We start from the raw sequence: 72089 nt of genomic DNA, 5'->3' as shown, positions 1-72089 counted from the left end.
GCAAGTCACTTAACTTCTTTGTGCCTCAGTTACCTCATCTGTAAAATGGGGATCAAGACTGTGAGCTTTTTGTAGGACAGGGACTTTCTTAACCTGATTATCTTGCATCTACTCCAGAGCTTCGTGGCTCAGTGCAAAGAGCACGGGCTTTGGAGTCAGGGCTCATGTGTTCGAATCCCAGCTCTGCCACTTGTCGGCTGTGTGACTGTGGGCAAGTCACTTAACTTCTCTGTGCCTCAGTTCCCTCATCTGTAAAATGGGGATGAAAACTGTGAGCCCCACGTGGGACAACCTGATTCCCCTATGTCTACCCCAGCGCTTAGAACAGTGCTCGGCACATAGTAAGCGCTTAACAAATACCAACATTATTATTATTAGCTTAATACAGTGTCTGGCACATCTCCAGCCCTGATCCTTCTCTTTCTCTCTCTCTCTCTCTCTCTCTCATCTCACATTTCCTCCTGCCTTCAAGACATCTCTACTTGGAAGCCCTCCCATCACCTCAAATTTAACACATCCAAAACAGAACTCTTTATCTTCCCACCCAAACCCTGTCTTTCCCCTGACTTTCCCATCACTGTAGTCAGCATCACCTTCTTTCTTGTTTCACAGTCCTGTAACCTTGGCGTTATCCTTGTCTCCGCTCTCTCATTCAACCCACATATTCAACCCATCACTAAGTCCTGTTGGTCTCACCTTCTCCACATAACTACGATCTGTCCTTTCCTCTCCACCCAAACTGCTACCATGTTAATACTATCACTTAACCTCTCCCTCCTTCAATTACTCTCCCCTTATTTAAAGCCTTATTGAAAACACATCTCTTTCAAGAGATCTTCCCAGATTAAGCACCTCCCCCCACTTCTCCACTCTCTTCTGTCTCACCCTGTTTTGCTTCCTTTGTTCTTCCCCTCTTCCAGCCCCACAGCACTTGTGTACCTATCTGTAATTTATTTATTTGTATTGATGTCTGTTTTTCCTCCTCTAGACTGTAATCTCGTTGTGGGCAGGGAATGTCACTGTTCCCAAGTGCTTAGTATAGTGCGCTGCACACATAAGTGCTCAATAAATACTACTGAATGAATGAAACACATCACAAAAGCCATCGGCATCCCCATGTCACTTCACTTCTCTGTACCTCAGTTACCTCATCTGTAAAATGGAGATAAAGACTGTGAGCCCTGTGTGGGACAGGGACTGTGTCCAATCTGAGTATCTTGTATCTGTCCCAGCACTTAGTACAGTGCCTGGCACATAGTAAGTGCTTAAGAAATACCATAATTATTATTATTATTGTTATGATGATGTTCCAGGACATCTGCAGCTCCAGGTGACTCCAGCCAGCTGGAGGCAAAGCTTTCCTGAAGCTCTCCTCCCCAGTCCATATCCAGCGGAAAAGCTGAATTAATCAGCTTAATTAATTCATTCATTAATTAAACTTCCAGACTGTAAGCTCACTGTGGCCAGAGAACATTTCTACCAACTCTCCTAAGTGCTTACTCCAGTGGTCTGCACACAGTAAGCTCTTAAATACCTTTGATTGATTGATTGCTTAATCAATGAAGGGTATTTCCTGAGTGCTAACTTGGTGCCGAACACTGTACCAAGTGCTGGGGGAGTACGGTAGAGTGAATGGAGGCAATCTCTGCCTTCAACTGTTTGGAGAAAGTGGATCATATGCTAGGGGTGATGAGAAGGGCGAAGGGAGCCTGTTCCAGAAGCTTAAGGGATAAAGAAAAAATGTACTGGGGATTTTGAAAGCATGTCCATGTCATTCTGGCTTTAAGATCTCATCTCGTCATGCTGTTTCAGTTCTAGCCAAATAAAGAAACCTATCCCCTCTCTGTGGAATTCCCTTAGGAATTCCAACACAGGCAGTGAGAAGACCGTGTGGGCATTTAGCTTTACTCAGGCCAAACCTGACTTGGGTCAGAACTGACTAGCACATTGAGTCTCATGTCATGAAAGAAAGAAAATAATTCAAAAATGACAGTTACTTCAGAAATATTGAAGCACTTAGTGGCGCCTGTCTGCCCTCTGTTAGGTGGCATGGGGTTTCTCTTCCCAAGCAGTCAGTCGATCAGTGGCATTTACTGAGCACTTGCTTTGGGCACAGCCCTGTGTTGAGCACTTGTGGGAATATGATAGAGTTAGGAGACAGGATCCCTTCCAGAGAGCCTCCCATCCATTCATTCATTTAATTGTATTTATTGAGCACTTAATATGTGCAGAGCACTGTACTAAGCGCTTAGGAGAGTACAGTACAACAATAAACAGACACATTATCTGCCCACAACAAGCTGATGGGAAAGACGGTCCCATAAGAAGCAACAAGTTCTTCAGGTCCTGGTGGTTCCTATTCTTCCCAATTTCCCTCCTACTTAATTACAGGTATATTACTAAGAGCTTTCTATGTGCCAGGCTCTGTACTAAGTGCTGGGGTGGATATAAGCAAATTGGGTTGGACACAGTGCCTGTCCCACATGGGGCTCACAGACTCGATCCCCATTTTACAGATGAGGTAACTGAGACGCAGAGAAGTTGAAGTGACTTCCCCAAGGTCACACAGCTGACAAGTGGCAGAGGCGGAATTAGAACCCACAACCTTCTGACTCCCAGGCCCATGGTCTGTCCATTACGCTATGATGTTTCTCCTGCTTCTACTTCTCATGCTGCTTCTACTTAGAATTTGAGTCTCATGTGGGACAGGGACTGAGCACAACCTGATTATCTTGTATCTACCCCAGTGCTTAGAACAGTGCTCGGTACATAATAAGTGAGAAGCAGCATGGCTTAGTGGAAAGAGCACAGGCCTAGAAGTCAGAGGACCTGGATTCTAATCCAGACTGCCGAATGTTTGACCTTGGGCAAATCCCTCAATTTCTCTGTGCCTCAGTTTCCTGAACTGTAAAATGGGGATTAAATATCTGTTCTCCCTCCTATTTAGGGTGTGAGCCCCATGTAGGATAGGGACTGTCTCTGATCTAATTAACTTGTACCTAGTCCAGCATTTAGAACAGAAGCAGCATGACCTAGTGAGAAGCAGAGTGGCCTAGTGGAGAGAACATGGGCCTGGGAGTCAGAAGGACCTGGGTTCTAATCTCAGTTTTGCCACTTGTCTGCTGTGTGACCTTGGACAACTCACCTAACTTCTCAGTGCCTCAGTTACCTCATCTGTAAATGGGGACTAAGACTGTGAGCCCCATGTGGGACATGGACTGTGTCCAACCTGATTAGCTTGAATCTACTCCAGCACTTAGTACAGTGTATAGTACTCAGTAAATGCTTAACAAATAAACTAAAAAAGTGCTTAAAAAGTATCATCATTATTATAACTAGTATTAATTTATGATACCCCGAGATGGTCCAAGCCAGGCCAACCGTACACACACTTAGAGAAGTGGGGGAAAGCCCAGAGGTTCTAGAGCAGAGAGAGGGTCCGCACCTCCGTCTCCCTCCCAGAGGGGAAGCTATTTGCGTGGGATAGCAGTCATTTTATTTTTAATGGTATCTGTTACATACTTATTATGTAACAAGTACTCAAGTACTGTTCTAAACCCTGGGGTAGATACAAGTTAATTAGGCCAGCTACAGTCCCTGTTCCACATGGGGCTCACAGATATAGGAGGGAGAACAGGTATTGAATCCTTATTTTGCTGTTGAGGTAACTGAAGTCCAGGGAAGTTAAGTAACTTGCCCAAGGTCACACAGCAGGCAGGGGGCAGAGGCAGGATTAGGACCCAGGTGCTGTGGCTCATAGGTTTGTGCTTTATCCACTTTACCACGCTTATTGGTAGGATCAGCCGGAGCATGGAAAATTACAGGGGAGGGTTTGGGCAAGGAGGAGCAGGAGGGCAAGGTGGATTAGATGCCCCCAGAGTAATTTTAGAGTCACTCTTCAGTAGGTGATAGCGGGGAATGGAGGCAGGAAGAAGTCCAGGCCGGCTTCTTCTGAGAGAGCAGGAAGCATGAAGCTGGTTCGTAGGAGAAGGTTGTGTGTTCTGCTGGGGCTTCTAAAGAAGGACTCAAGTGGGAGTGTGGCCACAGGAGAGCAGCTCAGAACCAAGTAGAATCGGGGGTTTTTAGGGGTGCCCTCTAGACTGTGAGCTCATTGTGGGCAGGGAATGTCACTGTTGATTGTTGTCCTGCACTTTCCCAAGCTCTTGTACGCTGCTCCGCACACAGTAAGCACTTAATAAATATGATTGAATGAATGGACCTGGGCGCAAGTTCTAGATTAGTGGGAAGTGATTATCTTTGCATTGTTTCTAGTTCTGATGTATCCAATTGTTACCTTTAAAATTAACTAAGTAAATTCCAGTGTTACACTCTCTGTAAGAGTACAAAATAGCAGAGGACTTTTGGATCAATCAATCAATCCATTTATTTACTGAGCACTTAACTATTGAGTAAGATAGGGTAAGTGCGAATGTGTACTATGTGAGTGTGTGGAGGCCATGAATTTGGAGATCTGAACTTGAAGAAGTCACAGATTGTAGCAGAAATGAGTAATGAAAAGCAGTAATAACTGTAGCATTTTTAAGCACTTTCTATGAGCCCAGAACTGCATTAAATGCTGTGGTAGGTTAGAAGAGAGTTAGTTCAGACAGAATCTGTGTCCTCTAGAATAAGGGGGAGGGAGAACAGGTATTTAATCTCCATTTTTCAGATGAGGAAACTGAGGCGCAGCAAAGTTAACCAGACTTTATCTTAGATCACACAGCAGGCAAGCGACAGAACGGGGATTAGAACCCAGGCCTCCTGACTCCCAGGTTTGAGCTCCTTTCATTCAGTCACTTTGTTTCTTGGAACCCATCATAATGTATATCAACTGATTGTCCTGGTTTTAGTAGAGGCCCTTAGATATAACAGTGACAACAATAATATAATCGTGATATGTGTTAAGCACTTACTATATGCCAAGCACTCTACTAAGCTCTGGGCTATAAACAAGATAATCAAGTCGTTCACAGGCCCTGTCCCACACAGGACTCCAGGGCTAAATACTCTGTTGTATTTTACTCTCCCAAGCACTTAGTACAGTGCTCTGCATATAGAAAGTGCTCAATAAATACGACCAATTGATTCCTTCCTGAATCCTCTCCCCAACTGACTTTCCCATCACAGTTGGGGTAACCATCCTCTCCAGCCTTGAAGCTACCTTTTTGCATTATCCTAGACTACGTCCCCTCTTTCAACTGCCAAATTTGGTCAATCCTTGTATATTGTCATTTTTTCCTCCATATTTCCCAGATCTGCCCCCCTTCCTTTTCATCCAAATTGCCACCACCTACTCCAGATGCTCATCACATCCTGATTAGACTATTGCCTTAGCCTTCTCACTGCCTCTCTGCCTCCAGCCTCTCCCCTCTTCAATCCAATTTTGTTGTCTGGATCATTTTTCTAAAATGTCATTCTTCACGTCTCCTCATTCTTCAAAAACCTTCAGTGGTTGTCCATTTCACAAAGCATTCATTCAATAGTATTTATTGAGCGCTTACTATGTGCAGAGCACTGTACTAAGCGCTTGGGATGAACAAGTCGGCAACAGATAGAGACAGTCCCTGCCATTTGACGGGCTTACAGTCTAATCGGGGGAGACGGACAGACAAGAACAATGGCACTAAACAGCGTCAAGGGGAAGAACATCTCGTAAAAGCATCAAGCAGACACTCCTCGCCATCAGTCAATGGTATTTATAGAGCTCTTAGAATGTGCAGAGCACTGTACTAAGTGCTTGGGAGTTGACAGACACGTTCCCTGCTGACATCGAGCTTACAGTCCTGATCTGTTTGAGACCTGGGTGAGTCAGAACCAAGGACACCTGGAGAGCTGGGGAAGAAATGGATCAGATGGGAGAGGGATGGAAAGAAGAGCAGCTACACTAGCCCTGGCTTCAATTCTGGTCAGGAAGACCCCTGACCCCCACTCACCCCATATTTCCCTTCCCCCAGAAGGATGAAGTGGGTCCAACTCCTGGAGTTCAGGTTCATCCTAGAGAAATCAAAATGTTCTAACCAGAATCTGACCTTCATCTCCATAGTAGGGCAGTGTACCTAGTGGAAAGAGCACAGGCCTCGGAGTCAGAAGGACCTGGGATCCTGTCTGTGCCACTTGTCAGCTGTGCAACCCTGGGGAAGTCACTTAACCTCTCTGTGCCTCAGTTTTCTCATCAGTAAGACTATAAGTCTATGTGGAATATGGGATGTGTCGATTATTAGCTTGTACCTACCCCAGTGCCATCAGCTTTAAGGTCCTTCATCAGCTCTCTCTGACTCACCTATCCACTGTTTTGTCCTACTGAAGCACAGCTAATGCTCATCTTTCCTTCTAGGCTCCCCGTGTCACCAGGTCCTGTTCTTAAGTCTCCCACCTCTAACTCCTTGCTCACATCCTTCCCCACTCCTGGAACTCTCTCCATCTTCAAATCTTCCAGATACAGCTCTCTTCATCTTCAATGCCCTTCTCAAATCCTTCCTTGTCCAGCAGACTTTCCTCAGTTCATTTTTCTTCCTTTCAGGTCAGCTCCTCTTAATTCCCCCCTCAGTACAAATGCAGTGCCAAACACCAGTAACTCCTTTGAACCGCATTCATTCATTCATTCATTCATTCATTCAATTGTATCTATTAAGCACTTACTGTGTGCAGAGCACTGTACTAAGTGCTTGGGAAAGGGCAATACAACAATAAACAGTGACATTCCCTGCCCACAATGAGCTCACAGTCTAGAGACGGGGAGACAGACATCAATACAAATAAAAGCATTTCCTTAAACCATTTATGCATCTTTCCATTCTCTTTTTCCTCCTTTTGGTAAATTATTTTGTGTCCGTCCCTCCATCACACTGTAATTTCTCTGTGGGCAAGGATATGTGGGGCGGCAAAATGGCCCAGTGGAAAGAGCCTGCACTTGAGAGAAACAATCTCTACCCTCACCAGCTCTGAAATCCCTCTCTGACCACAACCTCCTCACCGACCTTCTCTCCCATACACATCCCCGCCACAAATTTGTCCTGTTACCCCACAGAGTCCTCCAGTCTTTTGACCCCATCCAATTTCCTCAAGTCATTATGCCCATTTAGATTTCCCTCGGTGACCAAACTGACGGCTTCAACACCACCCTCTCTACTGAACTCAACTCGCTCTCTCACCATCTCTTCACGGCTCCCATATCACTAATCCACAGTGCTGGATCATTTCCACAGTCTGCTTTCTTTGCTCTTGTGCACAAGCTTCAGAGTGCTGCTGGCAGAAATCCAGATATCAGGTCTATCTCATCCATCTGAAGGTCATCATTGCCTGCTTTAACTCTGTCCTCTCCTCCCCCAGCAACACTGGTTCTCCATCCTTATTGACTCCCATTCTCATGGCCCTAGCCAGTTGTTTCAGGTATTTAACTTCCTCCACAAAAAACCTTGCCTACCCTGCCTGCCCTCAGGTCCTAACATTATCACAAGAGATCTCCTGCAACCTCTCAAAATCCTTCCCCTCCACCTGTGCCCCTGACTCCACCCCTTCGCACCTTATCAAAACCCTTGCCCGTTCCCTCCTTTCCTCCCTGATCATCGTTGTCAACTGTTGACTCTCTTACATCTTCTTCCCACAGCTTTCAAACATGCTCTTGAATCCCCTATTCTAAAAAACCCTCAACTCCTTTGCCCCATCTTCCCCCATCATTCCTCTCCAAATACCGGCTGCTTCCACTTCCTCTCCTCCAATTCTCTCCTTGATCCCCTCCAATCTGGCTTCTGACCCATTCACTCCACTGAAACTACCCTCATAGGTCACCAGTGATCTCCTTCTTGCCAAATGCAAAGGACTCTTCAAACCCAAACAAACATAACCCTACTTGACATCTTAGCTGCCTGTGACACTGTGGATCATCCCCATCACCTGGAAACATTATCCAATTTTGGCTTCACTGACACTGTCCTCTTCTATTTCTCCTCCTAGCTCTCTGGCTGCTCATTCTCAGTCTCTTTCGTGGGCTCCTCCGCTGCTTCCCACCCACTAACTATGGGAGTTCCTCAAGGCTCAGTTCTGGATCCCCTTTTATTCTCTCTATACACCCATTCCCCTGGAAAGCTCATTTGCTCCCATTACATCAACTACCATATCTATGCAAATGATTCCCAAACCTACCTTTTGAGCCCTGATCTTTCTCCTCTGCAGTCTTGAATTTCTTCCTGCCTTCAGGATATCTCTACTTGGATGTCCCAGCGACACCTTAAATTTAGCATGTCTAAAATAGAACTCCTATCTTCCCATCCAAACCCCATCCTCCTCATGACTTTCCCATCACTGTAGACATTACCACCATTCTCCCTGACTCACAGGCCTGTAACCTTGGGAATATCCTCAATTCATCTCTCTCATTCAACCCACATATTCATTCTCTCATCAAATCCTGTTCATTCACCCTTCACAACCTTGCTAAAATCTGCCCTTTCCTTTCCATCCCAAGTGCTACTGTGTTAATCCAAACACTTATCCTATCCTGCCTCGATTACTGCATTGGTCTCCTTGCTGACCTCTCTGCCTCCTATCTCTTCCCACTTCAGTTCATACTTCATTCCGCTGCTCGGGTCATTTTTCTACAAAAATGTTCAGTCCATGTTACCCATTCCTCAAGAACTTCCGGTGATTGCCCATCCACCTACGCATCAAACAGAAACTCCTTACCATTGGCTTTAAAGCACTCAGTCACCTTGCCCTCTCCTACCTTAAATCCCTGATTTCCTACTACAATCTAGCCCACACACTTCACTCCTCTAATGCCAACTCACTGTACCTCACTCTTGTCCATCTCATCACCAACTCCTCACCCACATTCTATTTCTGGCCTGGAACTCCCTACCACTTCATATTCGATGAACACTCTCTCTGCTCATCTTCAAAGTCTTATTAAAAACACATCGCCTCCAAGAGACCTTCCCTGACTAAGCTGGATTAATTCCATCTTTTTTTAATAGTATTTGTTAAGCACTTACAATGTGCCAGGCACTGAACTAAATGCTGGGGTACTTACAAGCTGATCAGATTGGATACAATCTGTGTTCCACAAGGGGCTCAAAGTTTTAATCTCTATTTTACAGATGAGGCAAGTGAGGCACAGAGAAGTTACATGACTTGCCCAAGGCCACACAGCAGGCAAGTGGAAGAGCCGAGATTAGAACCCAAGTCCTTTGACTCCTAAGGCCACGCTCTTTCCACTAGGCCATGCTATATCTTTCACTCTCTTCTCCCACTTTTTTCTGAATTTGAATTCACATTCTTTATTCATCCCACCCTTGGCCCCATAGCATTTATGCACATATCCATAATTTAGAAGCAGTGTGGCCTGGAGGATGGAGCATGGGCCTAGGAGTTAGAAGGACTTGCATTAATAACAATAATAATCATGAAATTTGTTAAATACTGACTCTGTGCCAGGCACTGGGGTGGGTACAAGCAAATTGGCTTGGATATAGTCCCTGTTCTAAGTGGGGCTCACAGTGTTAACCCCCATTTTATAAATGAGGGAACTGAGGTGCAGAGAAGTGAAGTAACTTGCCCAAGACCACACAGCAGACAAGTGGCGGAGCTGGGATTAGAACCCAGGACCGTTTGACTCCCAGGCCTGTGCTCTATCCATTACACTGTACTGCTTCCAGGTTTTGCCACTTACCTGCTGTGTGGGCAAGTCACTTAACTTTTCTATGCCTTGTTACCTCATCTGTAAAATGGGGATTAAAACTGTGAGCCCTATGTGAGATAGAGACTGTGTCCAACCTGATTATCTTGTATCTACCTCAGTGCTTAGTACAGTTCCTGGCACGTAGTAAGCATTTATCAAATAGCATTAAAAAAAAGTTTTTCTAGTCTTCTTACCCTTCTGGACTGTGAGCTCCCTGTAGGCAGGGAACATGCCTACCAACTCTTTTAATGTACTCTCCCAAGCACTTAGTTCAGCACTCTGCAGACTGTAAGCACTCAGTAAATATAATTGGTTGACTGATTGAGTAGACAAGGATTAATAATAATTGTGGTATTTGTTAAGCACTTACTATGTGCCAAGCACTGTATTAAGCACTTGAGTTGATACAAGGAAATCGGGTTGGACACAGTCTCTGATCCTATGAGGGGCTCACAATCGTAATCCCCATTTTCCAGATGAGGTAACTAAGGCCCAGAGAAGTGAAGTGACTTGCCTAAGGTCACCCAGCAAACAAGTGGTGGAGCCAGGATCTAATCAAAGTCTTGTCAATGGCTATTGTGTAACCTTTGGCAAGTCACAAACTCTCTGAGCCTCCCTATCCTAATCTTAAAATGGGGTTTAAATAGACCTGTGAGTCTCATATGGGTCAGGGACTCGGTTCCATCTGACAACCTTGTATCTGCCCCAGCTCTTAGCACACAACAAACAATGAAAGCCATAATTATCCTATCTATTGTACTCTCCTAATAATAATAATGATGATGATACTTGTTAAACGCTTACTAAATGCCAGGCACTGTTCTAAGATGCAAGGTAATCAGGTTGTCCCATGTAGGGCTCACAGTTTTAATCCCCATTTTACCCAGGAGGGAACCGAGGCACAGAGAGGTTAAGTGACTTGCCTAAAGTCACACAGCTGACAAGTGGCAGAGCAGGAATTAGAACCCGTGACTTCTGATTCTCAAGCCCGGGCTCTTTCCACTAAGCCACGCTGTTGCTTGGCATATAATAGGAGGTAATCAGTGCTATTGTTGGATTGACCGGGTTCGGCCAATTCTATCTTTTAGAAATTCCCTAGGTTCATTTGAAGTTGCGACAGAGGATTCCTGAGGATCTAGAGAAGCAGCGTGGCTCAGTGGAAAGAGCACGGGCTTGGTAGTCAGAGATCACGGGTTCGAATCCCGGCTCTGTCACTTGTCAGCTGTGTGACTGTGGGCAAGTCACTTAACTTCTCGGTGCCTCAGTTGCCTCATCTGCAAAATGGGGATTCAGACTGCGACCCCCACGTGGGACAACCTGATTCCCCTGTGTCTACCCCAGCGCTTAGAACAGTCGTCTGCACATAGTAAGCGCTTAAAAAATACCAACATTATTATTCTTGTTGACGACAGAGGAATCAGACTCCGGGGAACATCGGTATCAGGCGACGTCGAAGCCACCACCTCCTCATGGTCACTAGGTGGCGCCAGCTCCCTATCTCACAGCCCTATCTCTTCCTCACCTAATAATAATAATAATAACAACAATAATAATAAAAATGGCATTGTTAAGCACTTACTATGTGCCAAGCACTGTTCAAAGCGCTGGGATAGACACAAGGTTATCAGGTTGTCCCTCTTGGGGCTCACAGCCTTGATCCCCACTTTACAGATGAGACTGTAAGCCCGTCACACGGCAGGGACGGTCTCTATCTGTTGCCGACTTGTTCATTCCAATCGCTTAGTACAGTGGTCTGCACATAGTAAGCGCTCAATAAATACTATTGAATGAAGGTAAATGAGGCACAGAGAAGTTTCCTTCAAGTCCATCAGTTTTATTTATTCAATGGCTACTGAGCTCCAAGTACTGTATTAAGTGCTTGGGAGAGCGCACCAGGAACAAAACACATTCCCTGTCCTCAAGGAGCTTACGTTTCAGTGGATGAGTCAGATTGACCTAACATACAAACGGTGAGAATAGGAAGCAGAAGAAGGATCTAACAGGAAGTAATGGGAATATATTAGCATGAAAAGGCAACTTCTAGGCAGAACCAATCAATCAGTGGTATTTATCGAGCAATATAGTGCAGATCACTATACTGTGCACTGGGGAGAGTACATTGTAACAAGCCACACTGGGCTTACAGTCTAGAAGTAAACAAAGCATTAAGGCTATTCGGTCTTTGTCCTCATATGGGGAAATCAAGACTGTTGATAAATAGAATTCATAACCCCAGCCCTCTCATCCACTCTCCAGAGACCCCTCCACCTTTCTTCTTTAACATTCATGGTACTACCCAATACATAATACATTAACCCACTCAGAACCGGTCTGGGGGATGGCATCATCAAAACAAATTCTCATTGATTCATCTGCCCCAGGGCAGCTCTCGGCCAGAGTCACATGGTGAATATTTACCACTGGGCAATGGAGACAGGGGGCTTTAGCAGAGGGGCGGGGAAATGGAACCATTTTATTTGCTTTCCTTCCAGTCGAGGCTGAAGCTCTCAGCTAATTTGAGATTTTGGGGGTTTTCTTTGGGATAGCCGATCGTTCATTCATTCAATCATATTTATTGAGCACTTACTATGTGCAGAACGCTACACTAAATGCTTGGGAGAGTACAATAAAACAAAAAACAGGCACATTCTCTGCCAGACATCAATACAAATAAATTAATTACAGATATATACATAAGTGCTGTGGGGCTGGGAGTGGGAAGAGCAAAGGGAGCTGGTCAGGGAGTGGGAGATGAGGAAAGGTGGAGCTTAGTGTGGGAAGGCATCTTGGAGGAGATGTGCCTTCAGTAAGGCTTGGAAGTCAGGGGAGAGTAACTGTCTGTCAGATTTGAGGAGGGAGGGCATTCCAGTCCAGAGGCAGGACCTGGGCTTGGAGTAGGTGGCGAGATAGGTGAGAATAAGGCATCCTGAGAAGGTGGGGAAAACTGGCTACAGATACCCAAGAATTAACAAGCAAAACAATCACAGAAGCAGCATAGCCTAGTAAGCTCACTGTGGACAGGGAATGTGTTTACTTATTGTTATATTCCACTCTCCCAACTAAGTACAGTGCTCTGCACACACAATAAGCATGAAAAAAATACCACTGATTGATTAACCTTATCATCTACAAAAATTGAAAGGAAGCAGTTTGGCTTAGCAGAAAGAGTACGGGATTGGGGGCGGTTCGAGAATCCTGGGTTCTAATTTCAGTTTGCCACATGCCTAGTTTTTGACCTTGAGCAGGATCACTGAACTTTTTTGGCTTTAGTTTCCCTCTTTGGTAAAATAAGATTAAATCCTACTCCTTTCTACTAAATTGTGACCCTCATGTGGGAGAGGGACTGTGTCCAACCTGATTATCTTATATCCACCCCAGAGTTTACAGCTGTGTTTGATGCATGGTAAGCCCTTAACAGGTGTCACAGTAATAATAATAATAATAATAATAAAACAATAAAATAAAAATGAAAAGAGAGGATTTAAGGCTATGTAATTGTCATTATTACATATCCTTATATTCTCATTATTAGTATAATTATCAAGTTGGTACACATAATCACTGTCAACAAGGGGGAGACAGACTTTAAAATACATTACTGATAAGGAGAAAGGGAGAGTATAAGGATAGGAAATAACAACAGTCATAATAATAATCATTTCATATCCTTCTATTCTCCCTTTTCCCCTCTCAGTAATGTATTTTGATGTCTGTCTCCTCTCTAGACTGTAAACTCGTTGTGGGCAGGGATTATGTCTACCAACTCTGTTGTATTGTACTCTCCCAAACAGTTAGTAAACTGCTCTGCCCATAATGCACTGTGGCTCAGTGGAAAGAGCCTGGGCTTGGGAGTCAGAGGTCATGGGTTCGAATCCTGCCTCTGCCACTTGTCAGCTGTGTGACTGTGGGCAAGTCACTTAACTTCTCTGTGCCTCAGTTACCTCATCTGTAAAATGGGGATTAAGACTGTGAGCCTCACATGGGACAACCCGATTACCCTGTATCTACCCCAGCACTTAGAACTGTGCTCTGCACATAGTAAATGCTTAACAAATACCAACATTATTATAATAAACTCTCAACAAATACCACTGATTGATTGTTTGGAGGAAGCGGGGCCCTCTCACGGGTCAGGAGGATTCTGAGGGGCAGATTGTCTTTTCTCACCAAGGTTGACCCAGGAGATGCCTTGCCTCTCCTCCCTCTGCAGTGCGTCCACTGTCCTCAGTGGAGCTTGCTGCACAAGCAGGCTCTGGTGATTACTCCAATTTTCTGTTGGATCGTTGTGGGGAACTAATTTGCCATCCAGGTTTGCGGGATGAGGTGGCCACTGGCACTAAGGATCCACAGGGCACCCTGACCTCAGACCAGACCTAGGCCCTTTAGCACCTGCCTGGTGGTGTGACCCCTCATGTTTTGCACACACATCTCCTCCAAGAAGCCTTCCCTAACTAATCCCTCCTTTCCTCTTTTCCCGTTCTCTTCTGTCACCCTGATGTGCCTCCCCTTTTTATCCCCCCTTTCGCAGCCCCACAACGCTTATGAACATATCTGTCATTTATTTATTTATATTAATGTCCATCTCCCCCTCTAGGCTGTAAGCTTGGTGTGGTCGTTCATTCATTCATTCAATCGTATTTATTGAGAGCTTACTATGTGCAGAGCACTATACTAAGCACTTGGAATCTACAATTCGGCAACAGATAGAGACAATCCTTGCTCAACATTGAGCTCACAGTTTTAAGTTCACAGAGTTCACAGAGAAGCAGCGTGGCTCAGTGGAAAGAGCAAAGGCTTGGGAGTCAGAGATCATGGGTTCGAATCCCAGCTCCGCCACTTGTCAGTTGTGTGACTGTGGGCAAGTCACTTCACTTCTCTGTGCCTCAGTTACCTCATCTGTAAAATGGGGATTAAGACTGTGAGCCCCACGTGGGACAACCTGATTACCCTGTATCTACCCCAGCGCTTAGAACAGTGCTCTGCATATAGTAAGTGCTTAACAAATACCAACATTATTATTATTATTAAACGGGGGAGACAGACAACAAAACAAAACAAGTAGTCAGGCATCAGTACCAATGGTCAGGGAATTTGTCTGTTTATTGTTGTATTGCACTTTCCCAAGTGCTTAGTACAGTGCTCTGCACACAGTAAGCGCTCAATAAATAAGATTCAATGGATGAATGAATGAATGGACCTACACTTGCATGTACAAACTCAAACATGCCCAAACCCCATATCCTCCTTCCCATAGGCACAAGAATGCCTGCCAGCAATTAAAGATACAGCTAGGCCTGGGGGAAAAAGAGAAAATGAAAAAAGCAGAGACTTTGGAGATCTGCAGTGAGACCGGACTTGTCCGGCAATAAATAATTATTGATGACATCAGTGGGTCAGTCAGGGAATGTGGGGAGTCGGTGGAAGACTGTAAAGGTGACTGGAGGGCCAATGAGGTGATAGAGATGGGTACAAAGCCAACATATCAAAGAGAGGGTTGCAGTCCTCATCTGGATTACTCTCCAACCTGTACACATTTACATGTGGGAATAAAATTTATCTTAGAGTTAGTGCTTATTTATTGAGTGACTCTTCCATGCAGAGCAATGGGCACCCTTGGGAGAATAAAATAGTGACGAAAGGCATCCCTGCCTTCACAGAGTTTGTGATCTGCTGAGTGAAACAGGCAGACACAAATTACTTTTAGTTAGGAAGAGCAGGGGGAACTAATTTATTCATTCAATAGTATTTATTGAGCGCTTACTATGTGCAGAGCACTGTACTAAGTACTTGGAATGTACAATTCGGCAACAGACAGAGACAATCCCTGCCCACTGATGGGCTTACAGTCTAATCGGGGGAGAGAGACAAAAACACTAGCAATAAATAGACTCAAGGTATGTACATCTTGAAGAAGCAGTGTGGCTCAGTGGAAAGAGCACAGGCTTTGGAGTCAGAGGTCATGAGTTCAAATCCCGGCTCTGCCACTTGTCAGCTGTGTGACTGTGGGCAAGTCACTTAACTTCTCGGTGCCTCAGTTACCTCATCTGTAAAATGGGGATGAAGACTGTGAGCCCCACGTGGGACATCCTGATTCCCCTGTGTCTACCCCAGCGCTTAGAACAGTGCTCGGCACATAGTAAGCGCTTAACAAATACCAACATTATTTACATCTCATTAACAAAATAAATAGGGTAATAAAATATATACAAATGAGCAGACAAGCACAGTGCTGAGGGGAGGAGAAGGGAGATGGGGAGGAGCAGAGGGACAGGCGGGGAAAGGGGACTTAGCTGAGAGGTGCGGGGGGCAGAGAGGCAGCAGAGGGAGCAGAGGGAAAAGGGGAAGCTCAGTTTGGGAAGGCCTCTTGGAGGAGGTGAGCTTCCAGTAGGACCCTGAAGAGGGGAAGAGAGTTAGTTTGGTGGAGGTGAGGAGGGAGGGCATTCCAGGACAGTGGGAGGATGTGGGTCAGGGGTTGATGAAGGGATAGACGAGAACGGGGGACGGTGAGGAGGTGGGCGGCAGAGGAGCGGAGCCTACAGGGTGGGCAGTAGAAAGAGAGAAGGGAGGAGAGGTAGGAGGGGGCAAAGTGATGGAGAGCCTTGAAGCCTAGAATGAGAAGGAGGTCATGGGTGACCTTTGAGACAACGTTCTCGGTAGAGTGGAGTGGATGGAAGGCAGATTGGAGGGGGTCCAGGAGAGAATGGGAGTTAAGGAATTCTAGGCAGCGAGTGTAGAAGACTCGTTCTAGGAGCTTGAAAAGGAAGGGTAGTAGGGAGACAGGGCGATAACTGGAAGGGGAAGTGGGTGGAGGGAGGGTTTTTTTAGGATGGGGGAGACATGGGCATGTTTGAAGGTAGAGGGAAAGAAGCCTTTGGAGCTAATGCATTCACTTATCAGTAGATTTACAGTGAGAGCCTACATAGAGACATCTGGTAATGGCCAGAATATAGAAATATAATCAGAAGAATAAATAAGGAGAGTTCATGAATTGCTATTTGCATGAATGCTAAGGTGGCTTAGTATTCACAAGCATTAAATCGTTGAGATGGCACTTTTTAATCATGGTGATTGTACTGGCTAAGCACTCACTATGTGCCAAGCATTGTATTACGCTGGGGAAGATAAGAATAAGCTGGTAGGGCAAGATCTGAGGAGATAGGGATTAATCTGGGAAGGCTTCCTGGTGGGATTTCAGGAGGCTGTTGAGGATGGGGAGAGCAGTGGTCCAGTGGATTTGAAGGGGAAGGCAGGCAATTCCAGGCACAGGGTCTGAGGGAAGAGTCGAGAGCAAGGCAAAGTTAGGAGGTGAGCCTGGAAGAAATGGCAGATTCTTGGGGGGAACTAAGTGGGTGAAGAGAACATCTGAAAGAAAGAGAGAGCTTGAGGAGAACTCTGAAGCTACTGATAAGGAGTTTCTGCTTGAGGCAAAAGGAAATGAGTAACATAAGAAATTTTTGAGGACGATTTAGACAATGCCTTCCTCAGGATGACCCCTGGAGGCCCCTTCTAGCTCCAATCAATGACATTTATCGACACTTACTGTGTGTAGAACACTGGACTAAGGTCTTGGGAAAGTACATTACAATAGAGTTGGTAGACACGAACTCTGTCCAAAAAAGCTTATGGTCTACAGGAGATAGACATTGAAATAAATTACAGATAGAGGAAATGGCAGAGTCAAAGAATATGTTCGTAAGTGCTGTGGGGCTAAGGGAAGGGTAAATATTAAGTGCTCAAGAGATATAGATCCTATTACACAGAGCAGGCAGATGGGAGGGTGGTTAGAGGAAATGAGGATTTAGGGAAGTTCTCTTGGAGGAGATCACAATTTAAGGAGGGCTTTGAAGGTGGGGAGAGTGGTGTTCTGTCAGATATGAAGAAGAAGGGAGTTCTGGGCCAGAGGAAGGATATGGGCAAGGGATTGGCAGTAGGAAAGATGAGTTTGAGGTACAGTGAATAGTTGATATTAGAGAACTGGAGTATGGAGGTTAGTGTTATAGTGGGAGAGACCTGAATAAGTTCCTTAAATCTGATGTTGGGGCGTTTCTGTTTGATCCTGCCTTGGATGGGCAATGACTGGAGGTTTTTAAGGAGTGGGGAGATGTGGACTGAGTTTTTTTTAGAAAAATGATCCAGGCAGCAAAACTTAAGTATGGACTGGAGCGGGGGTAGACAGGGTTCAGGGAGGTCAGCCAGGAGGCTGATGCAGTAGTCAAGGTGGGATAAATAAGGGCTTGGATTGGTGTGGTAGCCGTTTGTGTGGAGAAGAAGGGATGGTTCTAGAGATGTTGTAAAGGCAGAAATGACAAGATGTTGTGACAGACAATGTGTAGGTTGAATGAGAGAAATGAGTGGCGAATATTGCCAAAGCTATTGGCTTTTGAGACCGGTGATGTTGATCTATGGTGATAGGAAAATCAGGGATTTGAGGGACAGGATTTGGGTGAGAAGATGTGGAGTTCTGAGTCAATCAATAAGTGATGACTGCTCCCTTTATCCCCAGCTACTAGGGCAGGGGCTGGGCAGAGCAGGGTGGCACGGAGACAGGGTGGTGGGAGAGATATGGTGGAATATGGGAGAGGGGCAGCCATTCCCCCAGGGGATCTTAGGGGATGTCCTGGGCTGCAAGCGGTGAGAACACATGTCCTCTCCACTGGGGCAACAGGGCCAGGGATCCCACAGTTTCAGAGTTGTGCTCTCTGCCAGCCTCATCCCAGGTCTTGGACCAACATGACAATTCTAGTCAGGATCAGAGTCGCCCTCCCAGCACACACCTTAAAATCTCCCCCCCGGTGGTGCCTCCACTCTCAAAATGAAACGTCAGCACCTCTGTTCCCAAGCAGACACACCTTTTATGGGTGGAAGCTGCTTGGAAGTCCGGTTGTCCAGACGCCTCCCTCCTCCCAGGCTTGGCCTTGGAAAATCTGCCTTGTCAGCCCCCGACCCCAGGTGCTCCAACCCGGGCTATGGGTCAAGACCACTCAGTACAGTGCTCTGCACATAGTTAAGTGCTCAGTAAATGCCAGTGAGTGATTGATTGAGTGAGGCCTTACCTCTGCCCCTGCCTTCCAGACCTTAACTTACCTATCTCTTCCTATAGCCAGCCCAATTCCTTCCTTCCCTGAAGCAAATGTGCTCACAGCTCCCTTTATGCTGCCATGCCCCTGAAAAAGGCCACATTCCTGCCATGCTGGAATGTTCTTAACCCTTGCCTCCCTTCTCTCTCCAGCGGTGTGGCTTAGTGGAAAGAGCAAGGGCTTGAGAGTCAGAGGATGTGGATTCTAATCCCGACTCTGCCACTTGTCTGCTGTGTGACCTTGGGCAAGCAACTTCACTTCTCTGTGCCTCAGTTACCTCATCTGTAAAATGGGGATTAAGACTGTGAGCCTTGCGTGGCTTGATTACCTTGTATTTATCCCAGTGCTTAGAAAAGTGCTTGGCACATAGTAAGCCAAAATTATTATTATTATTACCTGTCCTCTACCATCCCTCCTCCTGACTCACCATCATCACTAACTGCTCCCCTCTGCCCTTGATGGCTCTGACTCCTTGCTGACTCATTCTGTAAATGCTGGGCAGAGCTGGACCTTTTTACAGTCAGGGGTCTGTACAGTTTCCTCTAAAAGGTCATTCATTCATTCATTCAATAGTATTTATTGAGCGCTTACTATGTGCAGAGCACTGTACTAAGCGCTTGGGATGAACAAGTCGGCAACAGATAGAGACAGTCCCTGCCGTTTGACGGGCTTACAGTCTAATCGGGGGAGACGGACAGACAAGAACAATGGCACTAAACAGCGTCAAGGGGAAGAACATCTCGTAAAAACAATGGCAACTAAATAGAATCAAGGCGATGTACAATTCATTAACAAAATAAATAGGGTAACGAAAATATATACAGTTGAGCGGACGGGTACAGTGCTGTGGGGATGGGAAGGGAGAGGTGGAGGAGCAGAGGGAAAAGGGGAAAATGAGGCTTTAGCTGCGGAGAGGTAAAGGGGGGATGGCAGAGGGAGTAGAGGGGGAAGAGGAGCTCAGTCTGGGAAGGCCTCTTGGAGGAGGTGATTTTTAAGTAAGGTTTTGAAGAGGGAAAGAGAATCAGTTTGGCGGAGGTGAGGAGGGAGGGCGTTCCAGGACCGCGGGAGGACGTGACCCAGGGGTCGACGGCGGGATAGGCGAGACCGAGGGACGGCGAGGAGGTGGGCGGCAGAGGAGCGGAGCGTGCGGGGTGGGCGGTAGAAAGAGAGAAGGGAGGAGAGGTAGGAAGGGGCAAGGTGATGGAGAGCCTTGAAGCCTAGAGTGAGGAGTTTTTGTTTGGAGCGGAGGTCGATAGGCAACCACTGGAGTTGTTTAAGAAGGGGAGTGACATGCCCAGATCGTTTCTGCAGGAAGATGAGCCGGGCAGCGGAGTGAAGAATAGACCGGAGCGGGGCGAGAGAGGAGGAAGGGAGGTCAGAGAGAAGGCTGACACAGTAGTCTAGCCGGGATATAACGAGAGCCCGTAATAGTAAGGTAGCCGTTTGGGTGGAGAGGAAAGGGCGGATCTTGGCGATATTGTAGAGGTGAAACCGGCAGGTCTTGGTAACGGATAGGATGTGTGGGGTGAACGAGAGGGACGAGTCAAGGATGACACCGAGATTGCGGGCCTGCGGGACGGGAAGGATGGTCGTGCCATCCACGGTGATGGAGAAGTCTGGGAGCGGACCGGGCTTGGGAGGGAAGATGAGGAGCTCAGTCTTGCTCATGTTGAGTTTTAGGTGGCGGGCCGACATCCAGGTGGAGACGTCCCGGAGGCAGGAGGAGATGCGAGCCTGAAGGGAGGGGGAGAGGACAGGGGCGGAGATGTAGATCTGCGTGTCATCTGCGTAGAGATGGTAGTCAAAGCCGTGAGAGCGGATGAGTTCACCGAGGGAGTGAGTGTAAATGGAGAACAGAAGAGGGCCAAGAACTGACCCTTGAGGAACTCCAACAGTTAAAGGATGGGAGGGGGAGGAGGCTCCAGCGTAGGAGACCGAGAATGATCGGCCAGAGAGGTAAGAGGAGAACCAGGAGAGGACAGAGTCCGTGAAGCCAAGGTGAGATAAGGTATGGAGGAGGAGGGGATGGTCGACAGTGTCAAAGGCAGCAGAGAGGTCAAGGAGGATCAGAATGGAGTAGGAGCCATTGGATTTGGCAAGAAGGAGGTCATGGGTGACCTTAGAGAGAGCAGTCTCGGTAGAGTGGAGGGGACGGAAGCCAGATTGGAGGGGGTCTAGGAGAGAATGGGAGTTAAGGAATTCTAGGCATCGATTGTAGACGACTCGTTCTAAGATTTTGGAAAGGAAGGGTAGTAGGGAGATAGGACGATAACTGGAGGGGGAAGTGGGGTCAAGAGCAGGTTTTTTTAGGATGGGGGAGACGTGGGCGTGTTTGAAGGCAGAGGGGAAGGAGCCCTTGGAGATTGAGTGGTTAAAAATAGAAGTTAAGGAAGGGAGGAGGGCAGGGGCGATGGTTTTAAGAAGGTGAGAGGGAATGGGGTCCGAGGCGCAGGTGGAGGGGGTGGCACTTGCGAGGAGGGAGGAGATCTCCTCTGAGGATACTGCAGGGAAGGATGGGAAAGTAGGGGAGGGGGTTGTTGGGGGGGAGGGGAGAGGCGGAGGGGTGACTTTGGGGAGCTCAGACCTGATCGTGTTGATTTTCGTGAGGAAATAGGTGGCCAGATCATTAGGGGTGAGAGATGGGGGAGGGGGAGGAACAGGGGGCCTAAGGAGAGAGTTAAAGGTCCGGAACAATCGGCGGGGGTGACGGGCATGGGTGTCGATGAGGGAGGAGAAGAAGCTTTGCCTGGCGGAGGAGAGGGCAGAGTTAAGGCAGGAAAGGATAAATTTGAAGTGTGTGAGGTCGGCTTGGTGCTTGGACTTTCGCCAGCAGCGCTCAGCAGCTCGAGCATAGGAGCGTAGGAGGCGGATGGAGGAGGTGATCCAGGGCTGTGGGTTAGTGGCGCGAGAGCGGCGGAGGGAAAGGGGGGCGAGAGAGGTCCCTGACCCAACGCTTATGTCCATATCCGCGTTCCTTCCAGAGCCATGGTAGCAGCTCAGTGAGGTTGGGATTATGTTACTTTAGCTTGCTTTGAGCAGCGCCCAAGGTGCTGGGCAGCCCATGCTAAGTAGAGGCCTTTGAGAATGGGGAGGAGGAAAACCAGGAGGGGTAGGAGAAGGAGGTGGATGGTGAGGTGTGGGGAGGGGGGAATGGGAAAAAGGGCAGGGCAGAGATGAGCAGCAGCATGGAAAGACCATGGGCCTGGGAGTCAGAGAACCTGTATTCTAATTCCTGCTCTGCAATTGCTTGCTGTGTGACCTTGGGCAAGTCACTTAACTTCCCTGTATCCCAGTTCCCTCAACTGCAAAATGGGGATAAATACCTGTTCTCCCTCCTATTTAGACTGTGAGCCCCATGAAGGACAGGGACTGCATTTGACCTAATTAACTTATATCTACCCCAGAATTTAGAACAGTCTTTTATGAATAGTAAGTGCATTACAAATACCATTAAAAAAAGAAGAAAGTGGTAACAGATCAGAAGTGTTGAGGGCATGGAGTGGAAAGAGGAGCCACTGAGAGATTGCGGGTCCAGGCTGAACACCTAGTCTCCCTGGACTGAACGGCCTCTGTGCTGACTCATTCAACTGTTCACTGTGTGCAAAGCACTGTACTAAGTGCTTGTGTTGAGACCCAGCAAACCCAGGCCCGGCTTATGGCTCCGAACCAACAGACCCAGTTACATCACTGAGGATGATCTCGGGTGTCCTTGGCACGAAGGTCACAGGGTCAGCTCTGATTTATCATTCACCGCCACCTGTGTCCACCTGTGCCTGCTCTCAGATCTCACGCAGGGGCTTGGGGGAGCTCTGTTGCTCGCCCCAGAGCCTCGGCATTTACCTTTAAACTCTACCATGAGAAATAGCATGGCATAGTGGATAGAGCACGGGCCTTGGAGGACCTAGGTTCTAATGCCGACTCTTTCACATATCTGCTGTGTGACCTTGGGCAAGTCCCTTCACTTCTCTGTGCCTCAGTTACCTCATCTGAAAAATGGGTATAAGAGTGTGAGCCCCAAATGGGTTGGGAATGTGTCCGACCTGCTTAATTTGTACCTACCCCACCTTTTAGAACAGTGCTTGGCACAGAGCAAACGCTCAACCACTACCGTAGTAATAACAGTTAGTATTACTACTCCCATTCCCTTTTTAGTAATTTATTTAAAAATCTGTCTCGCTCCATAAACTGGAAGCTCCTTGTGACCAAGGACTGTGAGCTGTTTTTAATTGTACTTTACCAAGTACTTAATACAGTGCTCTGCACAGAGTAAGCTTCATTTCAGAGACACCCTAAGGGAGGATGCAAGAGAGGGCTGATGAGGGAACAGAAGGGCTGGGAAAGAAAAGAAAGGTAGAGAAAATCTTAACAACCCTCTTCAAGCATTTGAAGGCATCTGTTTGTGTTTTCCCTGTTTTCTCTGCCTTCTGAGGATAAGATGGAAAATGTAAGTTCGTTATAGGTAAGGTAGGTGTCTGCTAATTCTGTTGTATTGTACTCTCCCAAGTGCTTAGTATAGTTTTCTGCACATAGTAACTGTTCAATAAATACCACTGATTGATTGATGGAATGGCTGAAACTGCAGCAGTAGAGGCTTAGGTTAAGCATTAGGATGCCTTCCCAAACAGGAAGGAATGTAATAAATGTGGGAAGCAGCATGGCCTAGTGGAAGGAGCATTGGTCCGGGAATCAGAGGACCTGGGTCCTAATCCCGGCTCTGCCACTTGACACTGGCCAAGTCACGGTGCCTCACTTTCTCCAACTGTATAATGGGGATTCAGTGTCTGTTCTTCCTCCTATTTGGAGTGTGAGCCCCATGTGGGATAGGGGCTGTATCTGACCTGATTGATTTGTATCAATCCCAGCACTTAGTATAGTGCTTGGCACATAGTAAGCGCTTAACAATATCATAAAAATATCCTAAAAATAAAAAAAGAAAGCATAAAAATGATTAAACTGGACCCCATTTCTGAGAGTTGTTTGGGCCATCCCCTTCTCTGGAGGATTTTCTGGCTTTATAGAAAGCTATGAGTGTGGCACTGTCGTATGGCCCTGTCCAGAGGGGCAGGGGGATGGACTAAATGACCTCTTCAATTCCCGCCCAACCTATGGGGTCTACGGTTCAGTGACACGCCCCTCCCTCTCGATCTTGGGGTAATGTGAACAGTTTACCGTCAGCAGTAAGCCCATTTCTGGTCTGTGTTGTAGTCGGTGGTAGTGGAGCACCACGGCTTGTTCCGGTGGAGGGTGATGCAGTTGTAGTGAATCGTGTGGTTGTAGTAGAAAGGGAACCTGCACGGGAGGCCGGGCTTTATGGGCGTGTGGAGCTCTGTGGACGGAGACGCGTAGACAGACAGCCTGAGGACTGGAATGACCCCTGGGCAGCCTGACTTGGAGGCTCCTTATCTTCCTACCCAAACCCTGTCTTCCCTGTGACTTTTCCATCACTGTAGATGGCATCACCATCCTTCCCGTCTCAAAAGCCCGTAGCCTTGGCATTATCCTTGACTTCTCCCACGTATTCAATCCGTCACTAAATTCTGTCGGTCCCAACTTCGCAACATCACTAAAATCCACCTTTTCCTCTCCATCCATACTGGTACTACATTAAGACAATCATTCATCCTATTCCAGCTGGATTACTGCATCCGTCTCCATGCTGAATTCCCAGCCTCCTGTCTCTTCCCACTCCAGGCCATATTTCACTCTGCCGCTCAGATCATTTTTCAACAAAGATGTTCTGGACATGTCACCTCACTCCTCAGAAAACTCTAGTGGCTTCCCATCCATCTCCGCATCAAACAAAACCTCCTCACCATTGGCTTTAAAGCACTCCACCACCTTGGCCCCTCCTACCTCACCTCACTACTCTCTTTCTACAACCCAGCCTGCACACTTAGCTCGTCTAATGCTAAACTTCTTATTGTGTTTCAATCTCACCTTTCTTGCCACTGATCCCTAGCCCATGTCCTGCCTCTGGCCTGGAACACCCTCCCTCCTCTAATCTGGCAGACAACCACTCTACTGTACTTTAAAACCTTTTTGAAAGCACATCTCCTCCAAGAGGCCTTCCCAGACTAAGCCCCACTTTTTCTCATCTTGGACTCCTTCTGCATCACCCTGACTTGCTCCTTTTGGTCTTTCCCCTCCCAGCCCCAAAGCACTAATGTATATATCTATGGGAAACAGCGTGGCTCAGTGGAAAGAGCCCGGGCTTGGAAATCAGAGGTCATGGGTTTGAATCCCGGCTCTGCCACTTGTCAGCCGTGTGACTGTGGCCAAGTCACTTAACTTATCTGTGCCTCAGTTACCTCATCTGTAAAATGGGGATTAAGAGTGACAGCCTCACGTGGGACAATGTGATTACCCTGTATCTACCCCAGTGTTTAGAACAGTGCTCTGCACATAGTAAGCACTTAACAAATACCAACATTATTATTAATTTTGTTTATCCCTTTGTTCTTCCCCCCTCCCAGCCCCAAAGTGCTTATGTATATACCTGTCATTTGATTTATTTGTATTGATGTCTGTTTCCCCCGCTAAAGACTGTGAGCCTGTTGTGGGCAGGGAATGTCACTGTTTATTATTGTACTATATTTTCTCAAGTGCTTAGTACAGTGCTCTGCACACAGTAAGTGCTCAATAAATGTGACTGAATGAATGAATGGGGAGTCTCCCTGAGGGGGTCTGGCCATTTTCCATCTGGCAAACTGGGCAAAGTCCCAGGATTCTGGGCAGAGCTTTGAGGGGTGGGGTTGGGCTTCTGGACGTGAGGCCTCCAGGGATTGGTGTCACCGCCTGCTGTGATACCAATCGTGCGGATCCGGGGGTGGGATGAAAGTGGGTTTTCCCTTCAGCCCTCCCTACCCCATGGGGAGCTCCTGGGCCAACACCTTGGTAGTGACAGGGCAAAATAGCCTTCCTGCCCCACCTCGCTTTGGTCAGCTGGGCACTGGTTGCTTAGCTGTAAGCCTATTGAGGGCAGGGAATGTGTCTGTTTACTGTTATATTGTACTCTCCCAAGGGCTTAATATAGTGTTTTGCACATTGTAAGTGCTCAATAAATATGATGAATAATGAATTAGCTCAGCAGACTCCAGGATGCTCCCCTCCATCTCCTGGAAGGACTCTGTGGTCTGGATCCCCACTGGCTCCAAGACCCATCTCTAGAATCTGTCCCCTCCTGGTTTCCCCTCCTCAGCATGGACCAGGGGAGAGGGTCTAGGTAATTCATTTTTCCCTCTCCTCCCCTCCTCCGAGCAGTGCCCAGAGGCATTTCAACCCTTCAGGAGACTGGCAAAAAAAGATATTTTAGGTTAGCAATGACTTCTGGGCATGACAAAGCGAAAACAAAAACAAGTCCCATCATGGTGAAAATTAAATTTTCAACTGGGCAGTTTTGAGACCCAAGCTTGAGGAGAAGCTTGCTGTCATCCCGGACGGGTAGAAACACAGTTTGCTATACTGACTGGTGCCCGCACGAGCACATATGGAGCATGACTTAGCGGAAAGAGTACGTGTCTGGGGGTCAGGAGATCTGGGTTCTAATCTCAACTTCAGCATTTGCCTGCTGTGTGACATTGATCAAGTCACTTAGCTTCTCAGTGCCTCAGTTTTCTCCTCTGTAAAATAGAGCTTAAATACCTTCTCTCCCTCCTTCTTAGACTGAGAGCACCAGAACTGTGTCCAACCTAATTATCTTACATGAACTCCAGTTTAAAGAACAGTGCTTTGCCATATTTTTGCTAAATCAGCCCCACCTTGCAGAATTCACCTCGGAAGCTACATGCAGGTGCATGGAGGCTCCTCCCTGAGTGCTGACTGCTTCTTGACTACAAATGAACCATTTGGAAAGGATTATGCCCCAAAGACTCACAATAGAGAAAAAACACAGGGACAGTGTTGGGGAAACAAGTTGGCAGCATTAGCAGCAGCTGAAGTAATAAACCCGGAGAAATCACCCTTGCTCTTCCCCCAGTCATTCCCCTTTCCGTCCCCGTTCAGTCTGCATGGTCTCCCCCTCCCACTTCTCCTCTCCCCAGTGCTTTCGGCAGAGTTGCCCCCACCCCTGTTGTCTACACAGACTTCCCTTTCCTCTCCCCATGCTGTCCACACAGTGTTCCCCTCCACCTTCCCCTATTGTCCATCTCTCCCTCCCCCTGCGATCTGCATAGTTTCCCTCTCCCCCCTCCAGTCTGCACAGTCTTCTCCACCACTTCCCCCCATTGTCTGAACAGTCTCTTTCTTCTTTCTTCCCCTTTCCCTGCAGTCTCCCTCTCCCCCCTACAGTTAGAGCAGTCTCCCTTTTCCCCCTGCAGTTTGCACAGTCTCCCCCACCACAGTCTACAGTCTCCCTCTCCCCCCCTGCAATCTGCACACTCTCCTTCCTGCAGTCTTCAGTCTCCCTCTCCCCCTAGGATCTGCAAAGTTTCCCTCTTCCCTTCCCCCTGCAGTCTGTACAGTCCCTCCCTCTCCCTCTCTCTCTCTCCAGTCTTCAGTTTCCCTCTCCCCCCTGCAGTCTGCACAGTCTCCCCCCTGCAGTCCTCACAGTCCTCCCCTCCCCCTGCAATCTACAGAATCTCCCTCTCATCCTCCCCCTGCAAACAGCATGGCTCAGTGGAAAGAGCACTGGCTTGGGAGTCAGATGTCTTGGGTTCGAATTCTGGCTCTGTCACCTGTCAGCTGTGTGACTGTGGGCAAGTCACTTAACTTCTCTCTGCCTCAGTTACCTTATCTATAAAATGGGGATTAAGACTGTGAGCCTCATGTGGGACAGCCTGTATCTACCCCAGCACTTAGAACAGTGCTCTGCACATAGTAAGTCCTTAACGAATACCAACATTATTATTATTCTGCAGTCTCCCACTCCTCCTCCTGCTGCAGCCTGCCCAACCTCAACCCTCTGTCTGCACAGTTGCCCCTTCCTCCTGTTGTCTGCAGTGTCCTTCTCCCCCTCTCCCTGTTGTCTGCAGTCTCCCTCCTCCCCACAGTCTGCACAGTATCTCCCTCCCCACTTTGGTCTGCAAGTCTGTACAGTCTCCCTCAACCGCCCCACTGCTGACCCCCACAGTCTCCCTTTCCCCCTCCCCTTACTGTCCGCACAGTCTCCCTCTCCTCCCATTCCCACAGTCTGCAGAGTCTCCCCTTTCTTCCCCTGCTGTCCACATAGTTGCCCCCTCCCCCTGCATTCAGGCACAGTCTCCCCCTCCCTCACCTGCAGTCTTCACAGTCTCCCCCTCCCCCTCACCCTGATGTCCGCACAGTCTCCACTGCTTGTCCTCGTCGAAATTGCTGGTGGTCCCACACCAGGCCCGGCCCTCGTGGGCTCCGGTATTGATGCAGGTTGTGTGCACTTGGTTCTCGTAGACAAAGGGGAAGACACATGGGGTCAGCTCTGAGGAGGTACAGACAAGATACAGAATGGTCAAGCCAAGGCCAGCTCCCTTATGCTCCTCCTCTGCCTGCTCCCACCCTCTACCTCCTCCCAGTTGGGTCTTGCAAGGGCAAGGAGGGGAGTAAAATAATAAATATTAAAATAATAATTTTTATTATTTTACTCCACTCCTTGCCCTAGCAAGACCCAACTGGGAGGAGGTAGAGGGTGGGAGCAGGCAGAGGCGGAGCATAAGGGAGCACAAGGGAGAGGATCCTGCATTCTCTCCTGTCAGAGCATGTGTCTCTCCTTGGACTCATGCCATGTCCCCCTGACTCCTGGCCAAACGTTTTGGGGAGACTGTGGCATCAACACCTCCCTGTCCCTCTCTGCCCTCCTCCAGTCTAGGTCACCAGTGGTGTTGGCCAACATTATCAATCAATCAATCAATCAATCAATCAATCATATTTCTTGAGTGCTAACTGTATGCAGGGTGCTGTAGTAAGGGCTTGGGAGAGTACACTACAACAAGAGTTGGTAAGCATCACCCCTGCCCTCAAGGAGCTTATCATCAGACTTTTAACTTAATCCTGTATCAACATGGCAAGTAGGGAGGGTTTATGAGAGTTCTTGAGTTCCCTTGGGGGTCTTACACCCGACCCCACCCCCCACAAGCTCCATCTCTGTGATCTGAATGCTAATCCATCATCAGATAATAATAATAATAATAATGAGGATGGTATTTGTTAAGCACTTACTATGTGCCAAACACTGTTCTAATTGCTGGGATAAATACAAGGTAACCGGGTTGTTCCACCTAGGGCTCACAGTATTAACCCCTATTTTACCTTTGAGGTAACTGAGGCACAGAGAAGTTAAGTGACTTGCCTAAAGTCACACAGCTGATTAGTGGCGGAGCTGGGATTAGAATCCAAGACCTCTGACTCCCAAACCTGTGCTCTTTCAACTAAGTCACACTGTTCAATTGAGTTTGGACCTTGTAGACAGTCCATCCTGGAGTTTAGGGTGTGAACAGTCTTTCTCGCTTGTTTAGAGGGCCTGAAATATCCAGATTATCCCACCAATCTGCCCTCTTGCTCCTGATGCTCTCTCCCCTCGGGGATTCACACTATTCCTGCCCTTGCTGTTGCTCCAAGATTTTCCCAATACAGCTCAACATTGTCACTCCTTCAGGGACAGAGTGGCAGCAGGACACTCCTCTCTTTACCAAGCTTGACTGCTGGTTCACCACCCAGCAGGGGACAGGCTGTGAAGCTCCACAGAAAAGGAGTCCAAGGTTTGGACGGAAGCAGCAGTAATTGATTTTAGGCTCTGTCCTTCTCCTCTTGACTGGAAGTTCCTTGGCAGCAGGGATCTTACTGATTAATTCTATTATATTCTTCCCAAGCACTTGGTTTAGTGCTCTGCACAAAGTAAGTGTCGGAGAAGCAGCGTGGCTCAGTGGAAAGAGCACGGGCTTTGGAGTCAGGGCTCATGAGTTCGAATCCCAGCTCTGCCACTTGTCGGCTGTGTGACTGTGGGCAAGTCACTTAACTTCTCTGTGCCTCAGTTCCCTCATCTGTAAAATGGGGATTAAGACTGTGAGCCCCACGTGGGACAACCTGATTCCCCTATGTCTACCCCAGCGCTTAGAACAGTGCTCGGCACATAGTAAGGGCTTAACAAATACCAACATTATTATTATTATTAATAAATCAGAGAAGCAGCATGGCTCAGTGGAAAGGGCATGGACTTGAGAGTAAGAGGTCATGGCTTCAAATCCCGGATCAGCCGCTTGTCAGCTTTGTGACTGTGGGCGAGTCACTTCACTTCTCTGTGCCTCAGTTACCTCATCTATAAAATGGGGGTTAAGACTGTGAGCCCCACATGGGACAATCTGATTACCCTGTATCTACCCCAGTGCTTAGAACAGTGCTCGGTACATAGTAAGCGCTTAACAAATGCCATTATTATTATTATTATTAATAAATATGATTGATTAGTTGATTGACCCTTTTCCTTGAGGAACAAGCTGCAAAGGTTATTCCTGCCCTTCAGAGCTCCAGAGTGGCTTTCAGAGTTACTGAGACTGTAAACTCATTGTGGATGGGGAACATGTCTACAATGTACTACATTGTACTCTTCCAAGAGTTTAGTACAGTGCTCCGCACAGAGCAAGTACTCAATAAATAATAATAATAATAATGTTGGTATTTAAGTGCCTACTATGTGCAGAGTACTGTTCTAAGCGCTGGGGTAGATACAGGGTAATCAGGTTGTCCTACGTGAGGCTCACAGTCTTCATCCCCATTTTACAGATGAAGGAACTGAGGCACAGAGAAATGAAATGACTTGCCCACAGTCACACAGCTGACAAGTGGCAGAGCTGGGATACCATTGATCCACTGACTGATGGCAGAAAACCATGTCCCCAGGGGCCATAAAGTCTGGCAGTGACTGGGTATAATCCAAGAGGATTGGAGAATGGCTTCTCTCCCTTTTGGATTTGTGAAGATGTAATGGGAAGCAGCAGTATGGTCTAGTGGAAAGAGCAAAGGAGTGGAAGGCAGGAGATCGATCTGGGCTGCTGGTGAACTTGGAGAAGTCACTTAACCCTATGAACCTCAGTTTCTTCATTTCTTTATTGGGGATGATACATGCTACCTTTTCCTTTCAGACTGTGAATCTCTTATGGGATTGGAATGGTATCTAATCCAATTATTTTATACAATAATAATAATGTTACTACTTATTATGGCATTTGTTAAGAGCTTACTACGTGCCAAGCACTGTACTTAGCACTGGGGTAGATACAGGATCATTAGGCCCCCGTGGGGCTCATAGTCTAAGTAGGAGGGAGAACAGGTACTGAATCTCCATTTTGCAGATGAGGGAACTGAGGCATAGAGAAGCCAGTGATTTACCCAAGGTCAGACAGCAGACAAGTGGTAGAACTGGGATTAGAACCCAGGTCCTCTGATTCCCAGGTCTGTGCTCGTTCCACTAGGCCATGCTGTTTCTTTGTTGGAGAAGTAGCATGTATCTACCCCAGTGCTTAATGAAGAAGTCTTCCTCCAAGAGGCCTTCTTCTCCTTTAAGAGGCCCTCCCTGATTAAGCCCTCCTTTTCTTTTTTTCCTCTCCCTTCTGTGTTGCCCTGACTTGCTCCCTTTATTCATCCCCCCTCCCAGTGCCACAGCACTTACATGCAAATCTGTAATTTATTTATTTATATTAATGTCTGGATACTCCTCTAGACTGTAAGCTTGTTGTAGGCAGGGAATGTGTCTTTTTATTGTTGGATTGTACTATCCAATGAGCTTAGAACAGAGCTCTGCACACAGTAAGTGCTCTATAAATATGATTGACTAACTGACTAAATAAATATTATAATCAGCTTGCTTCCTAGAGAGGAGATGGTTCGAGTGTTTTGAGAAGCACTGTGGCTCAGTGGAAAGAGCCCGGGCTTGGGAGTCAGAGGTCATGGGTTCTAATCCTGGCTCCGCCACTTGTCAGCTGTGTGACCTTTGGCTGACACTTAATAATAATAATAATAATAATGTTGGTATTTGTTAAGCGCTTACTATGTGCCGAGCACTGTTCTAAGCGCTGGGGTAGATACAGGGTAATCAGGTTGTCCCACTTGAGGCTCACAGTTAATCCCCATTTTACAGATGAGGTAACTGAGGCACAGAGAAGTTAAGTGACTTGCCCACAGTCACACAGCTGACAAGTGGCAGAGCTGGGATTTGAACTCATGACCTCTGACTCCCAAGCCCGTGCTCTTTCCACTGAGCCACGCTGCTGCACTTAACTTCTCTGGGCCTCAGTGACCTCATCTGTAAAATGGGGATGAAGACTGTGAGCCCCACGTGGGACAACGTGATCACCTTGTAACCCCGCAGCACTTAGAACAGTGCTTTGCACATAGTAAGTGCTTAACAAATGCCATTATTATTATTATCCACTCAGTTTCATTTTAGGTAGGGAGGGGAAGAAATTTTTCTCCCAAATTAATGGGTGGAATAATGGAGGCTCAAAAGGGGTAAAGTGAAAGGCTCAAGGTCACACAATGAACCACTGGTCGGGCCTGGTGGGGGCTGAAGGTCCCTATTCTCCTGTCCTCCTGAGTGTTCCATCCCTCCTCTCCAGTTTTCCCTGAGCCACTAAGCCCATCTAATGGGATAGTCTGGAAGTAGGAGCTAAAAGGCAAAGATGAAATGAGGTGGGAGAAATAGACCCCAATTTTCTTCTCTTTGAAGATTCCTAAATCAGGGTGAGGGGAGGGAGAGCAGGGGGGGAGACCCCGGGATCCTGTCAAATGGATAGATTGGCTCACGCTGCTGTAGACAGTAAATCCACTTCCCATCTCGATCGAAGTTGTCCGTAACTCCACACCAGTGATCCCAGCTTAGACCTTGGTTACATGTGAGGTAGAGCTTTCCCTGGTAGATGTAGGGAAAATGACAGTGTTTGGAGCCTGAAAGAGAACCAGAATCATGTCAGTCAGTCAGTGGTACTTAGGGAGCACTTACTGTGACCATTCTAAGTGTTTGGGAAAATACACCATAACAGAGTTGGTAGACACAATTTCTCACAAGAGGCTTGAAGTCTACAAGGGGAGAAAAGCTCAGGGCCAGAGTAATGAGTGGCCAAAGGAATTGGGGCTGGATGAGACCCAGAAAAGCTAACCAGTTCCCGTTTCCTGTCTCTGGGCGGAAGCCCATCTAACCATCCCAAACTGGCAGAAATGTATTCTGAAATGCCTTAGTTATCCATTCCAGTGCATAGTCATCCTTCCTTCTTATCATTCACTTAAATATTCAATCTCTTTCCTCTGATTCTATAGAAAGGAAGAAGACCGGTTCCATCATTTGCATAATAGCATCAAGGGGCTCATCACCTTCTCTTTTCTAAGTTAATAATAATAATTCATAATTATGGTATTCGTTAAGTGCTTTCTATGTGCAAAGCACTGTTCTAAGTGCTGGGGTTGATACAAAGTAATTAGATTGTCCCTCATGGGGCTCACAGTCTTAATACCCATTTTACAGGTGAGGTAACTGAGGCACAGAGAAGTTAAGTGACTTGACCAAAGTCACATAGCTGATAAGTGGTAGAGCCCACATTAGAACCCACGACCTCTGACTCCCAAGCCTGGGCTTTTTCCACTAAGCCACGCTGCTTCCAGGCTAACTCTTAGGCCTTTAATCTGACAGTTGGTTGGTTAGTTGGTCAGTCAGTCAGTCAGTCAGTCAGTCAGTCAGTCAGTCAGTCAGTCAGTCAATCAGACAGTGAGTGAGCGAGTTAATCATTCGGTCAATCAATCGGTGAATCAATCAGTCAACCAGTCAATCAGACAGTCACACAGTGAGTGTGAATGTCTCAGTGAGTCAGCCAAAGAGTCAGTCAGACTGACAGTCAGCCAGCCAGGAAGTCAGTCAGTCAGACAGTGAGTGAATGAGTCAGTCAGATAGTGAGACTGACAGAGAGTCAGCCAGCCAGTCCACAGGTATTTATCAGGCTGGTGACTGTGGGCTCCTTTTTCGCAGGGCCAGAGTAATGACCAAAAAATCAACAGAGTTGGTCTTTGGAGAAGAGAATTCCTTCTGCAAATTACCCAGAGCTGCATTGGCCAGAGGAAAGAGTAGACATCCCCAGACTAATTGGTCCATCGCTGCAAACACCATCTCTCCACTCTCAGTACAGGAATGACCCCCCTGAGGGCGGGTTCACAATTTTATACACGGGCCTGGCCCCTCCCCACCCCAACCCTGCTCCCCAGCATGGACACTTAGGACACCCTGTTCCCTATCTCCAGAGGTCATTCGGCCTCTCTCAGCCGTGACCTCCCCAGGCCCGGCCAAAGCTTCTAGCCTGAGGAGCTGGATCTTTCTGCTGGGGCTGCTGCCATTGTGGGGAGGCAGGAGATCACAGGAAGAGTGGGAGGGCAGAGAGGGGTCCCTTTCTGCACTTCCTCTTTCTGGCTCCCGGCATGAGGTGCAGGCCCGGGCTGGGGGGCCCTGATCCACTTGGAGTTGTTGTAGGGAAAGCCCCAGGGGGCAACCACCAATTCTCAGCACCCCCTGGTCCAGACTCCCCTAGCCCCCCAGATTCACAGGGCAATGGGGGCTCAGGGGTGTGGTTGGGGAAAGGGAGTAGTAATAATAGTAATAATAGTGATGGTATTTGTTAAGCACTTACTATGTGCCAAGCACTGTTCTAAGCACGGGGCTAGATACAAGGTAATCAGGTTGTCTGACGTGGGGCTCACAGTTTCAATCCCCATTTTAGAGATGAGGTAACTGAGGCACAGAGAAGTTAAGTGGCTTGCCCAAAGTCACACTGCTGTCAAGTAGCGAAACCAGAATTAGAACACAGGACCTCTGACTCCCAAGCCCGTGCTCTTTCCATTAAGCCACACTGCTTCTCTAAAGCAGTGGGAACAGTTAACTGGTGGGAGCCCACCCCCTCTGTGCCCTCATCCCCGGACCCACCCCCAGGGAGGTTCTGAGGCCAGAAGCCATTCCTCAGTGGCAGCAGAGCAGAGCAGGACAGGGTGGCCCAACTGGGGTAGGGGCTCAGAAGAAGAATGAGGCCAGGCCTCCAGGGTAGGGACAGGACACAATCTCCCTCAGCCACCCATTCCAGTGCTTAATCACCTTCATGGTCATGGAGTTCTTAGAACTTCAATCCTTCCTGCTTCCATGTAAGTACCGGCCTACTTATTTTTATTACGGTGTTTACTGAGCGCTTACTAAGTGTCAAGTGGCAAGCAAAACACTGGGATAGATACATGATATTCAGATTGGATGTTGAACCTGTCCCTCTCAGGGTTCACACGATATTAATCGATAGGGAGAGTAGGGGTAGTCTTATTCTACTAAGGAAGAAACTGAGGCCCAGAGGTAAATTGGCTTGCCTAAAGTCACCCAGTTGGTCAGTGACAGAGCTAGGATTCGAACCCCAGTCTCCTGACTGACTCCCAGTCCTATGCCGTTTCTTCTAGGCCATGCTCCACACACCTTCTTTGAAGGACTCTTTATCAAGACCTTAGTAGAATATTCTGCATACAGTAAGTGCTCAATAAATACCACTGACTGATTGATCAAACTGCCGTACCTACTTATTCATTCTTGAAAATTGCCATTTTTCAGGAGATGCTGCCAGACACCTTGGCTCAAAGACTATTTCTCCAGCATCACTCGCTTTTCAGAGTCCAAAGGCTGAGGTTACTGCTATCAATCAATCAGTAAGTCATTAAATCAATTAATTTCGCTCCTTCGCTGCAGTCTCACATTGCCTCCTGCCTCCAGGACATCTCAAGTAGGTTGTCCGGCTGACCCCTAAAACTGAACATGTTCAAAACAGAATTCCTTATCTTTCCACCCAAATTGTCCCCCCTACGACTTTCCTAACACTGTAGACAGCACCACCATCCTCCCTGTCTCACAAGCCTGTAACCTTGGCGTAGATCCAGTGTCACAGAATCCTGTTGGTTCAAGCCTCATAGCCTCGCTAAATCCACCCTTTCCTCCCCAAACTGCTACCATGTTTAATCCAAGCACTTATCCTATCCTGCCTTGATTGTTGCATCAACTTCTTCACTGACCTCTTTGCTTACGGTCTGTCCCTCCTGCAGTCTATACTTCACTCTGCTGCCCAGACCACTTTTCTACAAAACTGTTAAGGTCCATATTTCCCCATTCCTCAAGAACCTCCAGTGGTTGCCCATCCACCTCCCCATCAAAGAGAAACTCCTTATGATCGGCTTTTAAGCACTCAATCACCTTGTCCCCACCTATCTTCCCTCCCTGATTTTCTACTACAACCCAGCCCACATACTTCGCTCCTCTAATGTCGACCTTCTCACTGTACCTTGATCTTTTCTCTCTCGCCACCAACCACTGACCCACCTCTTGCCACTGGCCTGGAGTGTCCTCCCTCTTCATATCCAACAGACAGTCACTCTCCCCACCCTTCAAGCCTTATTAAAAGCACATCTCCATGAGCCTTCTCTGAATAAGGCCTCATTTCCTCTTCCACTCCCTTCTGCCTTGCCCTTTCACTAGTATTCACAACCTTTATTTACCCCTCCTTCCCTCAGCTCCACAGGACTTATGTACATATCCTTAATTTAATTTATTCATTTATATTAATGCACATCTCCCCCTTTAGACTGTAAATTTGTTGGGGTCAGAGAATACCCACTATACTATACATATATTATATTATATTATATTACTGTACTATATTCTTTCAAGTTGTACAGCCTTCACTCCTCTAACACCAATTTACTCAATTACTAACATCAACTGGCTCAGTGGAGAGAACATGGGCCTAGGAGTAAGAAGGAACTGGATTCTAGTTCCGGCTTCACCACTTGTCTGCGGTGTGACCCTGGGCAAGTCATTTAGCTTCTCTGCATCTCAGTTACCTCACCTGTAAAATGGGGATTAAGACTGTGAGCCCCACATGGGACAGTGGGGCAGGGACTGTGTCCAACCTGATCACACTGTATCTTCCCCAGCATCTAGCACATAGTAAGCTCTTAACAAATACCATGAAAAATAAATAAATGCATAAATAAATACCACTGATTGATTGTTGGGTAGACCAAGCCAAGATTAGGCTAGGGGGTTTCTGGACTCATGACAGGACAGCACATTCCCACCTGTCCCTTTTCTCCCTCCATATTGGGAACATGATATTTGCCTTCCCCTTCCCTTCTAGTTCCCCCTTCAGAATTATAGTAAAAATAACAATTACAATAGTGGTATTTGTTAAACACACACTGTGCATCAAAAACTGGGCTAACTGCTGGAGGAGATATAATCAGATCAGACATAGTGCCTATTTCACACAGGCCTCAGAGTATAAGAGGGATGGAGAGCAGGTATTCATTCAATCAATCATATTTATTGAGTGCTTACTATGTGCAGAGCACGTAGTATTGAATCCCCATTTTACAGATGAGGAAATTGAAGGGCAGAGAAATTAAGTGACTAGTCCAAGGTCACACGGCAGGCAAATGGTGGAATGAGGATTAGAATCCAAGTCCCTGCTTTTTATCCTAAATCCTGCTCCCTCCTTCCCCAGCCCTCTCGACCTCCTCCAATATATGCCCCAGGCGTCTGCCCCTCCTGCTCACCTGCGCTACACCAGCAGAGTGAAATATGGACTTGAGTGTGGAGAGAAAGAAGGCAGGAAAGTCACTGAGGAGGCTGACACAGTAGTCAAGGTGGTATAGGATAAGTGCTTCGATCAGCATGGTAGCACTTTGGATGGAGAGAAAGGGGTGGATTCCAGAGATTTGGACCAGAAAAGGAAAGATCTATTTAGAATGCTATTTGCATGGAAAATCGCGGTGGACATCTTTCCTCTGCTAGATTGTCAACTCCTTGAGGGCAGGGATCTTGTCTACTTATGCTATTGTATTCTCTCAAGCGCTTAGCCCAGCACTTTCCACACAGTAAGCACTCAATAAATATGATTGACTGTTTGGTGGCTCCTCTCTGCTGGGACCTGGGGCTCCCTACACTGGGGGCAGTCAGAAGGCCCTGCTTCAGCCCCTAGTACAGCACCCAGCACCCAGCACCCAGCACCCAGCACCCAGCACCTGCCCTTTGCCATCCACCACACTTTTTAGAGGTTCCGACTCCCCAGCGGCAGTGCTGAAATGCAGCCCGAGAGGCTTGAAATCTCCATCTCTGGCTTCTCCCAGGGAACTGCAAGTTAATTAGCTCAAGTGCTGACTGAGAAACAGACCCACTTTGTATATAATTTACATAGCTTTCATTTACCATGAGTTCCTCCCCAACTCTGCTCCTTTCTCCCCACATCTCCAGTTGTGGATGTGTCAAGTTGGCCCAGATCTGGAGGGGAAAACTACCTATATGGGGGTGTCTATCTCCAATGGCAATCCCCAATGAATACCTCCCGACCCCAACTTCTCCCTCCCCTCTGGAGGGACTGTCCTCTCGCTGAGATGATAATACTGCAACCCCCGACTCCTGCCCTTCCCTTTTCTTTCTTGGGAAAAGGACCAGGAAGAGACAGAATCAATGAATGACATTTATTGACCACTGCACTAAACTTTTGGGGAAGTACAATAAAATAGAACTGGGAGAAGCTACACAAGCCCTAGTGGAGGAGACAGACATTAAAATAAATTACAGATAGGGGAAATAGCAGAGTATAACAATATATAATAAGTACTGTGGGGTTGAGGGTATATTGAGGATCAAAGTCAACACAGGGAAAGGCAAATAAAGTGGAGAAAAGAGAGATTAGTCAGGGATGGCTTCTTGGTGGAGATGTGATTTTAGGAGGGTCTTGAAGGTGGGGAGAGGGGTGGTCTCTTGGATAAGACGGGGAGGGAGTTCCAGGGCAGAGGGAGGATGTGAGCAAGGGATTGGTGGTGAGAGAGATGAGATCAAGGTCCAGATGGTAAATTGGGTTAGAGGAGTGAAGGCTGTGGGCCTGGTTATACTACGAGATCAGTGAAGTGATATAGGAGGGGTTTTGTCTTACCTTGTGCTGTCAAGTTGTCTCCACCTCACAGCAACTCCATGAACACATCTTTCCCAGAATGGTAGGACGGGGAATGCTGACTGTGACCAGTTCACTAAGGCACTAGTGATCAGGGAAGCAGCATGGCTAGTGAAAAGAGCACGGGCTGGAAATCAGAGGACCTGGGTTCTATTCCTGGCTCTGCCACTTGCTTACCGTGTGACCTTAGGCAAGTCACCCTCCGCTCCTCCCCCTTCCCCCTTCCCCTCAGCACTGTGCTCATTTGTATATATTATTTATTACCTTATTTATTTTGTTAATGAGGTGTTCATCCCCTTGATTCTATTTATCTTGATAATGTTGTTTTGTTTTTGTTTTGTTCTGTTTTGCTCTGCTGTCTGTCTCCCTGGATTAGACCATCACTGGGCAAGGATTGTCTCTATCTGTTGCCGTATTGTACATTCCAAGCGCTTAGTACAGTGCTCTGTACATAGTAAGTGCTCAATAAATACAATGGAATGAATGAATGAATACATTAAGTACCTAAAAGCTGATGGTCAGGAGTTTCTGTTTAATGAGGAGGTGGATGGGAAACACTGGAAGTTTTTAAGGAGTGGGGTGACAGCTGGAGTGCATTTAGCTTAATTCTTTAACTACCAGGACAAATCAATCTCCTCAGCCTGGCTTTAGGGCCTTTTCCCAATCAATAAATTAATCAGTGATATTTATTATGTGCGGAACACTGTAGAAGCATTTGGAGATGCCTTCCAGGAGCTAACAATCTAGTTGGGGAGACAGTTTAAAATTAATTACATATAGGGGAAGCAACAGAAAATAAGGTTATGTACATAAGTGTGCTGGGGGCTGGTTTGTGTATCTAAGTGCTTAGGAGATATGGAATTAGGGCATATGGGATACAGAAAGGAAGGAGGTAGGGTGGGGAGTGAGGAGATGAGGATTAGCTGGGGAAGACTTCCTGGAGCAGATATGATTTTACTAGGGTTTTGAAGATGGGGAAATTCCTGACCTGGATCTGTAAATTATGATTTCCCCTATGTGAAGTTGATCTTAGAGTCTGTCTTCTCCTACAGATTGTAAATTCAATATGGGAAGGGATCATGCCTACCAACTCTATTAAACTGTACTTTTCCCGGCGCCGCGGTGAAGAGCCTCGAGATGGCCGCACGCAAGCTCACCCTCAAGGCCATCGACTGGGCTGCATTTGGAGAGATCATTCCCCGCAACCAGAAGGCCGTCGCCAACACCCTGAAAAACTTCAACGAGACCCTCACCACCCGGTTGGCCACCCTTCCCGAGAAGCCCCCAACCATCGACTGGGCGTACTACAGGGCGAACATCGCCAAGGCTGGCCTGGTAGATGACTTTGAGAAGAAGTTCAACGCTCTGAAGGTTCCCATCCCCGAAGACCGCTACACTGCCCTGGTGGATGCTGAGGAGAAGGAGGATGTATGTTTGTTCCCGACACGGCGACCCCGGGCAGGATCCCTCCACACCTGGAATGGGGAAGGGGCTGTGTCCACTGGACTGGGGGATGGGGGGGGGTCCAGGCAGTGCTCCAGCAAGGCTATTCATGAAGCACTCCCCCTTCCCTAGAGGTTGCTGGTGGGATTAGTGGGGTCGTTTTTTTTTTTTTTGTTTTGTTTTTTTTTTTAAAACACAGTACTTGTTAAGTGCTTACTATGTGCCACGCATTGAACTAAAGGCTGAGGTAGTTACAAGTTACTCAGGTTAGACGTAGTCCATGTCCCACATAGGGCCGGTTTCACCTCTACAATATCGCCAAGATCCGCCCTTTCCTCTCCACCCAAACGGCTACCTTACTATTACGGGCTCTCGTTATATCCCGGCTAGACTACTGTGTCAGCCTTCTCTCTGACCTCCCTTCCTCCTCTCTCGCCCCGCTCCGGTCTATTCTTCACTCCGCTGCCCGGCTCATCTTCCTGCAGAAACGATCTGGGCATGTCACTCCCCTTCTTAAACAACTCCAGTGGTTGCCTATCGACCTCCGCTCCAAACAAAAACTCCTCACTCTAGGCTTCGAGGCTCTCCATCACCTTGCCCCTTCCTACCTCTCCTCCCTTCTCTCTTTCTACCGCCCACCCCGCACGCTCCGCTCCTCTGCCGCCCACCTCCTCACCGTCCCTCGGTCTCGCCTATCCCGCCGTCGACCCCTGGGTCACGTCCTCCCACGGTCCTGGAACGCTCTCCCTCCTCACCTCCGCCAAACTGATTCTCTTTCCCTCTTCAAAACCTTACTTAAAAATCACCTCCTCCAAGAGGCGTTCCCAGACTGAGCTCCTCTTCCCCCTCTACTCCCTCTGCCATCCCCCCTTTAACTCTCCGCAGCTAAAGCCTCATTTTCCCCTTTTCCCTCTGCTCCTCCACCTCTCCCTTCCCCTCCCCACAGCACTGTACTCGTCCGCTCAACTGTATATATTTTCGTTACCCTATTTATTTTGTTAATGAATTGTACATCGCCTTGATTCTATTTAGTTGCCATTGTTTTTACGAGATGTTCTTCCTCTTGACGCTGTTTAGTGCCATTGTTCTCGTCTGTCCATCTCCCCCGATTAGACTGTAAGCCCGTCAAACGGCAGGGACTGTCTCTATCTGTTGCCGACTTGTTCATCCCAAGCGCTTAGTACAGTGCTCTGCACATAGTAAGCGCTCAATAAATACTATTGAATGAATACTTTTCCCAGTCACTTAGAACAATGTTCTGCACACAGAAAGTACTCAATAAATACCATTGATTGAATGATATGTAGGTTGAGGGAATTCCAGACTTAAAGAAAAGTGTGAGGAAGGGGTCAGTGGTGCAACAAATAAGACTGGGGTCCAGTGAGTAGGTTAGGGCAGTCAAGTGTTCAGGCCAGGTTGTAGTCGAAGGGTGAGCAAATGTATGTGGCAGAGAGCTGGTTGAGTGCCCTGAAGCCTGCGGTTCCTGTCCCCCAAATCTCAGGAAGAAGGGGTCAGGGTGGTCCTTGCCGGGGACCTTAATACCACCCCAAAGGGATCAAGGTAAGATCTTATAACTTCCACCCAGCAGACTCGTCAAAGTCCAAAGAGACCGAGTCTCCAGGAGGATGGAGAAGATATTGGAGGGGAGGGAAGGGAGAAAAGCCCGGGGCAAGGCTGGACTTTGAAGAATCTTTGGTGTCCTGGTTGTGGTCACTTGGGAACAGGCAGGAAGTAGTAACATGACAGCTTAAGAAATAACACTGCCTGCTTCCATCCTCCCCTGAAAGGGTCCTGGCAATTGCCTGAATGCCCTCGTGCATGGTCACCCTGGTCTGTGGGGCCTCCAGTCCCAGCTTTGGCTCCCTGACAATCCATCGACTGGGAGCAGAGCCCCGAATCTTCTCTCAATTCAGTAGAAGCAGCAGCACGTTCTGGGAAAAGGGTGGTTTTCTGGGTCTTTTAGGAAAGTAGAGGTTGTTACTTAGAGATTTTCCTCTGGAAACTTTCCATCTTAGAGAGAAACCTGTGGAGAAAATCCCAAGAAGCAACTTTCACTTTACAAGCCTGTTACTTGTTTCGTTACTTCATCTATATAAAATGGGGATTAAGATTGTGAAAGTCATGTGGCACATGGACAGTGTCCCAACCTGATTAACTTGTATCTACCACAGCGCTTAGTACAATACCTGGCCCCATAGCAAGAGCTACAAATGACATTAAAAAAAAAGCCCTTCCAACCCCTCTTGGAATTGGTTGCCTTGCCCCAGAGTCAGTGAGAAGAGGACTCATTCCACACTTGGGGGCCATGGGGGTCTGAAACCTACTGGCTCTCCAAGTCTGCTGGGGTTAGGCCAACTGGTGTAGCCAGCTGGCTCTCAGACTCTAGGGACCCCTTCCCCTCTCCACTGGCTTGGTCAGGGAGAACCTGCACCCCGGGGCCAAAATGGTTCCTGGAACCAAAGGCTCTAGGTCTCAGCCCCTGGGGGGAGGAAGCTTAAAGAGCAGAACAACAGGACCAGGAGTCCATTCTGCTCTTAAACTTTCCCTTCCCTTGCTGGACTGAGCCAAGAAGCAACTGTCCTGTCTTGGCTATTTTACTTGGAGGCCCTGCACCCTGCTCTCCTCTCCCCTTCAGGACAACTCTGCTTATCCCTTTAGGACAAAGGCACCTCTCCCACCCCTCAGGCTCTTGGAGTCTAATGCAAGGCTTTTCCCCATCCTTTCTTTGCCTTAGCCAGTCTAGGTGCCAAAGCCTCCGCCTCCCCTGAAACACCCACTGCCTTTCCCAGCCAACCAGGCCCCAGGCAGCCGACCCTCCCACCTTGTTGTCTCACGTGCCCCTGACGCTCCAGGTCATCGTCCCCTTCAGCCCCCTCACCGCTGGCCTCAGCACTCCCTGAGACACTCTTCTCATCATGCCTGCTCTCCGTGGCCTCCTGCCCCAGCCCCTCCCGTCCCGCTGACGTGATTCCCCCAGGGGCCACACATCACTTCAATTCCCTCACCCAACAAGTTCCACTGACAGGCCGTTCCACAGCGCTCCGTCATGTCCGCTGACTGGCTCGCTCACCTGCGGCCTCAGTCCTCCTTCCCTCTGATTTGGCTGGCACCCTCTAAGATTTAGAGTGTAAGTGCCTTGAGGGTTCCTTGGTAGCAATTACTATTGATTGTCATTTGGTAAACATCAGTCAATCCATAGTATTTACTGAGCACCTAATCTGTGCTGAGCTCTGTAACAACATGCTTGGAAGAATACAATAGAGTTAGACATAATCCTTAACCTCAAAGGGTTTACAAACTAGTGGAACTGACTGACACTAAATTATAGGCAGGGCAGAGTAATAGAGTGTAAAGATATGTACATAAGTGCAACAAGAGTTGTGAGGATCCAAGTTGTAGGAAGGGAACTTTTTGGCTAACTGTGTATTCATTCATTCAATAGTATTTATTGAGCACTTATTATGTGCAGAGCACTGTACTAAGCGCTTGGAACTCTCCCAAGTGCTTAGTACAGTGTTCTGCAGTCAATCAATCCATCAGTGGTATTTATTCAGAGCTTACTATGTGCAGAGCCTGTACTAACCACTTTGGAGAGCTAGTTCATAGGCCTGGGAGTCAGAAGGAACAGGGTCTGCCTGGCTCTGCCACTTGGCCGCTATGTGACCTTGGGCAAGTCACTTTACTTCTCTGTGCCTCAGTTACTTCATCTGTAAAATGGGGATGAAGACTGCGAGCCCTACATGGGACAGGGACTGTGCCCAACCCAATCACCTTGTATCTACTGCAGAGCTTAGTACAGGGCCTGACACATAATCAGCGCTTGGCAAATACCACAGTAGCTATTGTTATTTTTACAGTACATCAGAAGTAAGCGCTCAATCACTACCATTGATTGATTCATTGATGCAAACTGCTGAAGTGAAAATTGGTTGGGTAGAGAATGGCGAGATGAGAAATTAATCAGGGAAAGCCTCCTGAAGGAGTTGTAATTTTAGAAGGCTTTGCAGATGGGGGAGTTGTGGCCTGCTGGATGTGAAGCAAAGGAGTTTCAGGCAGCGGAGTGGCCGTGAGATGTTGCGGGGCGAGAGAGATGAAAACAAACCCCAGTGAGTAGTTTGGCGGCATAAAGTCTCCAGAGGAGGATGAAATATTAGAGGTGTTGAGGTAAATTTGTGAGCACAGCACTTTCTTGAGGGCATTTCAAGTCCATTCATGATTCCTCACAAATCACCTATTTCCTGTGTCCCAGTTTCCCTCCAACTCCAGTTGTTTGAAATACTTTAGTAAATCAGATGGTCAGTCACTCATCTCCAGCCACTGGGAGAAGAGTGTCCGAGGGATTCAGCCAGCCGTGAAATAGTTACTCCTCCCAATACTGGATCTGAATCAGTAGCTGTGCACCCATCCCAGTACTTAGTACAGGGCTTTGCACACCCAAAGCACTTAATGAAATGTTACCATTGATAACTCTTGAGCTGAATGAGGTTGGCAGGCATCTGGGAGGTTTTTAGGGTGAGTCGTTTGATTGTGGGGCTCAGTGAGTGGAGAGTCCAAGGGAGCATCCTGTTCTGGGGACCTTGAGAAATGTTCCCTCTTTTCATCCCTGAGGTTGGATTCTGGCTCAATCTCGAGTGGCATTTGGGCTGGAACAAGCCAGTTTCTGGACTACCTGGTAGCCAAACCTGGGGTGAACCTAAGAACCTCAGGCTTGTTGAAAAAGGACAAAAACCCCAGTCTTTCCTCCTATTTCATCCCAGCTTTCACTCTCTGTCCTCCCAAACTCATCTGCTTCCTGGGCCTCATGTCCACCTTCCTCTTGTTTGGAGCTCCATCAGCTTCAAACCTGCCAGTCTTCAGCCCTCCCCATTTTCAATACACTTTGGAAAATCACCTCCTCCAGGAAGCTTTCCCCAATTAATTTCTCTTCTCTCCCTATTTCATTTTCTGAATTGCGCTCACAACTTTCCTGGATACTTTTGGGCATATTTATTTTTCTCTCTCTGCTTAAGCCTATTTTGCTCCTATCAGGATACGATTGTGTCCTCTTCCCTTGCCCCTGGCTAGATTGTAAACTCCTTGTGATCAGGGATCATGTCTTCTACATCTATTGTACTCTTCCAAATATTCAATATTCAATATTCGAGGTAATCCATAAATGCAGCAGATTGATTGATTTAAACTGTCCTTCAGCTCTCCCCTTATTCCCAGGATCATTTTCACTCCAGCCACCACCCTCCCAAATTTGCTTCTTGGTCACTTGCTGGCTTCTACTTCCTGATCGCATGATTTGGGAAACTGCCAGCAACCAACGGCACAAGGTAACCAAAAGCTTCTGAAAGATGGCCAGGCCCAGTTTTTCCTGGTCCCAGGTTATTTGCTGTTAATAGTACTTGTTGAAGAGCAAGAGAAGCAGCATGGCATAGTGGATAGAACAAGGGTTTGGGAGTTAGAAGGTCATGGATTCTAATCCTGGCTCTGCCATGGATTCTAATCCCGGCTCTGCCACTTGTCTGCTGTGTGACCATGGGCAAATCACTTCCCTTCTCTGTGCCTCATTTACCTCATCTGTAAAATGGGGATCAAGACCGAGAGCCCCGTGTGGGACAGGGACTGGGTCCAGCTCGATTTGCTTGTATCCACCCCAGTGCTTAATACAGTGCCTAGGAAATAGTAAGAGCTTAACAAATACCACAATTATTACTATTAGCTTGGTCAACTCTAATTACTCAGGGTAGGGTGACCTTCGGTCTGGTTTTATAGTGGGCGGTCTGGGTTTCAGCTCAACCCCTTAGACTGTGAAGCCCAATGGGGGACGGGGACTATGTCGGATCTGATTGTATCGCATCTACCCCAATATTTAGCACAGCGTTTGGCACAGGCTAGGCATTTAACAAATTCTACAATTATTATTATTATTAATTATCACTCATCAGGTCTGTCCCCTCCCTAGAACTGCCACTTTTCCTCATCTCCCATTCCCTTCTGGGTTGCCCTGACTTGCTTCCTTTGTTCTCTCCTTCTAGCCCCAAAGCACTTGTGTATATGTCTGTCATTTTATTTACTTGTATTGATGACTGTCTCCCCCACTCTAGACTGTGAGCTCCTTGTGGGCAGGGGATATCACTGCTTATCGTTGTATTGTACTTTCCCAAGGTCTTAGTACAGTGCTCTGCATACAGTAAGCGCTCAATAAATATGATTGAATGAATGAATGAATATTTAGGGTGGCCATTTGTCCAGTCCTCAGCTGGCCTGTTCCCTGACTGATGCCAATATAATTTTGGATGTTTTCATATCCTGTATGTTTGCTTGCTTTAATTAATTCATTCAGTTGTATTTATTGAGTGCTTATTCAGTCATACACGTAACATAAAATAAGTAACACAAATGTTATTCGGCACCTTTTAGGGGAACCTTCCGAACCTCGAGCGTTCCTCCGAGAGGACCCCAGGCCTCCGGTTCCCTGTTCTAGAGCCTTTGTATCCCCCTGGCCACAGGTCCCCATGAACATGGGCAGCATCTGCCCATTAGTTTACTGGGCATCGTCAAAAGTACTCAAAATCATTCCTTCATTCAATTGTAGTTATTGAGCACTTATTGTGAGCAGAACACTATACTAAGCACTTTGGAGAGTACAATACAACAATAAACAAGCACATTCCCTGACCACAAAATAGCAGACACAGAGGTGTCCGATGACAGGATGACAGGACAGGACAGGATACGAGATAGAGGGCAGACTCCCTGAAAAATGGTCTGCCTAGTACAAAACTGGATGAGAGTTTTATCCTATCCATCCTGGGCCTCGGCTTATCCCCTGGGGACAGTCCTTGGTACACCAGGAACCTTCAATGAAAGGCAGGCAGGGGAAGAAAGAAGTGAGTCAACCTTGCCCTTGGGCTGACCTCAACTCTGAGAACAGAAAAAGCTGGTTTGGGATTAATCCAGGGTGTAACTGTGTGCTTAAGGTGTTGTAGTTTGACACATATAGATTAGGAGCTTGTTGAAGTGGCTGCATTAGTGACTCATTAGCTGCCTTTGAACTGGGCACAGCCCTGTTCAGTTTTCACAAGAACAAGCCCTCTCATCCATCAGGGTCCATAGCCAGAGAGCGGAGCAGTCAGGTGACCCGACTTCCAGAAAGGAGCCGGCTCTGAAATTCTCAATCCTCACTGGTGGGTCACCCCCTGGGCTGTGGGCCCCAGTGGTAGGGTTAGATCTGGTGTTGTGAAACTTGTTTTTAAGATCCAAGAAACTACCTTGTCTGGCCCGCTCTTCCCAGCATCTCCTGGGGCGGCTGACTAATTTTTGTAGGCTCTCTGTCCCAGGTTAGATTATAGTGTTCCCTAAGGCTGCTCTTTCAAAGGCACCTAACCCACACGGCCTATGAATGGCATTGGGGTCCTGGTTGACCATCTCTCCTCTCCACTAGCCTCCCTCCGGTCCCCTGCGACCCCATTTTCCTCCTGTAACCCCCTCCCCCGCACCACTCTTGGAACTTGGCTTGGATAGGACCAGAAACAGTTCTAAGCAGAGCCTGGGAATTCTGGATTCTCCTGGTGAAGCTGTTTCCCTTCATGCCTCCCCTCCAATCAATCAATCAATCAATCAATCAATCAGTAGCATTTATTGAGCACTTACAGGGTGCAAAGCACTGAACTAAGCTCTTGGGAGAGCACAGTATAACAGAGTTGGTAGAGATATTCTCGGCCCACAACAAGCTGCCAGTCTAGAGATTGTGAGCTAGGACCTGTGCCCCTCACCCCTCACTTCCCACTTAATGTGGCCTGGTGGAAAAAGCCCGGGCTTGGGAGTCAGAGGATTGGGTTCTAATCTCAGGTCTGCCACTTGTCTGCTGTGAGACCTTGGGCAAGTTACTTCACTTCTCTGGCCCTCGATTTCTTCACCTGTGAAATGGAACTAAAATACCTGTTCTCCCTCCCCCTTAGACTGTGTTTAGGATAGGGACTGTGTCCGATCTGATTATCTTAGATCTACCTCAGTGCAGTACTTGGCCCATAGTGAGCACTTAACAAATATTTATTTTTTTCCCCCAGCTCCACATGAAGAATCTCTAGCCACAGAGCTCTCTGGTCACCGAGCTGCTCTTACCACTGGGTAAAACTGTATGGTCATAGGTCCTCTGTTGCCATGGCCCTGCCTCTGTTGGATAAAAGAGATAGCAGTGGTGGCAGAGGCAGAAGAGGGACCGGAAAAGTCACCTCTGGGTGCCCTCCTTCCCTGTGTTTTTAAGAATTCAGTTTAGAGCAGCTTGGCTGCACGCCAATAGGGTCCCGCTCATTATGTAGTATTTGCTTTGGGAGCTTCTGAAGGGGCTTCTTGCCCTCTTTCAGTGCCCACACTCCCTTTTGGCCCTTCTGATCTCTTGTCTGCCCCTAACCTGCTCTCTCTATTTTGCTTTCTTGTTCTCACTTTGTTAAATTTGTCATTTTTGAGTGAGTGACCTTTTATTCTGTGACGATCTCCTTGTCTTTGTAAATAGGTCTTATTGATCATCTGGCCTCTCTCCTACTTGGCATATGTTTACAGACTCCAAGTGCATTGTGGGCTACTTAGTTGTTCCTGTCCACTTATTCCTAACTAATATTCACATTTCATACAGGACACACATTTTCAGACTCCAAATGCAGGGTGGGTTAGCTATTCCTGTCCACCTGTTCTTAACTAATATTCACATTTCAGACAGGGTACACATTTTCAGACTTCAAGTGTATTGTTGGCTATTTAGCTGTTCCTGCCCAACTATTCCTACCTAATACTTTTCATTTCCTACAGATTCCTTTTCAATCAATTAATACTATTTATTGAGAGCTTACTATGTACAGCGCACTGTACTAAACTCTTGGGAGGCACAATACAATAGAATTAACACAAACTATCCCTGCCCATAAGGAGCTTACAGCCTAGAGGGAAAAATGTAATGTCTTGGTGCAGGTCACCTGGACTTCTGTCCCCAGTAGGATGCTTGATTTAATGGTTTTGTAATAGCTGACAGAGTGGCTTTTACACTTACGTGAAGTCCTGGTAGGTGGGAACAATTTCCATTTGGAACCACATCAGTGGAAATGATCATCACCTTGAGGGGAAGGAACAGCTTGGGAAAGGCAAAGAGCAGAAAGAGGGACTAGATGGGCACCCTGGCCCATCCAATCCATCCTGGTGCTGGTTGGGTGACTCTTTCCAGTCTGCGGGAGGTAATCAGGAAGGGCAGAATCATACCTCTCCCCTCTCACTCTCCCAAGAGACTGGCTCCACACTATTCTAAATACTTGAAGAAGAGGGGAGCCAATTGGCAGTTCCCCTTTCCTTTCTTCACTTTCATTCTCTTTCCCTTCTCTTTCTCTCAACCTTTCCCCCCTTGTCTTCTCTCCACCCGGTATCCCCCCCCCCCCTTCTCTTTGATGACTTTTCTCGAGCGGCCACTGTTGGCCTTCAAAAATGCTGGACAAGGGATATGTGTGACTTCATAAGAGCTACACGGGTGGGCAGCATAATAGAATGGGAGTCTAAGTGCCATTTTGCAGAAGTTTGCCCTAATGTAGGGTGTTTCTCTGGTGGGAGAGTCCTCTTGCTCCAAAGTCTCGTTAGTCCCTTTCCAGGTGCGTGTGAACATAGGAGTTTGGCGGCATGAGCTGAAAAGAAAAATCCCAGATATGGGGGTGTCAGATGCTATCTTGGTGTAGAATAAAGTATAGGTGAAGAGCAGGCTGAGCAGTATAAAACCAGATGACAGGCCACTTTGGTCCTTCCACCACAACAGCTCATTCCTCACTGTCTCCCGCCTCCCTGATTATGAAGTCCACCATGGCCCCATAAACAGCGTGACCTAGTAATTTCTTTATTTATATTAATGTCTGTCTTCCCCTCTAGACTGTAAGCTCACTGTGGGCAGGGAACATGTCTATCAACTGTTATATTGTATTCTCCCAAGTGCTTAGTACAGTGCTCTGCAAATAGTAAGTGCTCAATAAATATGATTGATGGAATGAATTGAATAGTAGAAAGAGCACAGACCCGGGAGCCAGAGGACCTATGTCCAAATCCCAGATCCACCACTTGCTTGCTCTGTGACTTTGGACAAGTCACTTAACTTCTCTGTGCCTCAGTTCCCTCACCTGTAAAATGGAGATTAAATCCTACTCCCTCCCACTTAGACTAGGAGCTCCATGAGGGCAGGGACTTTGTCCAACCTGATTATCTTGTATCTATTACAGTGCTTAGAACAGTGCTTGGCACAGAGTAAGTGCTTAATCATACCATAATCATCATTATTATTGTTATTATACTTGTCTGCTCGGTGAGTGTGGCCAAATGCAAAGTACTGTGGGTGAGGGATCTAGGCTTTTAGATGCTTCCCCTCAGTCTGTGATCTCCCTTTGAGTCAACCCCACCATATTTTCCCACCCTTCTTGCCCCTCCGCCCTTGCCCTTTTTCCCTCAGCTCACTCCCCCAGACCCACTTTCTTCCTTTCTGAGATGTTTGCTGCTCACACTCCTCCCTTCCCTACCTCTGGGAGCAGCCCCAGGGTTTAGGGTGGAGGGGTTTCATGGAGGGCCCAGGAGATGCCTCCCCCTTCTGGGTTGGGACCAGGATTGGATTTGGACACCACTGAGTCTCTGCCTTATACTTCAGGGTGGGTATAATAATGTTGGTATTTGTTATGCGCTTACTATGTGCCGAGCACTGTTCTAAGCGCTGGGGTAGACACAAGGGAATCAGGTTGTCCCACGTGGGGCTCACAGTCTTAATCCCCATTTTACAGATGAGGTAACTGAGGCACAGAGAAGTTAAGTGACTTGCCCAGAGTCACACAGCTGACAAGTGGCGGAGCTGGGATTTGAACTCATGACCTCTGACTCCAAAGCCCGTGCTCTTTCCACTGAGCCACGCTGGGTATGTCCAGACAAGCTATGGGACCTTAATCAATCAATCATTCAGTGGATTTATGGAGCATTTGCTATGTGCAGAGCACTGTTCTAAGCACTTGGAGAAGTACTATACAAGAGAACAGGCAGACATATTCCCTGCCCATAATGAGCTAACAGTCTTGAGAGGGGAAAAGAAGGGGAAATTCATCTATCTGGACCTTGTCTGGACAGTCTCACCCCAGCTCTGCCCCAACACACTAAGTAACCTGGGCTAGTTACTTCCCCCCTTTCTGCCTTAGTTTCCCCTTCTGGAAACATCTAAAAACATTTACCAAATCCTCTCCACTGAAGCAGCTATCACTCTGAGCCAAGCAGTGTAAGAGACAGCACTGCCTAGTGGATAGAGCATGGGCCTGGGAGTCAGAAGGACCTGAGTCTTAATTCCAGCTCTGCCACCTGTCTGCTGTGTGATTTTGGGTAAGTCATTTAACTTCTCTGTGTCTCATTTCCCTCATCTGTAAAATGGGGATCAAGACTGTGAGCCCCATGTGGGATATGGACTGTGTGCAACTTGATTAATTTGTATTTACCCCAGATCTCACTACAGTGCCAGGTACACAATAAGAACTTAAAAAGCACCTTTAAAAAAAAAAAGCTTGATTCAAAATGAAGCTAGACTATTTTATTAACCTCCTCATGGGTATCCTTGCCTTCAGCCTCTCCCCAGTGCAGTTTATATTACACACTAATGCACTGATATTCTTCTTGAAATGTAGCTTGGCACAAGCTTTTCTACTCCTCCAAACCTTCCAATGATTTCTCATTTTCCTCTATCTCAAATAAAGTGTCCTCACAAGAGACTTCAAAGCTCTCCCTCATCTTTCCCATTTTAATTATCTGCTCTCTTCACCTACTATTCCCCAACTGTCTTTCTCCATTTTTCACAAGTCAACCTCTTAATGGAACCTCACTCTTGACTCTCCCATCTCCATCCCCTTGCTCTGCCATTTAACAGCTGCGTGACTTTAGGCAAGTCACAACTTCTCTGTGCCTCAGTTCCTTTCTCGGTAAAATGGGGATTAAAACTGTGAGCCCTACATGGGACAACCTAATTATCTTGTATCTGCTCCAGTGCTTAGAACAGTGCTTGGCAAATAGTAAGCACTTAGCAAATACCATTATTATAATTATTATTATTAATAACCCTCAGGCTTGGAATCACCTCCTTTTCCCAAACTGACAGACCACAGCTCTCCCCTTAGTCAAAGGCCCCCGTAAAACTCCAAGATGTATTATCCCACCAGGTGCTCCAACCACTTGCATATTTATTTATTCTCATACACAACACTTGTATATAAATATATAATTCATCATTTATTCTGATTTCTTGATTTGTAAATGTTTTGATGTTGGTCTCCTCTATTAGTGGGTAAGTGTGGTATTTGTTATACACTTACTATGTGCCAAGCACTGTACTGGGGAAGATACAATATAATCAGATAGTTTGCAGTCCCTGTCCCACATGAGGTTCACAGTCTAAGAGGAATATGGGGGAGAACAGGTATTAAATCCCCATTTTACAGATGAGGAAACTGTGGAACAGAGAAGTTAAGTGAGTTGCTCAGGTCATGCATTAATCAAGGGGCAGAGCTGGGATCAGAACCCAGGTCCTCTGACTCCCAAACCTGTGCTCTTTCCATTAGACCACACTGCTACACTGAGGTTTCAGGAGGGTTCATAACAGACATGAGGTTTTTTAGCTGATTTTTTCCCTGCCCAGTTTAGTAGTACAGATATGGCACTGACTGCCTTTATATATAGTATTTATGGCTGAAAATATGAATAATGTCTTCCTAAAGTAGCCCAGGAAGCGGCTTCCACAAACCCTCTGGCTTAAGGATCCCAAGAACAAGGACCAGTCAATCAATCAGTGAAATTTATTGAGACTTACGGTGTGCAAAACACTACAGTAAGTGCTTGGGAGAGTACACTATAACAAGGTTGGTAGACATGTTCCCAGCCCATAAGCTTATAGTCACCAGAATCACTCTCTCAAGCACTTAGAAAAGTGCTCTGCACAGAGTAAATGTTCAGTAAATAGCATCATTTGAATGGCAGGGGGTTGGAGAGTTTGTGTATGTGGGGTCTTGTCTGGTGGGAGCTTCCGCACAGGTGCTAGAAGAGAGGAAGGAATTGCCAGAGTGAGATTCTGTGGAATTCTGCTGTGGCGCTACAAAATGAGTCCCCGGCGATTCCGGCATCTGCCGTGAAGACTGGTATTGAACCATTCATTCATTCCTGTATTCATCCATCCATTCATTCATTCAATCACATTTATTGAATGCTAACTTGTGTGCCGAGCATTGCACTAAGTGCTTGGGTGACTACAATATAACAATAAACAAAAACATTCCCTAAGAGAGACCCAGGGTTAAGCACTTCTGTAGATTCCTTTCTGCTTTGGGGCCTTCCCATCCATCTCTCCAGTTAATTGGAAGAAAATTTATATTTCAACAAAGGCCAGATGGAGCTCAGTAACTCATTTGAAGTCTTCCTTTGTAATATTTAATTATCTGACAAGTCTTTCCCAATTGCATTCATAATTATGCCTGTGAAGTAATCTTGGTCCAGTACAATTATTAGCAGAGTGATGCTATTAAACTTTCCCTGGCAATATTGAGCCATTAGGAGGCTGATGAAAACCAGTACCGACAGCCAGGAGTACCCAGCACTGATCTCTCTCCCTCTCTGCAGTCTCACATTTTCCAGAAAAGCAGCATGGCTCAGTGGAAAGAGCACAGGCTTGGGAGTCAGAGGTCATGGGTTCGAATCCCAGCTCTGCCACTTGTCAGCTGTGTGACTGTAGGCAAGTCGTTTAACTTCTCTGTGCCTCAGTTCCCTCATCTGTAAAATGGGGATTAAGACTGTGAGCTTCACGTGAGACAACCTGATTACCCTGCATCTACTCCAGTACTTAGAACAGTGCTCTGCACGTAGTAAGCGCTTAACAAATACCAACATTATTATTCTCCTGCCTTCAAGACATTCTACTTGAATGTCCTGCCAACCTCTCAAACTTAATACGTCTAAAACAGAACTCCTTCTATTCCTACCCAAACCCTGTCTTTTCCCTGACTTTCCCATCACTGTAGATACCACCATCCTTCCTTTCTCACAAGTCTGGAATCTTGGAGTTATCCTTGACTCCTCTCTCTCATTTAACCCACATATTCAATCTATCACTAAATCCTGTCAGTTTGACCTTCACAACTGTGCTAAAATATGCCCTTTCCTCTCCATCCTAACTACTATCACATTAAGCCAGTCAGTTATTCTATTCTGCCTTAACTATTTTGTCAGCCTACTTGCTGACCTCCCAGCCTCCTGTCTCTCCCCAGCCCAGTTCATACTTCATTATGCTGCCCAGATCATTTTTCTACAAAAGTGCTCAGGCCATGTTTCCCCACTCCTCCAAAATTTCCAGTGGTTGCCCATCCACCTCCACATCAAACAAAAACTAGTAGTTGTAAGTAGTTAGTAGAGAGAGAGAAATCACCTCGCTACTATCCTAATAACAATAAAAATAGTGGTATTTTTTAAGCACTTACTATGTGCCAAATAAAGTTCTAAGGTCTGGGGTAGATATGAGGTTATCAAGTTGATATCAAGGTAGATATGAGGTTATCAAGATGAGGTAACTGAGGCATTGGGAAGTGAATTGACTTGTCCAAGATCAAACAGCAAACTTTCAGCAGAGCTGAGATTCAAAACCACGTCCTCTGACTCCCAAACCAGCCTGCGTATTTCACTCCTCTAATGTTCTAGTGGTAACCTCTCACTCCAGGTATGATCTACCTCACTGCCAACCTCTTGCCCATGTCCTGCCTCTAGCTGGAGCTCCTTCCCTCTTCATATTCAACAGACAATTGCTCTCTTCCCCATTAAAGCCTTATTGAAGAGACATCTCCTCCAAGAGGCCTTTCCTGACTAAGCCCTATTTTCCTTTACTTCAACTCCTTTCTGCGTCACCCTGACTTGCTCTCTTTATTCATGCCCCATCACAGCTCCAAAGATTTATGTACATAGCTGTAATTTATTTATTTATATAAATGTCTGCCTCCCCCTTTAGACTGTAAACTCTTTGTGGGCCACAGAATGTCTGTTATTCTGTATGCTCCCAAATGTTTAGTTCATTGCTTGGCATGCAGTAAGCCCTCAATAAATATGACTGACTGTCTGGCGGACAGGAGAGGGAGGAGTCAGGCCTGGTTTGCATCTTTTGGGTGGTTCATTCCAGCAAAACTGTCTTGGACAGGAAAAGCGTGAACAGGAAGGTTTATGGAGTGTTTGCTGAGGGGTTGGGTGGGGGGAACTGGACTTAAATCATGAATGTTGCCAGACACCCCAAAATAGGCCTGGGTCTAAAAGAAACCAGGCTCAGAGGTGATTAAGAATTGCAATAAACGCTCTAGATTAACAGTTCTTTCCTTTTATGCTTTGGGTGGTGGATGGGCTTTTATTTTTCTTTAATTCATCTGTAAAGAGTAGGCTGAGGGATCAGGGTTGGAACTCCTGTATTCTTATTTCTGCTACTGACATGCAGGGTGATGTTCTACCTTAGTGGGCCACAGATTCTTCATGGGGAAATTGGGAATTATGACTCCAACTTTCCTCAGAGATCTGGAACCAGGAATGACCATTGCCTGGTTTTGTTCCCAAGTAGCTGGATGCCCTTGGATCAGTCTTTTTTCCTTTGAGCTTCAATTTCTTCACTTGAAAAATGGCAAAAATCCTTTTCCCATGACTCCCAGGAAGCTTGTTCAATCAATCAATCAATCAATCAATCAATCATCATTCAATTGCATTTTTGAGCACTTACTGAGTGCAAAATACAAAATGTTTGGGGGAGTACAATGGAGTAAAATAACAGAGACAGACATGTTCCCTGCCCACAAGAAGGTTACAGTCTAGATGGGGAGACAGGTATTGATATTAATAAATAAATTATGGGTATGTACGAAAGTACTGTGGGGTTGAGGGTGGAGTGAATAAAAGGGCTAAATCCAAGTGCAAGAACGATGCAGAAGGAAGTGGGAGAAGAGCAAATGAGGGCATAGTCAGGGAAGGTCTATTGGAGGAGACGTGCTTTGAATAAGGCTTAGAAGGTAAGGAGAGTGATCATATGTTGGAGTGAAAAGGGAGGGCATTACAGGTTAGACACAGGATATGGGTGAGAGGTCAGTGGAGAGATAAATGAGGTCGAGGTACAACAATTAGGTTGGCAGTAGAGGAGTGAAGTATGAGGGCTGGGTTGTAGTAGGAAATCATGGAGATAAGGTGCGGGGTTAAATTGATTTAACGCTTTAAAGCCGATAGAAAGTAATCTCTGTGGATGTGGAGGTGGATGGGCAACCACTGTAGGAAAACTTGGACTAAACAGTTTTGTGGAAAAATAATTTGCCCAGCAAAGTGAAGTATGAACTGGAGTGAGGAGAGACAGAAGGCAATGGGGTTAGCAAGGAAACTGATGCAGCAGTGAAGGTGTGCTAGGGTAAGTACTTGGATTATCATGGTAGCACTTTAGAAGGACAGGAAGGGGTAGATTTTAGTGATGAGAGGGTTGAATCAACATGATTTGATGACAAATTGAACATGTGGATTGAATGAGAGGTGAATCAAGGATAACAACAGGTTATGGCTTGTAAGACAAGGAGGATGGTGGTGCTGCTGTCTACACTGATAGGAAAGTTGGGGAGGGGTAGGGCTTGGGTGGGAAGGTGAGGTGTTCTGTTTTGAACATATTAAGTTTGTGGTGTTGCCAGGACATCCAAGTAGAGATGTCCTAGTGGCAGTAGGAAATGTAAGACTGCAGAGATGGAGAGAGAAAAGGGCTGGAGAAGTAGATTTGGAAAACATCCACATAGAGATGATAGTCAAAGCCTTATGAGCAAATGAGTTCTCCAAGGGTATAGGTGTAGATAGAGAAAGGAAGAGGACCCAGAACTGAGCCTTGAGGGACTCCCAAAGTTAGGGCCTGGGAGACAGAGGAGGAGCCAGTGAAAGACCCTGAGAATAAGCAGCAAGAGAGAAAGGAAGAGAACCAAGAGAGGACAGTGTCACTGAAGGCAGCTGAGAGGTTAAGGAGGATTAGGATGGAGTAAAGGCTATTGGATTTGGCAACAAGGAGATCACTGTTGACCTTTGAAAGGGCAGTTTTGGTGGAGTAAAGGGGAGAGAAGCCAAATTGGAGGGGAACAAGGAGAAAATTGGAGGAGAGGAAGTGGAGGCAGTGCATGTAGGTAACTTGCCCAAGGATTTGGGAGAGGAGCTGTGAGAGGGAGATGGGGAGATAACTGGAAAGAGTCATAGGATCAGAAGATAGGGGTATGGATTGAGCATGAGCATATTTGAAAGCAGTGGGGAAAAAGCCACTGGAAAGTAAACTGTTGAAGATGGTGGTCAGGGAGGGAAGGAGGGATGGGACAACTGTTTCGAAAAGGTGAAAAGAGATAGGGTGAGAAGCTCAGGTGGTAGTGGTGGGTTCATTCATTCATTCATTCAATAGTATTTATTGAGTGCTTACTATGTGCAGAGCACGGTACTAAGCGCTTGGAATGTACAAATCAGGTTTTGAGAGGAAATGGGAGATCTCCTCTTGAGGTAATGCTGGGAAAGATGGAAGGGTCGAAGAAGGGCCAGGAGGAGGGAGGGACTAGAGAGCAGCATGGAAGATTTTAGGGAGACCATACCTGATGTTTTCATTTCCTCAATAAAGTATTTGGCCAGTTCAATAGGGGCAAGAGATGGGGGAAGAGGGGAGACAGGAGTCTTGAGGAGGGACTTAAATGTCTGAAACAATAGGTGAAGGGAATGGACATGGGAGTCATTCATTAATTAATTCAATAGTATTTATTGAGTGCTTACTATGTGCAGAGCACTGTACTAAGCGCTTGGAATGAACAAGTCGGCAACAGATAGAGACAGTCCCTGCCATTTGATGGGCTTACAGTCTAATCGGGGGAGACAGACAGACAAGAACAATGGCAATAAATAGAGTCAGTAAGGATGGAGAAATAACCTTGCTGGGTGGAGGAGAGGCAGAGTTATAGCAGGTAAGGATGAATTAGAGATGGACAGGCTGATGCACTCCACGGATCGTAAACAGAAACAAAGGAAGGGGACTGGATAGGTGATCCAGGCAGGTTTATGGGCACAGAGAGAGAAAAACATTCTACACTGTCATGGCAAAAGACTGCTAATGAATCATAACTTATAAGGGAGAAAACACAAGAATATGTGAAGCAGCCTGGCCTAGAGGAAAGAGCATGGGACTGGGAGTCAGAGGACCTGGGTTCTAATCGCAGCTTGGCCATTTTTTTATGGTATTTGTTAAGCGTCAACTATGTGGCAGCCACTGTACAAAGTGCTGGGGTAGATACAAGGCAATCAGGTTGGACACAATCCTTGTCCTACATAGGATTCACAGTATTAATCCCCATTTTACATTTTACATTGTAAAATGAGGCACAGTGAAGTTAAATGATTTGCCCAAGATTACCCAGCAGACAAGTGGCAGAGTCAGAATTAGAATCCAAGTCCTTCTGACTCCAAGTTCTGTGCTCTGTGCACTAGATCATGCTGTTTCGCGACCTGCCTGCTGTGTGATCTTTGATGTGTCACTTAACTTGTCTGTGACTCAGGTTCCTCATCTGCGAAGTGGAGATTCACTAACTTTTTTCCCTCCTTCTTAGAATTTGAGTCTCGGGTGGGCCATGGACTGGGTCCATCCTCGTTATCTTGTATTTATCCCAGAACTTAGTACAGTGCTTGGCACACAGTAAGTGCTTAACAAATACCGCAGGGAAAAAAAACCCAGAATAGATAAAAATCTTAGAATTTGAGAGTAGGAAGGGACTTTCAGAGGTCATCAGGCACACCTCCCTGCATCAGACAGTTGAATATCTAAACTGGTGTGCAAAGTGCAAACAGTGATAAGCCCAGTCCAAACTGATTCCTGGGCTCATTCTAGCCACACAGTGACTATATCTTCTGGGCTGCCATCTTCAGCCAGTCTCCTTCTGAATTGGATTTAGGCAAGGTTTAAACTCACAGGACAGTCACTGTGTGCACCGCTTTACCTTAGCCATAGACAGGGGGCCGAAGGAGGGAATGATGAACCCCAGAGAAGAATCAGATACTCTTTCCATCACCATGTTAATAGAGAGCCATGTTTAAAGTCCGGTAATTTTGGCCGAGGCCAAGGCGACCTAGATGGGGGCTCCTGGGGGACCAGTTGCCACGGCCTCCCCAAAACCCTCGTCCAGTAGTCGAGGGAGAAGGCATGCATCAAGGGGGAGGCATATTCCCTGGCAGGAGAAAATTCAGGATCCTTCCTTCATTATTTTACTCCCCGCTTGGCCTTAGCAAGACCCATCTGGGAGGAGGTAGAGGGTGGGAGCAGGCAGAGGAGGAGCATAAGGGAGCTGTCCCTGGCTTGACCATTCTGCATCGTCTGCCCCTCCTCAGAGCTGACCCCATTGTGAGTCATTCCCTTTGTCTTCAAGAAACAAGTGCACCCAACCTATATCAAGACTGGAGCCCATGGGGGCCGGGTCTGGTGTGGGATCACCAGTAATTTCGACCCGGACAAACAGTGGAGTCTGTGTGGACAGCAGGGTGAAGGGGAGGGAGAGACTGCGCAGACTGCAGGGGGAGTCAGTCAGTCCATTGTATATATTGAGCACTTACTTTGTGCAGAACACTGTAGTAAGCACTTGAGTAAAATATAACATTATAACAGGAAAGGGAGATTGTGTAGACAGCACGGGGAGAGAGAGACTGTGCAGACAGTATGGGGATGGGGTGATTTAGGTGGACAACAGGGGGAGGGGGGATTGTGAAGACTTCAGGATGAGGGTTTGTAAATGTCTGGGGGTAAATCAGGGGAAGGTAAGAATGTAAGAGGCTTCACTTCCACTCTGCCTTTGCCTATTCATTCATTCAATAGTATTTATTGAGCGCTTACTATGTGCAGAGCACTGTACTAAGCGCTTGGAATGAACAAACTGGCAACAGATAGAGACAATCCCTGCCGTTTGACGGGCTTACGGTCTGATCGGGGGAGACGGACGGACAAGAACGATGGCGATAAATAGAGTCGAGGGGAAGAACATCTCGTAAAAACAATGGCAACTAAATAGAATCAAGGCAATGTACATTTCATTAACAAAATAAATAGGGTAATGAAAATATATACAGTTGAGCAGACGAGTACAGTGCTGAGGGGATGGGAAGGGAGAGGGGGAGGAGCAGAGGGAAATGGGGGGAAAATAGGGTTAAGCTGCGGAGAGGTGACGGGGGGCGGTAGAGGAAGTAGAGGGAGAAGGGGAGCTCAGTCTGGGAAGGCCTCTTGGAGGAGGTGAGTTTTAAGTAGGGTTTTGAAGAGGGGAAGAGAATCAGTTTGGCGGAGGTGAGGAGGGAGGGCGTTCCAGGACCGCGGGAGGACGTGACCCAGGGGTCGACGGCGGGATGGGCAAGACCGAGGGACGGTGAGGAGGTGCGTGGCGGAGGAGCAGAGCGTGCGGGGTGGGCAGTAGAAAGAGAGAAGGGAGGAGAGGTAGGAAGGGGCAAGGTGATGTAGAGCCTCGAAGCCTAGAGTGAGGAGTTTTTGTTTGGAGCGGAGGTTGACAGGCAACCACTGGAGGTGTTTAAGAAGGGGAGTGACATGCCCAGATCGTTTCTGCAGGAAGATGAGCCGGGCAGCGGAGTGAAGAATAGCCCGGAGCGGGGTGAGAGAGGAGGAAGGGAGATCAGAGAGAAGGCTGACACAGTAGTCTAGCCAGGATATAACAAGAGCCCGTAGCAGTAAGGTAGCAGTTTGGGTGGAGAGGAAAGGGCGGATCTTGGCGACATTGTAAAGGTGAAACTGGCAGGTCTCGGTAACGGACAGGATGTGTGGGATGAACGAGAGAGACGAGTCAAAGATGACACCGAGATTGTGGGCCCGAGAGACGGGAAGGATGGTCGTGCCATCCACGGTGATAGGGAAGTCTGGGAGAGGACTGGGCTTGCTAGGGAAGATGAGGAGCTCAGTCTTGCTCATTTTGAGTTTTAGGTGGCGGGCCGACATCCAGGTAGAGACATCCTGGAGGCCTACACCTGGCGTTCCATGGTACGATGCAGTCTGGGCTAGTATCACGTCCCACACACCAATCCCTGAACCCATCCTCAATAGTCCCACCCTCTGGAAGCTCTACCCAAAGGCTCAGAATCAAGGGAACTAGGATGGTGAGTGGACTGCCCTCCTCCAAGTAGGGTCTCCAGTCAACCAGGTTGATCCCAGACCCTTTGATCCCAGACCCTTTGGCTTTCCCCAGTCTGTTCCCGCTCCAGTACCACGTGACACAGGATGTTGTTTTGGGTGGCTTTTTTATTTGCTCTGGCTCCATGTACTGAAGTCTGCGGCTCAGAAATGCTGCCCATGTCGCCATGGACCTGGGAAGAGCCTTCACTATTGGCTTGGAGATGACTAGGGTAAGCAGGGATTCTGTAGGTTTCCATGGAATCTTGCCTGATGACACGTGTTGTATGGCATGACCTGCTTAATGTATATAATGTATCTGTAACCTGCAATTCTTCCTGCTAGGTGGGTACAGGGACAGGTGGGATATTTGAATATCATATAATAATAATAAGAGTACTTTATAAGTGCTTACTATGTACCAAGCACTGTTCTAAGAGCTTGGGTAGATGCTAGCTAAGCAGGTTGGACACAGTCCATGTCCCTCTTAGGGGTCACAGTCATCATCCCCATTTTACGGATGAGGTAACTGAAGCTTGGAGAAGGGTATTTTTTTTGTGGTATTTGTTAAGCATTTACTCTGTGCCCGGCACTGTTCTAAGGGCCAGGGTAGATATGAGATAGTCAGGTTGGACACAGTCCATGTCCCACATGAGGCTCACAGTCTTAATCTCCATTTTACAGATGAAGGAACTGAGGCACAGAGAAGTAAAGCGACTTGCCCAAGGTCACACAGCAGACAAGTTGCAGAGCTGTGGTTAGAATCCAGTCCTTCTGACACTCAGGGCTTTGCCCAAGGTCACCCAGCAGACAAGTGGTGGACTCAGGATTAGAACCCAGGTCCTTCTGCCTCCAAGGCCCTTGCTCTAACCACTGTTATCAGTGGTCACTCCACCTCCAAGCCAGGATGGCCAGGGACCTTTACTGTCTTCTGTATGCCAGTGGATCATGCCACAGAGTTCCAGTCGCCCATCAGGCCCGGCCTTCTACTTCGACCCCACCAGCCTCAGTGGGAACAGGTCATGGAGCTCCATCACCATCAACTACAACGCAGACCATTGTCTTCCCTGGGCTGAGGGAAAAAAAGTTGTGTTTTCCTAGACAGCCAGAAGGGCCCTGGAGAGGACATTTCATCCACCGGCCCCAGCCTCAGGGCAAGGCTGCATGCGCATCGCCACAAAAATCCTGCTTTTTGAAAAATAATTATATGATGAGGAGCCACACCCATTCAGGATCAGACATTTAGAAGGAATGCGGCCAAGTGTCTCACATCCCAGGCTGCCGGGAAGTCCTCTCTAGTGTCTAACCTAAATACCTCTCGCTGCAGTTTAAGCACTTCCCCTGCTTCATCATAAACCTAAATCATCCCCTGCCAAAGCCAAGGAATGGTGGCCTCATCTGAACTGAACTGGGGGCCCCTGACCCCTAGGCCAACTGGAAGAGAGGGGCTGGGCTTTACTTCCAGGGTCTCTCTGACAGTCAGAAAGTTCTTATGTTGCACCGAATTCTTCTATGCTACAGTTTAAGCCCATTGTCACAGGGCAAGGGTTTCCTAAAATATCACTGGATTAAATAGTAAACTCGTTTAGGCAGGGAATGTGTCTGTTTATTGTTATACTGTACTCTCCCAACCACTTAGTACAGTGGTCTGCACACAGTGAGCACTCAGTAAATAGGATTGAATGAATAGGTAGCCCCCTCCAAGATCTCCTAGCCGCCCCTTTGGAGAGCGGCCCAGTGAGAAGAGATGAAGACAAAAGTAGGCGTGGGTGGTTGAAGGTAGCACTGGCCAACCCAGCAGCTTCTCTTCTAGAGAACCCTTCCCCATATCCTTCCTCTGCATACTGCTGGCCATTCTCTCCCTCTCTAGACTGCAAGCTCTTTAATAATAATGGTAACAATAATAATAATAATGGTGCTTGTGAAACACTTACTATGTGCCAAGCACTGTTCTAAGTCCTGGGATAGGTACGAGTTAATCAGGTTGCACACAGTCACTGTCCCACATGGGGCTCCACTCTTAATCCCCATTTTACAGATGAGGAAACTGAGGCCCAGAGAAGTTAAATGACTCACCCAATGTCACACAGCAGACAAGTGGTAGAGGCAGGATAAGAACCCAGGTCCTTCTGACTCCCAGGTCTGAGCTCTATCCACTAAGCCACACTGCTTTTTGTTATGGATAGGGAACCTGTCTGCTAATTCTGCTGTATTGTACTCTCCCAAGTGCTTAATACAATTCTCTGCACATCATAAGTGCTCAGTAAATATCACTGTTAGATTGCTTAATGGATTCATCCTCCCAACTTCTCGGCAGTCAGGGGAGATTCTTCCCTTTCAACAGACAAATCATAAGAATAATTGTAGTATTTTTTAAGATCTTTTTATGTGACTAACACTGCATTAAGTGCGGTAGATACAAGCAAATTAAGTCAGACATGGTCCTCGTCCAACACGGGGCTCACAGTTTAAGGAGTATGGAGGGCAGGAAACAAATTCCTATTTTACAAAGGTATTCATTCAATACTGAAGGCCAGAGAAGTGAAGCGATTGACCCAAGGTCAACATAGCAGAGACATTATTATTATTATTATTGTTAACAATGATATTAATGATTATGGTACTTGTTAAGCTCTTACTATGTGCCAAGCACTGTTCTGAGCTCTGGGATAGATCCAAGTTAATCAGGTTGGACATAGTCCCTGTTCCATCCAGAGCTCACATTTGTAATCCTTATTTTACTGAGGCCCAGAGAACTTAAATGACTCACCCAAGGTCATGCAGCAGACATGTGGCAGAGTCAGAATTAGAATCCAGGACCTTCCAAGTCCCAGGCCTGTGATCTATCTACTAAGCCACATTGCAGCTGTTTCATATAATAATAATTTACTATATAATAATATTATTATGTCATAACAATATTATGTAATAATATGATATGATCACATTTTCATATATATATATATGACTAGGCTCACAGTCCAAATCCCTGTTTTACAGATGAGGTAACTGAGGTCCAGAATAGTGAAGTGACTTGCCCAAGGTCACATAGCAGACAAGTGGTAATGTCAGGATTAGAACTCATGGCCCTCTGAATCACAGATGTGGGCTCTATCCACTACGCCATGTTGCTTCTCTACCCCACCGCTTAGTACAGTATTTGTCACAGAGTAAGTGCTTCACAAATACCACATTATTATTTTTATTATTGTTAATACTATTAATAATAATTACATCTAAGTGCCTACTATGTGTCTAATGCAGTTCTAAGGGCTGGGGGAGTTATAAGTTAAGCAGGTGGGACACAGTCTCTGTCCCATATGGGGCTCACAGCGTAAGTAGGAGGAAGAATTGGCTAATTAGAACCCAGGTCCCCTGACTTCCAGGATCTGAGGCTCAGAGCATAAGAAGTGTTTGCAGTATGGATTAGTGTAAGAAAATCCTCAGCTCAGGAGAGCCCCTCAGTGTTAGGGCAGGGGCCTGCCCACTGAAACAACTCCCTAGGCCTTCTTTGGTAACCATGACAACCATCTCATCCTCTCTCAACCTTCTCATCTGGGACCCAGACGTATCTTGTGAAATTCTACCCCAGATGCCTGGACACTGGGCATGGTCTTAGCAAGGATGAGGGGCTGTGAGGAGCCAAGGCTTAAGTGGCTAAGGGAATCAGTGTGGCCTAGTAGATAAAACATCGGCCTGGAAGTCAGAGGACCAGGGTTCTAATCCAGCTCGGCTGCTATGTGACCCATGGCATAGTGAATAGAACAGTGGGCTGGGAGGCAGAAGGCCATGGGTTCTAATCCCAGCTCCTCCACTTGTCTACTCTGTGATTTGAGCAAGTCATTTACTTCTTTCTCATTGCCTCAGTTAACTCATCTATAAAATGGACATTGAGAGTGTGAGCCCATCATGGGACAGGGACCTTGACCAATCCGATTTGCTTGAATCCACCCCAATGCTTAATACAGTGTCTGGCACAGAGTAAGCACTTAACAAATACTCCAGTTATTATTATTATTCACTTCTCTGAGCCTCATTTTACTCATCTGCAAAATGGGAATTAAAACTGTGAGCCCCAGGTGGGACATGGGCTGTGTCCTAACTGTTTAGCTTGTATCTACCCCAGTGCTTAGTAAGTGCATTCCAAGTGCTTAGTACAGTGCTCTGCACATAGTAAGCACTCAATAAATACAATGGGAAGCAGCATGGCTCAGTGGAAAGAGCGCAGGCTTGGGAGTCAGAGGTCATGGGTTCAAATCCAGGCTCTGCCACTTGTCAGCTGTGTGACTGTGGGCAAGTCACTTCACTTCCTCTGTGCCTCAGTTCCCTCATCTGTAAAATGGGGATGAAGACTGTGAGCCTCACGTGGGACAACCTGATTACCCTATATCTCCCCCAGCGCTTAGAACAGTGCTCTGCACATAGTAAGCGCTTAACAAATTCCAACATTACTATTATCACAGTGCTGGGACATAGTAAACATTTAATAAATGCCATTAAAAAAAAAGGCAGAGCAAAAAAAATCTTTATTTGGACATAAGGTGGACTGGATTTTTCAGGAGCATGTCTGCCCTTTTAGCCAAACACAAATGTTTAGGTGAAATCTCACTGTCGACGATGCCAGCGTCACCTTCAGACCTGAAGGATTTGGGTAGGGGTGTCTGCCCGGCCTCTCCCATTACCCTGGAATTCTTGTGGGTGGGATGCTTCCTCTTTGTCTCTCCGTCTCTCTATCTCTAATTCTCCACAGCAGGTAGCCCAGGACACTACCCTGGTGAGTTCTCAGTAAATACAGAGAGTTTCTAACAACCCAGGGGCAGTTTTCTTGAACACCCTTGAGGAACAGCGAGGCCTACTGGAAAGATCACAGGTCCAGGAGTCAGAGGAACTGGGTTCTAATTCCGGCTCCTCTGCTTACCTGCTGCGTGACCTCAGGGGAGTCACCTCTCTTCTCAGTGCCTTGGTTTCCTCCTCCGTAAATGGGGATTCAATACCTGTTCTCCCTCCTATATAAAGTTACAAAATCCTGAAGGAGCACAGGATAATCATAATTAATGGTGGTATTTGTTAAATGATTACTATGTTCCAAACACTGTGCTAAACTCTGGGGTATAACCAGGTCAGAGTCCCTGTCTCACATGAGTCTCACAGGCTAAGGGGAAGGGAAAAACTGTGTGGAAGGTACACTATTACCTGGCTGAGGCAAGGAAGTTCACGCTGTGGTGACAAGGAATGTGTCTGTTTACTGTTCTAATGTACTCTCCCAAGTGTTTAGTACAGTGATCTGCACACAGAAAGTGATCAATAATTGCTACTGACTGACTGACAGACAACACCCTTGTGCCTCTCCATTTCTTCCCATTCCGAATCCTGTAGGTCATGTTTAACCTGGGCAGACTTGTGTTGTTGGAAGTTTGCTTCCCAGTTTTTCCACCGTTTTTACAATAAATCACTTAAAGACACATGCTTTGAAAGAACCGGGTATTCTGTTAAATGCATGAATATCTCTCTCTGGCCTCTCCATTTTTGAGGCCAACCTTACTGGTCTCAACAGTTTGGCTTCACTCCTTGGACCTCCTCGAGGTGGGGAAGAAATTTTCTACCTCTCCCTCCCCACCTCAGTGCCTCCCTTCTAAATGGCATCATTTTGGAAGTCCTTCCGGCCCTCAATCCTAGTGTGTTTCTAGAGGAGGACGTCTGACTGCTACTTTTGGCTCAGGCTAGAAGTTTTAAAATGTAAAATCTTTAACCATGACCACTCTCGTGCAAATGCCCCCTGCCAAGTTATGCCAGTCCCCTCTACCCTTCCCTGATTTCTTTTTTCCTGAGCAGAATTTTCCAGCTTGGAAGATTTCCTTTAGGAAACTGAATTGTACTTTCCAAGCTCTTAGTACAGTGCTCTGCACATAGTAAGCGCTCAATAAATATGATTGAATGAATGAATGAAACAGAGCTACCTAGGGGTTCAGGAAAGGAGTGTGTATAGGTGTGAATGAATGTGTATGAGTGTGTGGGAGCATGTGTGTGGAAATGAATATGTATGAACATGTTTAAGTGTGCATGTGTGTGAATGAATGTCTATGACTGAGTGTGTGAATGAAAACACATGAGAATGTATGTGTGTGGGTGAGCCTGTGTTGAGAGTATATGAAAGAATGTGAATGAGTGTGTGTGGACATGTGCGCCGTGGGTTATGATTGTGTATGCAATGTGAATGAGTGTGTGTGAACATGTGCACTGTGGGTTATGGTTGTGTATGCATGTGAAGGGGTGTAAATAAATGTGTGTGTGTGTGTGTGTGTGTGTGTGTGTGTGTGTCTTCCCTGTCCCCTCCAGACCCAGAAGCAGATTTGGGTGAAGAAGAGCACTGCCAGTTTAATCCAATTTCTTCTCTGCTCCTCACACTCTCTGCCCCTCAACCCACTAAACACACACACAAACACATATATACTCTCTCTCTCTCTCTTTCTGCCTGCCTGATCTTCCTTACACCCACCTTATCCAGAGTTTCTGGTGACAAAGGCACACCCTGGGCTGGCCCCACCTTCCCCTCAGCCCATGGGGCTGTGGTGTCACCCCTGCCTGGAGGGAGGGGCTGGCAATTTGTTGGCTGAAGGCCCAGAGAAGCCTTGGGATCCAGTCCTAAAAGCTGAGGGGGCGACTTGATTCAGTAGCTAAGACATTGATCCCGGCAGTCCCCTTTCCCCAGCATCTTACCATACCTCTAGGAAGAATAGCACCTGCTGAGCGGGCAGTCACAAGACTGGGCCGGAAACCACTTTGTTTCCACACCATCCACTTTGCCCACGTGAAGCAGGTTAGGCTCATTTCTCAGTGCCATCTGTGCAACAGGGATGATGTGTGAGTTCCAGCCACCCCACGTTCTTGAAGGGAAACTGAGTCAGAGAAAGGAGATGTGCTGTGCCGGGAGGCAGGCTGAGTCAGGGAACCTGGTCTGCAGAGTCATTCTGCCCCATGTTTCAGGTTCCCTTCTGCTTGCAGGCCTCTGAGGGATTCTGTGGAAAACACATATGCCTGGGAGTCATAGCCTGGGTGCTAATCCTGGCTCTGCCACTTGTCATGTAGTCTTGGGCAAGTCACTTCACTTCTCAGTTACCTCATCTGTAAAATGGGGATTAAGACTGTGAGCCCTACGTGGGACAAGGACTGTGTCCAATCTGATTATCTTGTATCTACCCCAGAGCTTAGAAATCACTTTACAAATATCATTAATAAAAAAAAAGGAATGACATTTGTCATAGGCAGCTGTTGAGGAAGGAAAGGGTTTAGTGTTAAGATGCCCCTGACAGGATGGTTTCTAGGGATTCTTGGTCTCCCAGATAACAGTAGGTTTGAATGTAAAAAGAGAGAAGGGTTTTGAAGAGTTTTCCAATTGCTAGCTAATCCTCTAGACTGCAAGGCTGTATCCTCTATGTGGCCAGGGCAGCGTGGCTCAGTGGAAAGAGCACGGGCTTTGGAGTCAGGGCTCATGAGTTCGAATCCCAGCTCTGCCACTTGTCGGCTGTGTGACTGTGGGCAAGTCACTTAACTTCTCTGTGCCTCAGTTCCCTCATCTGTAAAATGGGGATTAAGACTGTGAGCCCCACGTGGGACAACCTAATTCCCCTTTGTCTACCCCAGCGCTTAGAACAGTGCTCGGCACATAGTAAGCGCTTAACAAATACCAACATTATGAGAAGCAGCGTGGTGCAGTGGAAACAGCACGGGCTTTGGAGTCAGGGCTCATGACTTCGAATCCCAGCTCTGCCACTTGTCAGCTGTGTGACTGTGGGCAAGTCACTTAACTTCTCTGTGCCTCAGTTCCCTCATCTGTAAAATGGGGATTAAGACTGTGAGCCCCACGTGGGACAACCTGATTCCCCTGTGTTTACCCCAGCGCTTAGAACAGTGCTCTGCACATAGTAAGCGCTTAACAAATACCAACATTATTATTATTATTATTAGATGTCTACCATCTCTCTCCCAAGTGCTTAGTACAGTGCACACAGTAAGCCCTCAATAAATGCCTTTGATTGATCTGTGCCCTTGTCATTACAAACAGATATACACAGTGGTAAAGATGGTGGTTTTTACATAGTGAGAGACTCATTTGAATGGTCATGCCAAAAGTATGTAGCGTGTCAGCACATGCTAATTCTGCACAGTGGATGGTATGGGTGGAGAGGGAAGTGACCAAGATTATTCCATCCTCTGGGGATGTTCACGGGAATGGTGGAAGAGAAATTGTGAGCCCAAGAGCAGGACAGGTGTTCTCTAATCCCAGAAGCTCCGGCTCCCAGGTTTTGCTGTTTGCTACTTTGGCTGCTGGAGTCTGGGCGCTGGGCTTCTGGGTCTCTTTGGTTTATGGGTTTTTTGTTAGCGAGGCTGAGAAGCATCATGGCTTAGTGGAGAGAGCATGGGCTTAGAAGTCAGAAGGACCTGGGTTCTAATCCCTGCTCTGCCACATGTCAGCTGTGTGACCTTGAACAAGTCACTCAACCTCTCTGTGCCTCACTTACCTCATCTGTAAAATGGAGATAAGAAGGTGAGCCCCAAGTTTGACAGGGTCTGTGTCCAACCCGATTAACTTGTATTTACCTCAGATTTTAGAAGAATGCTCCGCACACAGGACTTGACAAGTACCATAATACTGGGGGAGAGGGATCTGTGGGGACTCGGCTAATAAACTCAGCTCTCCTCATGTAATGGGAGTCTCTTGCTGTCTGAAGACTCCTTGGATGGGGAACTGGAAAAGGAGTCCTGTGGGATCTTTTCCAACAGTACCCATTTCAGGGTAGCCAAAGCTGCAGTCCCTCCCCTCCCATCCTGCTCCACTGCCACCATGGCATTGCTGATGGAAGGGTTGCCCCCCATTCACCCAGCCCCCTTGGCCTCCTCAGCGAGGCCAGCATTCCCCCCCTCTGTTGGCCAGGGTGTTTCAGCCTCCCAAACTGAGTCTTGAGAGGTCAGTCTACCATTTTTTGTTTTAAATGGTATTTGTTGAGTGGTTATTATGTGCCAGGCAGTAATAATAATAATAATAATAATAATGATAATAATGGTATTTGTTAAGCACTTATTACATGCCAAGCACTGTTCTAAGTGCTGGGGTAAATATAAGGTAATAAGGTTGTCCCACGTGGGGCTCACAGTCTTAATCCCCATTTTACAGATGTGCTTACTAAGGCTCAGGGAAGTTAAGTGGCTTGCCTTAGGTCACCCAGCAGACAAGCAGCGGAGCTGGGATTAGAGCCTAGGTCCTTCTGACTCCCTGGCCCATGATTATCCACTAGGTCACTCTGCTTCAGGACCTGAGCTCACCAGAACCCACTGCAGCTTAGATCCCCATTCCTCCCCATCTCCCCACTCCCTGGGGTCACAGAAGAAGGGAAAGGACATCTTCCTTGTTCCAGAACAACTCCCACATCTCAGCCCTGAAGACAGCTAGAATCTGGCCAAATTGCCCAGCTTCATGTCCTGCCTCATCCTTTGGTCACTTGGTAATCAGGCCTAGCTCTGGAGGGGACAGGTGAGACCGGCTGGAAGCACACCTGATGCCAGGTGGAAGAGTCATCCCCCAGGTCCTCCTTCTGCCCCCAGGGCTCAGGCCCCACTGCCATTCCCTCACTGCTCCTCACGCCGATGAAGGAAGAGGTCTAGGAGCTTTGTATCCAGCCAAGAGGACAACCAGACTTTTACCTCCTGGGCTCTGGCACGTTGGCCAACTGCCTGCTGAGACTAAAGGGGCCCCTTGAAGGGAGAGTCAAGGACTTGGGCTATTGGATGAGTCTTCCTTTGGCCATTCAGGCCAGCAGTGATGGTTGGGAGGACCCAGATGGTAGGAATGTGTTGTGCGGAAACTGAGCATGTGAGGAACTGGCCCTGCTGAGCATGTGCAGCAGTGTTTCTTGGCATGTGCAGTGAAAGTTGCCAAATGCAGGATCCCAGGTGTTCGCTCTAAGAAAGAGCCCTCTAAGGGAGGCAGGAGAAGCAGCATGGCCTAGTGGAAAGAATATGGACCTAGGAGTCAAAGGACCTGGGTTCTCATCCCGGCTCTCCCAGGTACTTGCTGTGTGGCTGCGGGCAAGTCGCTTAACTTCTCTGTGCTTCAGGTTCCTCAAATATAAAATGGGGTTAAGTACTTGTTCACCCTCCTATTTAGACTGTCTGTGAGCCCCATGTGGGGCAGGGACTGTGTCCAACCTAATTGACTTCATTCATTCATTCAATCTTATTTATTGAGTGCTTACTGTGTGCAGAGCACTATATTAAGTACTTGGAAAGTACACTACAGTAATAAAAAGAGATAATCCCTGCCCTCAGTAGGCTCACAGTCTAGAGGGAGGAGGCAGACATCAATTCAAGTAAACAGGCATCAATATAAATAAATAGAATTTTTATATATATATATGTATATATACATACACACATAAGTGCTTTGGATCGGGGAGAGGGGAGAAGAGCAAAGAGAATGAGTCATGTTGATGTAGAAGGGAGTGGGAGCTGAGGAAAAGTGGGGCTTAATCTGGGAAGGCCTCTTGGAGGAGGTGCACTTTCAGTAGAGTGATTGGAGGATTTGAGGAGGAAGGGCATTCCAGGCCAGAAGTAGGATGTGGGCCAAGGGTCGGAGGTGAGACAGTTGAGATGGAGGCACATTGAGAAGATTAGCAACAGAGGAGCAGAGTAGGGATGTGGGATGTAGAAGGAGTGAGGTGAGGTAGGAGGGGCCAAGGTGATAGAGAGCTTTAAAGCTAATAGTGAAGAGTTTTTGTTTGATATGGAGG

The 72089-nt window shown here is 47.1% G+C and overlaps 1 protein-coding gene across 1 annotated transcript; it reads left to right on the top strand.

Moving 5' to 3' along the window:
- The first annotated feature begins 39787 nt into the window (after window positions 1–39787).
- On the top strand, window positions 39788–59109 carry LOC100082431 (ATP synthase subunit d, mitochondrial-like). The gene is made up of 3 exons (XM_039912215.1): window positions 39788–40100; window positions 57505–57519; window positions 59035–59109. Exons 1-3 carry the CDS (start codon window positions 39810–39812, stop codon window positions 59107–59109), a joined length of 381 nt encoding a protein of 126 aa, XP_039768149.1. The 5' UTR covers window positions 39788–39809.
- The last annotated feature ends 12980 nt before the right edge of the window (window positions 59110–72089 follow it).

Source organism: Ornithorhynchus anatinus, chromosome 5, assembly GCF_004115215.2.
Source record: "Ornithorhynchus anatinus isolate Pmale09 chromosome 5, mOrnAna1.pri.v4, whole genome shotgun sequence".
Classification (NCBI taxonomy): Eukaryota; Metazoa; Chordata; class Mammalia; order Monotremata; family Ornithorhynchidae; genus Ornithorhynchus; species Ornithorhynchus anatinus.
The sequence above is the reverse complement of the archived record's forward strand: the minus strand, read 5'-3'. Positions and strand labels throughout refer to the sequence as shown.

Bases quoted from the DNA above. Each gene is read 5' to 3' on its own strand.
- LOC100082431 (XM_039912215.1), top strand. From the start codon at position 39,810: ATGGCCGCACGCAAGCTCACCCTCAAGGCCATCGACTGGGCTGCATTT.